The sequence below is a fragment of the Myotis myotis genome, unplaced genomic scaffold (genome assembly GCF_014108235.1).
Source record: "Myotis myotis isolate mMyoMyo1 unplaced genomic scaffold, mMyoMyo1.p scaffold_m19_p_43, whole genome shotgun sequence".
In the NCBI taxonomy this organism is placed as follows: domain Eukaryota; kingdom Metazoa; phylum Chordata; class Mammalia; order Chiroptera; family Vespertilionidae; genus Myotis; species Myotis myotis.
In genome coordinates, this window is record NW_023416350.1 from 207,113 (window position 1) to 276,426 (window position 69,314).

Consider the following 69,314-nt stretch of genomic DNA (forward strand, 5'->3'; position numbering starts at 1 on the left):
CCAGGAGTTGTATTTTTTATTTATTCACTAGGTTTTTAAAATGCTTTAAAAATTGCCCAAGAGCATCTCTTTAAAAAGAAACAAACCACTTAACTGTTCCAGACGGTGCTGAAGTGTCTCTTAACTACCTCCTCTTCCCCCAAACAAGTTTCTGTCCCCCGAGGCAATGACGTCAGCTCCTGTCAGTTATTAAATAAAAGTAATATATGCAGCCCTGGCCGGTGTGGCTCAGTTGATTGGAGCATCATCTTGTGTTCCAGAAGGTCTCAGGTTTGATTTCTGGTCAGGGTACATATCCAGGTTGTGGGTCCGATCCCAGGTTGGGACATGTACTGGAGGCAACCATTTAATCTCTCTCTCTCTCTCCCTCCCTCCCTCCCTCCCTCTTCCTCTCTCTCTCCCCCTCTCTCCTTCCCTCTCTTATTTCCTCCTTTCCTCCCTCTCTAAAATCAATTTAAAATTAGAAAAAATAATACATGCAAAAATGTATACATGTTCATGATAGCAATTCAAGCAAAACCGAAAATCTAGGATAAACTGTCTCTCACTCCCAAATCATCATTGGTAACAATTGGGGGGGGGGGGGGGGACTCCTGTGGGTCTTTTTAAATTAGTGCACAGACATAAGATATTTGCTGTTTCCTCATAAAATACTCACTCTTTTTCTACACGAATGGGGTCCTATTGTGCATGTGTCCTACCTCTTGGTGTTGTCCCCAATGCTCTCAGAGGTTTCTCCTTGCACACCCCAAGCCACCCGCACCCCTGCACTCTGTTCACCTCTCCCTGGGGTGCACTGGGTGTCCTTACCCCCTGAACATTGTGTGCCAGCTCCCTGGTACTAGTTCCGCACTGTGGGCAGGTGCAGTCAGCCCTCCTGGTTCCAGTCTGGGATGGGCACTCCCAGGCGCCTGGGTGGCTAAGCAGCCAGGTGGCGTTCCTGGGAACCTGGGGCAGCCCTGGGTTCGAACTGCCACCTCCTCGCTGTGGGTGACCTCAGGCTGGCCCCTGGTGGGGGCTGAGTACAGAATGCACCCATCCAGTCCCTTCCAGCCTCTGAAGATGGGCAGGGGCTGGCATCCGCTTCACTGCCTTTCCTAGCAGATGGTAACCCCTCACCTCTACCCACCCAATGTGGTCCAGAAAACTCCCAGGCAGAACCCAGGCAGGGCACCACTTCTCCCTGTGCCTGCCCCCTCACTTTACTTCTCCATTCATTCTAATACCGCAGGCCCCCAAGCGATGTGATCTACACGAGTCTGTGTGGCCAGCAAGGCCCAACAAAGGGGCCCAAGATCTAAGAACCTTTTGAGGCACCTTTGGGGATCCCCTATTTCTCCCTCCAGTGCTGCTACTGGTTCAAAAACATAACACCCGCTCCACCAAAAAATATTAATAGCTCTAGCTGTTGCTCAGTGGTTAGAGCGTCGGTCTGTGGACTGAAAGGTCTTGGGTTTGATTCGGGTCAAGGGCATGTACCTAGGCTGCAGACTGTGTGGGAGGTAAACAATCAATGTGTCTCTCTCACATCTATGTTTCTCTCTCAGTCTCTCCCCCTCCCTTTCACTCTCTCTAAAAATCAATGGGGGAAAAATCCTCCTGTGAGGATTAACAAAAATATTATATAATAATTTTTAAAATGAGAAATTTAATACTTCCGGATGTAGATCTTCTTTAACAGGAGGAAGCTGCTGCTAGAGTTCTTTGGCAGAGTCAGGAGTGTGCTTAGTATTTTCAGTTTTTCCATGAGGTGCCTCTAGTAAAACACATTCCTGGAATGTGACCTCCATGTGCTCCGCTGGTCATTAGAGCTGCCATTTGTTAATGTTTCCTTTCTCTATTTGCCTTGTTTGTTTGTTTGTAGTCATTGCTGGGGGTCTCTTAGTGACAGGATGTGACAGCGGAGGTCGGGAGAGGGACATGTCCACAAGGTCAGGAGGAGCTGCCCCAGCAGCTGGAGCCAATCGTCAAGGTCAAGCAGCCGGAGGTCAGATGGCTCTGGACTAGCAGCTGCGGAGAACCTGGAGGCGCACAGCCCCAGTGATCCATGAAACGCAGCAGCACGTGGAGGTGGCCACGTCTGCATCTTTCCTCAGGAAACTTTTGGAAGAGACATTCCATCAAAACAAGAGACCATAACAAGAAAGACTCATCTTAATGGGCAGTGCCCAGCCCTGGCACCGGCCAGTTTCCTGAAAGTTGCCCTCTTCCTCCACAGGGAGTGCCCAGGCGGGGCTGGGGGCACCAGGGAGAGCCAAGGCAGCAGAAGGGGGGCGAACCCAGACAGCCCAGCCTGAGGGGTCCCTGGGGAGGCGGAGAGCAGAGGGATGAAATCAGGATTCAGGTTCCCAAGGTCCCTTGGTTGTGCCCTGTTTGGGCACCTGGCAAGGATCCAATTATGCAGGTTGGTCACTGCTCAACCCAAAAAATAGCAGCTGCAGAGGCTGGCCTCAGACCCAGGGGCCTCCCAGTCCCTGCCTGTCCCCCTCTCCTCGGCCTGCATGGGGGTGGTCCAAAGCCCTTCCCTGGGGGCAGCTTGGAGCTGCTTCCTCCTGGCCAACCCTGCTTCCTTGGGCTCAGGGGACACCTATTGACATTCAGTCACATGACTGAAGATCCAGGGAGCCCCAGAGGAGGCCTCCTGCTGAGGTGGGTGCAGTCCCTCCCACCTCCTTCCTCTCTCTGTCCCTCTGCTCCTCCCTCCCCCTTGGGCCTCTCTCTGTTACACTGCCGCCCAGGGGAAGGAAGAGGCAAGCCTTCTAGCCATCTCCTCATCTCCTACCTGCCTCCTGGTCCCTTAGGGAGTGGCACTGGTATGCTTTGACAGTTGGCACTGGTGATTGTCAGAGCTGCTGTGTCTCCTTCCCTGAGCACCCATTAAACCTCCTTTTATTACCCCACTAGAGGCCTGGTGCATGAAATTTGTGCAGGGGGGGGGGGGAGTGGCGGTTGTCCCTCAGCCCAGCCTGCACCCTCTCCAATCTGGGACCCTTTGAGGGATGTCCTACTGCCGGTTTAGGCCGATCCCTAAACCAGCAGTCAGACATCCCTCTCACAATCTGGGACTGCTGGCTCCTAACCGCTCGCCTGCCTGCCTGATTGTCCCTAACCGCTTCTGCCTGCCAGCCTGACTGCCCTCAACTGCCCTCCCCTGCCGGCCATCTTGTGACAACGGGAGGGTGTCCACCTTGTGGCGGCCACCTTGTGATGATGTGAGGGCGTCGTGAGAGGGCATGAGGACCACCTAGGCTTTCATTAGTGTAGATAATTATTGCCAGTAGAGGAGCTTTGTTCTCTTTATTTTGGAAATAAAACAGTTGTAAATCCCCAAAGCAAGAGAGGGGCACACCCACTTGGCGGTCCCTGGGGATGGACAGAGGCTCTGGATTGAGACTCTAGAGACCCAGGTTCCAGGTTCCTTGTCAGTGAGCAAGCGCCGCCTGGTGCCTGGTGGAGTGGCGGGGCAGCCCCAGCACCTCTCAGGCGGTACTATGAGTATTAACAGCAGGAATAAGAGTTGTCGTTGTTGAGTAAGTTCCTTCATATACAGGTAACCTCCTCTTTTTATGAATGCATTAGGCCACTCACTTTACAAAAGATCTAAATCAGTACCTGTCTTACTAGCCCAAAGAAACTTGGTGCATTTACCAAAAAGGTGAAAAGCAAAAAATAGTGGGAAACCACTTCAGCGAGAGTGTGCCAGGCAGAGAAGAAAAGGTAGCCAGGGGTGGGGGGTGCTGGGTGGAGGTCACAGGTGCAGAGGGTGAGAGGCACTGGGGAGTCGGTGCAGACCCAGACCCTCGAGGAGGCTCTGCTGCCTGGTCTGGGAGGAGCTGAGAGGGAAGAGCCCCTCTGTCAGGGTCCCTACTGCCCTCTGGGGCCTCCAGTGGGGCTGGCTCGCCCCTCCCCTGTCCAGAGGAGCAGCCAGAGCTCTGGTGTGCAGGGAAGGCCCCTCCAGCCCTTTCACGAGGCAGCCTGGGGGAGGGGGCCACACAGCATCCATCCCACACAGGGGCCTTCCTTCTCTGCCTCATTTCCTCACCTGTAAAGTGGAGACTCCCCACACCCACTGAGGCTCTAGTCTCCTTCTAAGTCCTGAAAGCTAAAGATAACAACAAGTCCACTCTTGTAAAGTGAAGGCACTAGTGAGTGGAAAGGGCCTCTGAGCTATTCTAGTTAAACCTTCATTTTACACAGAAAAAAAAAAACAGGCCCCGGGAGGTAATATAATGTACCCACGATGAGCCAGTGACCGAGGGCAGGGACAGACCCCCACACCAGGTGCCTCCAGACTGGAAACACTTTTCTCACCTTCTTTGCCTGCCTCAGCTTCACAATATTTCTCCTTAGCCTGCCATGCTGGAGGGGATCGCATCAATAGGACGGTTTCTTGGAGATGGCTAATATGCATGTCCTTTGAGACAGGCTTTCAATGGCTATAAATCACTCACACCTTAGTATGAATTAATTTGGCCAGCTGTTTTCCACAAAACTCAAAAAACAAAGGCAGTGGTGGGATGAAGATTTTTAAGAAAGGGGCGGAGAAAGATATCATTGTGGATCCTCTCGCTATGTTCAGGGGCCAAGGGAGCTGCTATGTTACAAAGAGGAGGCCTGGCTTCAAGTCCAGTTTTGCAAATTTATTCCCTCTGAGCCCCAAGTCCCATCTCTGTGAAATGGCAGCAGTGCACTGATTGAATCAAGGGCCCTTCCAGGCGGATATTCTAGTTTTTCCCATTATAAGGAGAGGTCCCAGGAAGGGGGTGGTCAGTTTTCCAGCTCCTCACCCCCACCCCAAGGCCCAGGACAGGAAGGCCAGGCCTCAAGGCCCTTCATCACATGGGCCAAGTCCTGCTGCAGGGCTCCATGAAGGCAGGAGGACATGCTCCAGAAGGAGTCAGTCACAGAAGAAATTCTTGCCTCATCCTCAGAGTGGGAAGGGGCCTGAACCTCAGCCCACTCCATCTTCAGCTTGTCACAGCCTCTCCCAGGGAGCAGGACCTGACTTCCTGTGACAAACACAAACATCTGCTCCACGGGTGAGTCCTGCTGGCTACACAGCTCTCTCGTGGCCATTATTTCTCTCGTCTCATCTTAACAGTGCTTTGTGGAAGAGCCGCATAATTAACATGCAACGAAGTGCACAAATCTTACGGGAACAGCTCAGTGAACTCTGCAAATGTGTACAGCCTGTGGTCACCACTCACATGGAGATAGCAGATAAGCCTTGTGATAGCACCATTTATTTACTGCTCTCCGCCCTTCCTGCTAGGTGGCCATATATGTTGCCTCTATATTTTTACTTTTGCTTTTAAACAGTAAAAAACATTTAAGTGGAAAAAACAACAATCTTTTCTATTTGTCCACATTTACAAGTTCCAGCACTCTTCACTTCTTCCTGGGAGTCTAGCCCTTGGCTTGCAGAACTTCCTTTAGTATTTCTTCCAATGTAGGCCTCCTAGCAATGACATCTCCAAGCTTTTATTTGTCTGAAAATGTGTTAATTTGGCTTCTATTTTTGAAGGAGATTATTATTAGATATAGACTTTTAAGTTCACAGACTCTTTTGTCTAAGCCCTTTAAAGTTGTTCTTCAATTGCCTCCTGTCTTCCCTCGCTTCTAATAATAAATTAGCTAAACTCCCATTGTTTTTTCTCTGACTGTAGACTATTTTCCGGATGACTTTAAGATTTTCTCTTTACCTCCCTTTCTAGCTTGATTAAAATGCACCTAAGTACAGGTGCCTTTCTTGTGTTTATCTTGCTTGAGTTTCCTGGGATTCTAAAACCTGTGTGTTGATGTCTTTCATCAAATTTGGAAAGTGTTCAGTCATTCCCTCTTCAAATATTTATTCTGCCCCATTCTTTTTCTTTTCTCCTTCTGGGACTTCAATTTTACATCTGTAATACTATTCAATATTGTTCCACACACTTTTACTGCTCCCTTCAATAGTTTGTCAAGCTTTTTCTCTAAAGAGCCAGAGTGTAAATATTTTAGGCTTGGCAGACCAAATGCTGTCTTCCACAACTACTCAGCTCTGCCACTGTGGCACTAAAGTAGCCAGAGACAATACTTAAATAAGTAGGAATGGTCGTGTTCCAATAAAACTTTATTTACAATAACAGCAGCGGGTCAGATTTGACCTCATGTGAAAAGCAGGATGATAATGACACCTGAAACGAAATAGTGTGCATATACTGCATACCCAGTGCACAAACAGGTGTTCAGCGATGCCCATTGTCTGCCTCCCTCCTTTCTCTCCCCTCCCTCAGGCCGGTGAGTGACAGACACCTTTGTACCCGCTTCAAAGAAGGGATTCAGAATCCTGAACACAGCTATGCTTGAATATTATCTCTAGAAAGGTTCTTAAATTATTTAACAGTTTAATTTACAAGAACTGGGAGGCAGCATCTGTAGACTCTTCTAGAGGGAGGCAGTAGCCACCGACGTGCAGGGCTCCTAATCTGGTCACGTTAACCGAACCCCTTCCCCTCTTTGATATTTGAGTGCATTAGGAAGAGGGATGTTAGAAGGACAGCCTTTCTTTTTCTTTTTCTTCATCAAAATTTTATGGAATCTTATTGTAAGTAAAGTCTCCATTGCATAATCTGATAGCACATCTACCTGTAATTGAAATCTTTAATATTTTGCTGACATCAGTTATGAAAAATGAACCAAAATGTATCATATTTCCAAAGAAATACAGTTGTCCAAATTCATTCAGTCTTTAAGAATAATTCTCTCTTTTCTTATTCCAATCATTATGTTCTTCCACTTACACAAATAAACCAGAATTTCTTGATTTGACAAACTATCTCATGATACCCCGGAGGTGATGTACACAGGTTACAGTTCTGTGCTGCGTTTCCATAGATGACTGAACAACTAACTATTGGTTAGTGTACCTTTGATACTCTGCCATCGGTTCCATCCTGCTCAGAATCTCGGCAGTGAGTGAGATGGGTCGCAGTGCATTTTAACAAACCTCCAGGACTGCCGTGGCTGGAAAGGATAGTGAGCTCGCTGAAGGATGAGATCCAGATTAAAAAGTAACCTAAGAATTCGGAGCAGTGGGCACATTCCAGACATTGCTGGCGGCAGTGAGAGAGCGCAGCCACTTTGGGAAAAGATCTGTCAGTTTCTTATAAAATTAAAGATACCTCCATCTATGAGCCAGCAATTCTGATATTAAATATTTACCCAAGAAAATGAAGACATGTGTCCACACAAAGGCTCATACACCAGTGTTCTAGGCAGGTTTATTTGTAATAGCCAACCGGAAACGGCCCAGCTGTTCATCAATATTGTGGTATAAGCATACAACAGAACACCAGTCAGTGACAAAAAGGAACAAACCACAGGTACAGGCAACAATCTGGGTGAGTCTCAAAAATATCATGCTGATTAAAGGAGTCTGACACTGTAAAATTCCATGTTAATGAATGTCCAGGACAGGCAAAACCCATCAAAACCGTGCTTACCTCTGGAAGGGGAGATGGACATTGGCTGGGAAAGGGCTTGCAGGAGCTTTCTGGAGTGATGGTAACAATCTCTACCTTGATAGCAATTTGGATTACCCAGGAGTGTGCATTTGTCGAAACATGACTTGTGCATTTCATTGTATAAACCTAAAAACCATGAACAAATATTGATCTCCGGTCAATTGCATATTGAAATGTTTGGGACAGGGAAGTGCTTTGTGTGCATGCTTTGCAACTTACTTGGAAAGTCATCAGAAGATAAGATGGATCGATAGGTGGGTGGAATGCTGCAGAGATAGGTGGATAAGCGACAAAGCAACATAGTCAAACGTAACTTGTAGAATCTGCAATTGCAGCTGAAGGGCAAGGGGTGTCTGTGCAGGTAGGTGCAGGCCTCCTTTGGTGAAGCAGGGAGTGAGAGCATCCTAGTTCACCAGCTGTGCACAAGGAAGGCGCTGTGTCCAAGTTTATTATGAGCACCTGTGCTGCTGCTGTTGGAGAGGCTGAAGTAACATGTACCCACAGCTCCTGCTCATGGAGGGACCCCGCCTCTCCCACGTTGCTCACATCCTTTCAAGACTGGAGACCCCGCTTTCACAGAGACATTAGCAAATACACATGTGTATCAGCCAGGATAGGCTGCTTTTCACAGCAGTGACAAGAGCTCCCCAGATGGCTTCTCTCTCATGCTCCATGTCCACTGTGGTTGGCTGTGGCTCTGCAACATGTCGTCTGGGACCCAAGCTGGCAAAGGAACTTTTACCTGGACCATTCTCTCTACCTGGTGGCAGTGGTAAAGACATGGCAAACCACAGCTGCTCTTACAGCTTCTGCCCGACAGGGACATATGACACAGTCGTTGGCAAAAACCCATACGTGGCTGTGCCTTGGTTCAGCTGGCCGTGAATGCCATCGTCCCGCATGGAGGGGTACTGCTCACTGTGACAACAGCAATGTGCTCTGTCCTGAGGACTCTGTGAGGGCGGGGCGACAGATGACATGATGGTTTCCTCCAGACACTTTAAAAGATGAGGCTTGCTCCCCGGGGCAGCCTGAGGACATCTCCAGTGGCCAGGAGTGACTGGATTCACTGATAAGGAACAGGCTACAAGAAGCACTTTCTAACAAAAAGAACTGCCCAGCAATGGGGAGCAAGGCGGGCACACACCAACTGGGCACCTCCATGGGTCACATGGTGGCCGGTGCAGGGGTATTATTGCACTCTGTCCTGCCCACCCACCCACCCGGAAATACTGGGCCCAGATGCCCACAGAACAGTGAGTTCCCTGTCCCTGGAAGGAAAGAAGCAAAACTTGGATGGCCAGGGGACAGTGCTGTGGGTGGAACCTCTGCCTGGGAGGTGAGATCAGACCCGAGTGAGGCTCCCCAGAGTACCCTTGGGAGGGGCCCGTAGGCAGGATGCTGTGCACCCTCTCACCATTACCTGCCCCTCACAGCTGCCCACTGAGCTGCTGCATAACCAAGTTCTAAAGAAGCATATTGTCTGGGTGGGGCCTCCAGGCAGAAACCCCTCAGGCTTGGGCAGCTGCCCAGGACTCAGAGACCTTGAATGCTGGTCAAGACAATTACTGACCATCCCTGTGACCTTGGGCAAAGGGCCTGGCTGCAGGGGACAGGGCCCTGAACTAGTGCACTTGCATGTAACTCAAGTACCAAGCCTGGCCTGTGTCCCCAGGTCTCTGCCGCATGTGCCATGCTGTGAGAGTGCCGGCCAGCTGTGCAGTGCAGCTCCTGTGACCCTCCCAGGGCCTCACCGCTGGGCAGGTGCTTCTAGTGAGGCCACACCCCTCCTTCGGGTAGAGAAACTGCTGCTCTCTCATTCACCATGTGCTTCCCAAAGATCTCAGACCCATCTTGCCATTGTAATAACCCTGCTCGTGGATGGTCCTTTCTGGTTTGCAAAATGCAAAGTGACATGACAGAGGCTCTGCAGACTCCAAACATGTGTGTGTGCACGCGTGCGCGTGTGTGTGTGTGTGTGTGTGTGTGTGTGTGTGTGGTCAGGTGCGGGGGGGGGGGGCGGAGAGGGGTGTTGGGAGAGGGGCGGGGTGAAGGGGTGATCCAGCCCCAGGGCTAGTCTGGAAGGGGAAGCAAAAGAGAAGGGCTCAGCCTGCAGCCCGAACACCCACCTGCCCCAGGGACCACTCTGCCCAGGAGGTCTTGGGATCACTGGAAGGCCGGCTCTCCACTCTACCTCCCACTGGGCAGCACTTCACAGTTTACAAAGGAAGTGCCTGTACCTCCAGGGGTGAATCCGACCTCACAACTTCCTTAGAGAAGGAAGCTTGCCCAAAGCCACACCACTGGCAAGGAACAGGCAGAGACAGGGTCCGCATCACCTGTCTCTCAGAGCCCAGTTCCCCACAAGGCCGTCCCTCCCACCCACTTGTGGGATGGCTCCTATAGGGGTAGGAAGCCCACCTGCTCCTTCCCCTCGCCCTGGCATGACCACCACATCCTGGAGTCAATTCCCAATGAACTCCGCCTGCACTGGGAAGTGTCACTTTAATGAGGCAGCAGATGAGGTCAAGCTTCTCTAGGCATTCACAGTGGCCTCCCCTCCCTTCTGCCCTAGGGGTCCCTCCCGCTGAGCCATTGGCTTCCAGGGAAAAGGGAGGAAGAGTCCAAGCTGGGCTCCAGGCTGGCCAGGCACAGGCCAGGGCTGCCAAGAGCTGCTCATATCTGTGCATTTCTCAGCATCCACATCCCTTGGCTGGATTCCAGGGGCCAAAGCCCCTGCCCCTCACTGGGGACAGCAGCCTTCTACACTCAGCCAGAGGGGGGCCAAGAATTCTGGCTGGCTCAGCCTCCTGCAGACCTCAGCAGAGAGGCATGCAGAAGGCCATGTCTTCCGAGCCCTCCGGAGCCTGGCCTGCCGGGGCCTGTACAGTCAGAGGCCGGACCTCGGGCTGCTGCCCTGCATGGGCTCCCCCATCCCTGCTCCCTGCAGGGCCACAGGCAACTGTCTCACAGCCCCTGCAGCCGCGGTGCCTTCTCATTTCCCCCTCTTCCTTTTCCAGGACCTGAGTTAGGCACAAGCTTCTATTCATGTTCACGGCCCACCCTCACCTATAAGCCCTGTGAGGTGCCACCCGTAGGATTTATGTCCATCTCCCTCACCCCCCTTCCTTCTCCTGTTCTCCCTTCCTCCTCCTGTCCCCCCTCCTATCCTTAAACACCATGAATCCTCAGAACTATCCAGTGTGATCGGTGTGTGTCTGTTTGCAGTTTGCAGGGCTGATTTCGTGGGATAGCCTCCATCCACTGCAAGACTTTTTACTCAGCCTCACACTTTTGGGATCTTCCCATTGACATGTGTACTTTAAATGGATGAATGTGGTATGTAAATTATATCTCAATAAAGATGTTTTAAATCTCCTTGGAGCCGTTCGCAGCGTGGTCCTCTTTCCCAGGCCACGAAGCTGAAGGAGAGGACGAAGCAGCAGATTCTGGATCCAGATGCCAGCAGCACCCAAAACCTGCCGGACACGTGAGTCAGGCAGCTCTCCTCCAAGCGGTGGCTCAGGCACTAGGCTCCAATCAGCCTCTGGTGCCGCCACCTCTAGCCCGAGGCTGTTGAGGAAGCTGCACAGGGACATTGGGTGGCGGAGGGCACAGGGGAACTTTTATGCACCAAATAGAAGTGGCCTGGGTCTCTTCTGTCTCCTTCCCACTGGCCCAACTCATGCCTCGGTCCAGGGGGCTGGCAGCGCACTCTAACGGTGCTCAGGAATAAGGGGATCCCCAGGCTGGCAGGAGCCTGGGCAGCTCCTCTTTGAGCATCCACGTGGGCACTTCCTCCCCCACACCCTGGAGGAGCTGGGCATCTTGAGGGCACGGCCAGCAACTGCTGGCTCAAATGCAGCATGGAGAAGAGCTAGCCTCTGGAGGCTGCAGGCCAGAGGTGACGCTCCCCAGCGCCAGTCAAGGTGTCTGGACTTTGTCCGGTGGCAGTGGAAGCCACTGATGGGTTTGAAGCAGGGAAGTGCTGTGGGCAGGTCTGGGTTCCAAAGAGATAAAGCTGCAGAGGAAAGGGAGGTGGGGAAGGCAGGAGCCAGGAAACCAGGCCAGGAGGTCATGTGAGCAGGTCCCTGTGACCCAGAGGGAGGTGTCTAGCCCCCTGCTCTGGCGCTCGGCCTCCTTTGTCCCAGCCCTCCGTGGTGCCCGCAGGACCCCAGGCCGGACACCGGTCCCACCCAAAGGGCCGCTGAGGAGAGGCTGCCCTGGCTCCGGGAGGGCGGACATGAGGCCGTAATTCTATTGCGAGAGTCTGGGAGCTGGCAGAGGCAGGGGGGCCGATAACCATGTTTTGTTCATTGCAGGAGCTGGGGACATCACTCAGGCCAGCGAGGAGCCATTAACCCGGACTGACTCTGCCCTGCGGGGAAACCATCGTCCAGCAGCCTTTTCAGGCTGGGGCCTTGCAGCAGGAGATGGGCTGGGTGTGGTGGGGCCACTGGGAGGTTGGGAGTGCCCAAGGGGGGAGCACTGGTGTAGTAGGTAGGCAATCTGCCCTGGAACATTGACTGGGAAGAAAGACGGGTGTTCCCTGAAGTGTACAGGCCGCCTGGGGCCCAGCACACCAGCTCCTGTGAACCCCTCACACCCCTTCCCGCCTCCCTGCTGCCCTCGAGGCCTCTCTTCCTCACAGCCCCTCCATGGGGAGGAGGAGGGCCCTGTGGATTGCCCCTGACCCTGACCCTGACCCTGACCATGGCTGCTGTTCTTCCCCCCCCTTGTCCTCACTCCCTATCATGGGCCTCGTGCTAACCAACCGTAGCGGCTGCCCTAGGACCTGCTCCCCAGTGCTGGCCACAGGCATCTTGTTTTCATGTTTGACTTGCATGATCTCACCTCATTTTTTGTGATTGACCTTGTGATCACGGTGCCTTCCCAATCCACAGAGAATGGGTTCCTGCCCAGAGGTGGGGAGGTTGCCTGAGGTCACACGGCAGCAGGAGGAGAGCCAGAATGGTTAACTCTTCGCCTCTTGCTCCCTCCTCGGCCCTCTCCTTCCCACCCACTCTGCAGAGTTCGGGCTCCTTGGTGTGAATAGACCTACCACCCAGGTCTGGGTGGGTGGCCTCAGGGCTCCATCCTAGTGACAGAAGGAGGGAGAAAATAGGACTAACATCCGGATAAGGGAGCTGCACGCTGTGGGCTGGTCCCCGTGACACCGAGGAAGTTATAAACCACACACACACACACACACACACACACACACACACACACACATCTCCCTGATGGCCTGGGAACACTGGGAAACCAGATGTCTGCCTTCTAGCAGGAGAAGCAGCCAGAGGATCCCCAAAGGGAAGCGGGGAAGACTGGCGAGAGAGGCTCACCTGCAGGGGCTCCGGTGGAAGGGAGAGAAGGAGCTCAGGAAGAGACCAGTGCTCACTCCCAGCAGCAGGTTGCTCCCATATGATGCTACATGACAAGTGAAAAGGGCCGGCCCACGTAGGGACACAGGAGGGCGGGAGAGGGTCATTGCCAGAACTGAAAAATTCAGCATTCAGATGGGGGTGGGTAAGGCATTTCCACCATCCTCAGAGGGAGGAAGGGAGACAGGCCAGGTCCTCGCACACTTACTGGAGGACCCAAAGGCCTGGGTGTTAGGACCTGTGGGAGCTGGGAGGCTGGGTTCCCCCGGGGCCCATACTCAGTCACACAGTGGTTCCCGCTCAAGCTGAGAAGGGCCTGGGGAGCTTGGAGAATGAGCTGCTTTCCTCAGAGGCACAGAAAGAGGAGGGTCCAGGGCTGGCACCAGCTGGACCAAGCAGGCCAAGACAGGCCTGAGCTCCCTGCGGTCCTCATGCGGCACATGAGCCGCAACAGCGCCCAGACCTGCAACTTCCGGGGCAGGGGGATGGGAGAGGGGACACACACATGAGGAGTGATACTGTCAGGCCCTTCTCAAGGTTGACAGCCAAGAGGCAGCCACCCCGTCAACCCAGGGCCTCCACAAAGCCTGTGGGGCTTTCAGGCCTAGGCATAGGGAGGGCAGGGATGCTGGGAGGAACTGGGGTTTTGGTCCCCACCCACCCTCGATGTCACTTCCCCTGGCCTGGAAGAGGCTCTGTCGATGAGTCTCGGCTGTTAAAAATAACCCGCCTCTCCATCATCCCGTCAGCCACACTCCGGGACAGTGTGTTCCAAGGCCCAGCTGCTCTCCAGGGACAGAGCAACGGGGCAAGAAGGGCTATGGATGTTCCTGGCTGCCCCCGACCAGGAAAGCATGCCCAGAGGCCAGGGCCCCACAGGCCTGTGACTCAGCTCAGGCTCCCCAGCCACACGTCAGCCTCCTGTCCCCCAGATGCCGAGGGGTTAGGTCCCGTGATGAGAGCCCGGGTTGCTTGTGGGGTGCTCAGAGGCTCCCAAGCACTGTAAGATGTGTGGGCCTCTCCTGGTGACCTGGAGCTCCCAGCAAAGAAGAGGATGCAGTGCCCACCTATTGCCATGTGGCTTCCTCCTCTGGTTCCCAAAGGCACTTCTGGGCCCGGAGGGGGCTTTGCAGGGAATCAGGGAAAAGGAGGGACTTGGACGCATGTGAAGCCCATGTCCCTGTCCCTCTCTGCTGTGGCCCCTCCCCAGAGGAGAGGAAGAAAACAGCTGCACTGAGGGCTAAGAGACCAGGCTCTGGAGACCAAAGACCTGGTTTGAATCCCAAGAACACCCCTGAGAACAGTGTGACCTTGAGAAAGGTACCTAACCTCGCTGTGCCCTGATTCCCTCGCTGGTAAAACAGATGCTCATGGCCCCAACTTGCAGGGTTTCTGTGAGGGCTCAATGGGTTCCAGATGTTGCTCAATGCACAGTGAATGCTCAGGAGATAATGTCATTCTTAGAGAACCACGGTTGAGAGCACTGGCTGTGGAATGGAATTTCAAGTCCTGCCTCATCTACCGACCAGCTCCGTGGCCTTGAGCAAGTTGCTTGACCCCTCTTGTCTTTCATTTCCCGGCCTGTAACATGGAGTGATTCCACTCACCCGCTGGAATTGTCGCAAGTCTTCTTGTGTAGGTGCCCTGAGGCTGGCGCTGAGTGTGCAGGGATCACTCAATAAGTGTGCAAGGCCCCAGTCAGGACAGCCTTCGAGCTGGAGCCCGAGAAGGACAGCAGAAGGCAGAGGACCGGGTGGAGGCAGAAAGGCATTTCCTTCGGCCCATGCTTCTTAGGAGCAGTTGAAGGCCTTCATGGCCACACACCACAGAGGCCTGAGGCTCACAGGGTGTGCCTGCCCTGGGCTTCCCTCAGAGCCCCACAGGCTTCTTGAGGCTCCCCGCACAGCAGACCTGTGGTAGCCAGCAGCCCTGCCTGTCCCCATCCACCTTCATGCTATCCCGCTGCACTCAAGGGTGGGGGGAGAAGAAGGGAGGGAGATATAGAGACAGGCAGTGAGAGGGAGACAGAGGGAAGAAGCTTAGGATCTAGGGAAGAGGAAAGAAAAGGGGAGAAGGAGGGAGAGATGGAAGAAGGTGAGGGAAGGGAGGAGGAGGAGTGAAAGGGAGACCCACAGACACAAAGTGAAACAGAGAACACAAAAGTCACAGAAATATTCTGGAAATTTAGAAAATAGAAGTGACCTCTGGGAGGGAGGGAGGAAGAGGCACCAGCTGGGAACCGCAAGGTGGGGACCAGTGATGGAGCTGGAGACAGCCTGACAGCCACCCTGAAAACAGGGCTTTACCTAAGGGTTGGTAATATGTTGTCATGACAACAGATACAGCATTTAAGGCAATTACTGTGAAGAATGGAGAAGAGGTGGCAGCTCTGGCTGGTGCTGCACCCCAGAGAGGGAGGTCTGGGAGGCAGCCCCAGTTCTCCATCTGCCACTGTCCCACCCAAGCCCCTTCCCTGGGCCTCAGTCTGAACAGGGCCTTTTCAGTCCAAGAGTGTCAAAGGTCAGCGCCAGGGGGACCCCAGAGATTCTGAGAAAATTGCATGTGGATGCACAGTTGTCAGCAGGGGGCGGGGGAGTTCTGGGGGCCAGCTGGGGGCGAGGCCAGGCAGCATGGCGGGGCTGGGAGAGTGGTGCTTCTTGGGAGAGCACCTTGACCGGGGCCAGAGTTGAGCTGGAAGAGTAGGAAGGGCTGCAGGGCACTGGAGGTCTTATGTCCTCAGGAGTATGTAGAGCCAGGTGAGGATGGTTCAAGTTCACTTGCCCACACTGCCTTCCTTTTCCTCTATAACTTGTTTCCTAAGCCATTTTTTTTAATAAATTACTTTTACCTCTGTGATTTTCCAAATAAATGTTCTCTTATAGTTTGAGTCTTGGCTCTGAATTCTTTCTAGCTAAACTGAAGTACTGAGGTTGCTGAACACTGGTCCAGTTTCACCCCACTGGTCCAACACCTGGCGCTGTTCTGGCCACCCCAAGAGAGCTGCAGTTGGTGAGGCAGGGCTGAGAATTTTGAACCCTCTAGAGAATTTATCAATAGACTTGAAAAAAGCAAAGGAACCTGGCTGGTTTGGCTCCGTTGGTTGGAGCATTATCCAGTACACCAAAGCTGGTGAGTTCGATTCCCAGTCAGGGCACATACCTAGGTTGTGAGTTTGAATCCCAGGGGGCATGTGCAGCGGGAGCTGGAGGCTGGGGGTGATTGATGTCTCTCTCTCTCTCTCCTCAATAAAACATATCCTTGGGTGAGGATTAAATCATAATAATAAATAAATAATAAAAACAAAGGAAGAAAAGAGAAGGAGAAGGAGGAATCAAGAAGAAAGGATGAAGGGGCTGAAGACCGTGCAAGCTGCTGGTCAGCCCTGGACTCCATCCTGTGTCCCTGGATGCAGGCCTGTCCGGGGCTGGCCCCATCCTGAGGAGCTCACTGCAATTTCATGCTCCCCAAGCCAGCTGTGACCAGAAGGGTGCGGATGAACAGGGACAGAGATTCAGGGAGCAAGAGTGGCCCTGCACTAAGGCTCAAGGGCTGCCAAGTAGACATGACCTCTGGGTGGTTAGGGTTCATCCCAGTGGAGGCTCTGCTGAGTGAGGACTGGGAGAAGAGCCTGGGAGGGAGGGTGGAGAAGGGGGGTGCACTCATCACAGGATGGATCCGGTTGAGTCAAGGGGAGCTGGTATGCTGAGTGCAGAGGGCAAGGCGGTCTGGGCAGAGGGAGAGAGGCCTGTCTTCTGAGGCCCCACCCAGGCCAGTGGTCAGGACCCGCAGGATCAGGAGAAGAAGGGTGATGCTCCTGTCACCCTGATGATCTCTGCAGCCAGGATAGGCCAGAGGGCACAGAGCCACCACATTTACCCCTCAGCCTCCAAAAGCCACTCTCAACCCCTGGGGTGGCGGCCTCGCAGCATGCCCTGAGTGTCTAGGAGTGGCTCTGGGCATTGCCAGCTATGTGGCCTGGGAAGACTCCCTAGACCAGGGGTGGGCAAACTTTTTGACTCGAGGGCCACAATGGGTTCTTAAACTGGACCGGAGGGCCGGAACAAAAGCATGGATGGAGTGTTTGTGTGAACTAATATAAATTCAAAGTAAACATCATTACATAAAAGGGTACGGTCTTTTTTTTTTAGTTTTATTCATTTCAAATGGGCCGAATCCGGCCCGAGGGCTGTAATTTGCCCACGGCTGCCCTAGACCATTGGTTCTCAACCTTCTGGCCCTTTAAATACAGTTCCTCATGTTGTGACCCAACCATAAAATTATTTTTGTTGCTACTTCATAACTGTAATGTTGCTACTGTTATGAATCGTAATGTAAATATCTGATATGCAGGATGGTCTTAGGCGACCCCTGTGAAAGGGTCATTCGACCGCCAAAGGGGTCGCGACCCACAGGTTGAGAACCGCTGCCCTAGAGTCTAGGGCCGACCATCTGGGCCCATTTCTGCGTCTGCAGGATATTGGGGTGGTAATGGAATTTGAAACCCCAGGCCTCAGGAAGCTGGTCCCTTTTGCCTTCACCCACAGAGGTCCCATCCCCTGCACACCCTAGTAGGGTCTCAAGGGAGTGCCCGGGGAGTGGCACGCTGGGCATGTAGTGAGGGGTCTGGAGACACCCATGGGCCCCTGCATCCCAGAGCCACTCACGCAGACCCAGGGAGCAGCGGCCTCAGAGACTTCAGGCTGCAGAGAAAACAAACAAGTTTGCTGGCCTCCCTCTCCTCCCCTTTGCCTCCTCCTCCTCCTGACGCTCAACCCTGCTCTCCACTTCCTGGAGCCAGGAGACCCTGACATCCCAACTTATTTTTAGTCAGCTGCCTCTGGAGCAGAGCTGCTGGCCCCGGCCTCACCCTGTCGCCTGCCTCTGGAGGTTAGCCTGGGGCCAGAGGGCACCTCAGAACGTGAGGAAGCACACACCGCTGCCACTCTCCACCCCTCCTGCCTGAGACGCCAGCCCCTGCTGCAGAGCGCCCTCCCTCCGGCCTCCTTTCCAGCCTCCGGCCCCACGGCCCACCACCCATCCGTCTTCCCAAGTGTCAAGTGTCATGTCATTGCTTCACCCCTCCAGCTCTGCAGGCAGGCAGTAATGGAATTTGAAACACCAGGGCTCAGTAAGCCGGTGCCTTCTGCCTTCACCCAGAGTGTAGGTGGTACTGGCTCTCAGAAGCCCTTGGAGCTGGCACAGAGCTCCATGCACTGGCGAGTCAGGGCAGAAAGGGCCCGGGGGCCCAGGCAGGTTCCAACTGCTCTTCCTGGACCAGCTGTCCATCCAGTGACTGCAGCCTAGGTAGGCAGGGGTAGAGAGCCTCGCTGGGGCAGCATCTGCCTACCTCCACTGTCCCCGGCAATTCCTTTCAGGCCCCAAACTTGCACACTCCACTCCCCCAGCCAAAGCTGTGTTGCGGGGAACTCACAGTCATCGGCCAGCTCCCCCAAACCAACAGCCAAGCGTTGTTGTCCAAGCTGCTTCTTGAAGCTCTAACTGCCCGCCCCACCCCCCTCCACTCTTCCTCCCTCCCTGGGCGGAGTTCAAATAAATCTGGCTCTCTCCCCTCACCATGTCTCCAGGGTATGTTAGCAACCCTGGAGAGGGTGTCAGGGCCCAGGCCAGCCCTTTCATTCTTACTACCTGCCAGGCACTGTCAGGCCCGGGCACACAGTGGACAAGACAGCCCTCCTGCTGCTGACAGTGTATTAGGGGACAAAGATGCGGAGCAGACAGGTAAGTAAGATACCTAGCCTGCTAATTGGTGGTAAGTGCCAAGGAGCAAACTCACAGCAGAGAAGGGAGATAGGTGGTTGGCTGGGGAGGGTCCGCATAAGGTGTGGGTGTCATGGTAACACTAATGGATGGGGCTTTAGAGGAGGCACTGCTGTGGGCGCTGTCCAGGTGGATGGACTCGGGGCTCAGACTCCACTCCTGGAACAGGAGTCCTACATCTGTTCACACCAGGTGATTGGACTCCCAAGTGGCCGAACAGGCAGTGTGGGCAGGTGAACTTGAACCATCCTCACCTGGCTCTACATACTCCTGAGGACTTAAGACCTCCAGTGCCCTGCAGCCCTTCCTACTCTTTCGGCCCATCTCTGGCCCCGGTCAAGGTGCTCTCCCAAGAAGCACCACTCTCCCAGCCCCGCCATGCTGCCTGGCCTCGCCCCCAGCTGGCCCTCAGACCTCCCTCTGCTGACAACTGCGCATCCGCATGCAATTTTCTCAGACTCTCTGGGGACCCCTAGGAGCTGACATTTGACAGCTTTCTGCCCTCCATGCAAGAGCACTACAGGGACCCTGGGGTATCTGAACTCAGCCCTGTTTATACCCCAAGGGCCCCCTCGCATCAGGCTGGGCAGCCCTCTCCCCCCACACCCACTGGGATCCAAGGCCGGATCCTCCCTGGACCGAGGGCACATGGCTTCATCTCGCACACGAGCTGCGATTGTTTGAGAATGCCTGCCCTGTGCTTTCTGCAGCTTAGTCGTAGCTCCCAGGGAGAGTTCTGAGGTCCTTTGCTGATGTCTGTCATGATCCAGTGGTGAGGTTGCTACCACTAGTGTGCTGCATTTGACTTGTTTGCCTGAGCACCTTTGCCTCCCAGCCTGGTGGAAAGTCTGGCAGAAGCTCTGAGTGGGAGAGGCTTTGGATCCCATGGAAGCCTAGGTGAGGGCAAGGGGCAGGGCAGATTCCATGCACAGGATGGGGCCCTCTCCCAGGACCCAGAGTCCACCTCCTTCCAACAGTGAGTCAGGGGACACGTTGGAGAGGACTTGGACATCCACAGAGTAATCAGAATGTCTGTGCCATCCGTGGTGCCAGCTTTGCACTTCCACACCCCATCAGGGTATCATTCATATCATCTCTATCTCTCAACACACCTCTCCAGTTTTTAAAAATATATTTGTATTGATTTCAGAGAAGAAGGGAGAGGGAGAAAGAGATAGAAACATCAATGATGAGAGAGAATTATTGGCTGTCTCCTGCATGCCCCCCACTGGGGATCAAGCCCACAACCCGGGCATGTGCCGTGACCAGGAATCGAACCATGACCTCCTCGTTCTTAGGTCAACACTCAACCACTGAGCCATGCCGGTGGGGTGACCTCTCCAATCTTAAAGGAGTCCATGTTATTCCATTTTAAACATGAGGAAATTGAGGCTGGGAGCAGGTTCATGGTTTGCCTGAGGCCACACAGCCCGTAAACTATGGAGCCAAATTTGACAGCAAAGCTAGTAGTACTTCTTTCATGCTGCCACCGGGATGACCCAACCAAGCACTCTCTCTGCCTGTCCCCTCGCTGTCCAGCCCCATCTACTCTCCACACTCCAGGACGGGTCCCTGACACCCTTACCCTGGAATGCCCTGGTGTCCCCCAGCTCTGAGGGACAATTCCCCTGACTCTAGCTCAGCCAAGGCCCGGATGGAATCTTCCAACAGAATTTTTCTAGGAAACTATGTGGGAAAAACAAAACAAAACAGAAAATTTAAACACCAAACCAGAGACGCATCTCTGAAGTGCAAGGGTCCCCAGCCGTAGTTGACCAAGGCCAAGGCTGCCCTCGATTGCTGGGAAACCTCACTCGTTCCGCAAATGTTTTCCCCGCACCTGCTCTGGGCCAGGCTGTGGTTCAGGTGAGGGGCACAGGCACCAACCAGGCGGAGCCCCAGCCCTCACCAGGGAGGCCCACCATGACTGGGATTAGCGCTGGTTTGTTTTCAGGAGCCAAGTCTCCTCCCCATGCCATTCTAGGCCCTGACCCAATGGGAGCAGGTTCCCTAGGAGCCCCCCACACACTGCTTGCACTTCCAGAAGGACCTCATACACTTCCTCCACTGTTGCCCCAGCCCGAGTACCCCTTCCAGCCTTATGTTAGACACAATGTCAAGCACAGACACCCTGCCTCCCCCAACCTCCACCCGCCCCCACACCCTGCACAGGTCCCCTTCGCTATTCCACCAGCTCCCAGCCTGCCTTGGGGGAATGAATGAATGTCTGTCAAGGTGACCCTTCTAAGGTTTCCACTACTTAGATTTCCCTGGAACACAGAAGTCATGAGGAGGACAGGGTTGTGGCTAATGGTGTTACGTAAGCCTGGGGTGGGCAGAGGAGGAATCCTGGCGGGCAGTGGGGGTGCTGCTTCCTGAAAAGCAGATACGCTGGAAAAGGCAGGGGTGACTCGGTTTTCTCTCCCCTCTCTGTCCCTGCCCAGTGGTTCCTGGGGCAGCACCGGGACATTTTAACCGTGGCCCAGCCCAACTCCTTCATCTGACGATGAGGAATTTGAAGCCCAGGGAGGGGAAGGGATTTGCCCAAGGTCATCCAGAAATTTGGTGGCCTGCTGGGACCATGACCCCAGTCTCAGGACCCCGGCCAGTGCTTCTGAAACAACTAGGGAAATCCTTCGAACAGTTGCCAGCCTTGTGCCCATTCTAATCCCAGCTGCTAGGCCAGCAGGGGGTGGAGAGGATTTGCAGCTGGAATAGCTGTGTCAAGTGGCCCCTGTCAGAGAACACCCGGGGGCCTGTGGAGCCCGTGGCCTGTGACACCCCCACCCAGCCCTCTCCTGCACTAGGAGTGGAGGGCTGGGTCTCGCCCCTGCTGACCCCGGTGTCCAGGGACTCCCAGCAGCAGGCACAGGCAGCTCTCACGCTCCCGACCTCACAGCTGCGGCTGGGCTGGGGTGGGAACAGGACGTCACGGAGACACGGCTCCACACTGCCCCAGCCCAACCCTTTCTCCTCTTGAAGCAGCCCGGGTCTCCCTGGGGTGGGAGGTGGTGGCAGTCCAACTGAGTTCTGGGTCCTCTGAGAGTGGAGTGGCCCAGCCCCAGAGGGGGCTGCTCCTCCCCAGGGAGATCAAGGGCAGGACCCTAGGACTCTCGGCCAGGCTCAGCACCTCCCCAACCTGGCCTGCAAAGGGCCGGGGCCCCAAAGGCCAATATTGGGTCACAAACAGCCCCCTCTTGCCAGTGACAAAGGCTCATTTGCAGTCTCCAGCTTTCCTACCCCCAGTGGTCCATAAAGCCTGCAGGGCCAGGGCCATCCCAGGGGACAGAGAGCCAGCAGGAGGCAGAGGGGAGTCTCAGAGAAGGGGGAGCGAGTCATTGAGAACCTGGAAGTGGAAAGGGCCAGGAGAGGGGAAGGGAGGAAGGGAAGAGAGGAACAAAGGGGCAGTGGAATCCCAGGGGGACAGGGTGGGTATTAAAAGGGGGTTTCCTCTCCCTTTGAAATCACTGCCCATCCATAGGTGACCACAGGGCCAAGCCAAGGGCAGGAGCCTTTGGCCAAGGACTGGGGAGGGTGTGAGAAGATCAGAGCCAGTGAGCCCTGGGGAGGGTGCGAGCTGACATCCAGGCTCCTTCCAGCCCTGGCCTTCTGACAACAGCCTTCCCCACACCGCCGGACGGATGCGGGAGCACGCAGGATCCCAGAGTCTAATTTTAGCATGTGCTCCCTGCCTCCCCTGCTAACAGTGAGCAGAGCCTGGGAGGGTGGGAACGTCCTACCCCTGCCTGGGCCCTGCTCTAATGGAGGTGCCGACAGGCAGGGAGGTCACCCCAAGCCCAAGTCTCTGCTGCTCAGAGGCTTTGCTGGGCTGGGCGGGCTCAGAGCTGCTCCCGTGCTGATGGGCGGGTCCTGAGGCCAGTTAGTGACACCGCTGGGGTTAGGTTGGGTGGATTTGTAATCCTGGCTCTGGATGACCTCAGACAAGGCCCTCAACTTCCCTCAGCCTCAGTTTCCTGGTCTGTGAAACTGGATCTTGAATGATGCATGGCAGGCCCTGGCCCTAATGACCCAGAGCAGCCATATCCCTCTCTCCACGCCCATCTCAGAGGGCCCCATACTGATTGGTCCCTCCAGAGCGGGCCTGCCTCTCCACTGAGGGTCAGTGGTGAAGAAAACAGCCCGGTCCTGTCCAGGAGCCTGACTCAGGAATGACTAATTACCTCCCGGGATCTCAGCGGCTGGACCTTCCAGGAGGGGGTTTGGGGTGGGCAGAGATGGAACATCAGGCTGGAGCTTCTCATGGGCAGAACGGGACACTGAGGACCCAGGGGGGACCCAGCCCTGCCAGGGGCAGCCAGACAGGTAGTGGCAGAAGCAAGCATGACCCTGGCTTCCCCACCACCTCCCCACCATGATTTTCAGTGGCACAGAAGTCCCACCCCAGCGCTTCTGCACACAGCGACCAGGCCCTGCAGCAGAAGCCCCAGCCAGCACCCGGGCAGTGAAAGCTTGCCCAGTACCACTCGAGGGTCGGGTGCCACTTCCCAACCAGCAGCAACCCCATTTGCAGGTGGTAGGTGGGCAACCCCCTCCAGCACTCCCCAAACACGCAAGATGGAAGTCATGCAAAGGATTGGGAGGGAACAAGAGCCTGATGAACCCACAAGCCCCCCTCCACCTTGCGTCTCATTAGCAGGTCAGCTGGCCCTCCTGCCACAGTACCTTCTGAGCAGGTGGGTCAGGGTGCCTCCTTCAAGAAAGCTCCAAAGAAGGATTCCCAGCACCCCAAATTTCTCAGCAGCTGGCCTGAGGCAGGGGCAGGGCCTCAATGCCTTTTGAAGGGTGTCCCCACTGACCTAAGAACCCAGATTCTTACAGAGTGAGAGCAGTAGTGGGGTGAGGTCTTCCTAAGCCCTCCCACCCAGCCTCTCCTCTGTCTTCTCCATCGGCGCCTCCCGTGGTCAGAGACCTCCCCAGAAGAAGTGCTCCCAGACCCTCAGGAGACTGCCACAGCTCGCTGCTTGCCTCCTGTCATTTGCTGGAATAGTTCCTGGAAGGAGCAGGGCCCCCACACCCCTACCTGTTGCCCTGAACCCACTTCACCAACCCACTAACCCTAAAACGGGCTTAAGGTACAATCAAAAGTAGGTGCTGCGCACACAGAACAGCGGGAAGCGGTGTCTGAGAAGGAGGTCCCATCTGGAGCCAGCAGCCCTGGGGTCCAGCTCAGGCGTGCACATTGCACTGGGCAAGTGGCCGGGACTGCTCCTCCGGTACTGAGAACTGAGTTAGGTAACGGGACAAGCCACGCACAGGACCTGGTCTGCCGCGGACTCTCATCAGGTGTTTCCTCAACATGGGCCTGTCACTCTGAGTCTGGCTGCAACCCCTCAGTACAGAGGTGTGGTGTGGGGGGCAGATCAGGCCACGTGGGTTCCAGACCTGGCCCCACCACCACGTGGATGGACATCCAAGGCAAGTCCTCTGTCTCTAGGCCTCAGTCTCTCCTTCAATAAAATGCAGGGATCAGGCTGAGCTGTCAGGAGTGGAAACCCTGTAAAACTCAGACGTCCTGTGCCAGTGACAGACAGGAGCAGGCAATCACAGCACCGCACGGCTGAATTCCGCCCAGATGCAGCTCAGAATCCCCACACAGCCAGGCCACCGGATGGAAGCTGGTGCCAGAGATGGGACCACAATTTCTCACCGTCTGAATTTCATAGCTGTGATTTGGGCACCCAGCCTCAGTTTCCTCTTCTGTAAAGTTGCCACCCCAGCAAGGCTGCGAGGCTCAAATGAGCTAATGTATCAGAATAAGATGCCAAAGGTCCAGCTCCAGCAGGGACATTTCTGCCACCATCTGGAGACTGGGAGGGCGCTTCTCCCCCAGACCCATGGGCCTGCCCCTTATAAACCCTCAGGCAACAGGGCTCGGCAGAGGTAATCAGACAGAATTCCAGAAAAGCAATGACTCAGGGGAACAGATGAACTACTCTGATCTGCCCTAATCAGGCCTCAGGGCCTTGGCAGTGGGTGCAGGCTGGTGGGAAGGGCTGGGAGCTCCTCAGGGCAGAGCCTGGCTTTCTTGCTAAGTCCCAGCAGAGCTCCAGGTCCCCAAGTCCACCAGTGTTGATGGACACATGGAGTCTTCCCTGGCAAAGGCTGTGGCCTTGGAAGTGTGACTCCTGGGTCACAGTACAGGTGCAGGGTGGCCCACACTTCCAGATGCTGGGGCCTCCCTGCTCCTCCCTCCCCGCCTCCCTGGCACCACCCTAACCAACCCCATCTCCTGCTGGCCCTGCAGCCAACCTGCTATGCCGGCCTGAGCTGCTCTCACTGAGGTGGATCAGGAGGCCTGGAGGGCTGGGCTCCTATGCACTGGGTGCTTTGGGGCCTCAGGTGCTTTATCTGGAAATGAGGAGACTCCAGCTCAGACGTAGTGACTGAATCTCAGCAAATCAGCTCCACTCACCTCCTGCCCTCACTGGAGACAACAGCTTGCATTCCACAGAGTGCCCTGTTCTTCCCGCCCCTGCCATGTGGGTGGTGTCCGATCACCTCCGCTGGCCCCACTCCTGCACCTGGCTGCCCAGCAAGGCCAGTTTCCGGCTGACTCTCAAACTGTCAAATCCAGCACACAGCACCCTGTGCATGTGCTGTTTCCCTGCCCGGCACTCCTTCCTAGCTCGCCTCTGGGTGTTCCTGCTCTTTCCCTGAGTCCCAGCCCAAAGGGCACCTCCTCTGGTAAGGCTCCCTGTCCTCCTTCCCCACCAGCCAGTCTCAGACTCCATGCCACTTCTACCCCCACTGTCTTACCATGAGGAGTAAGGGATGTTTCGTGGACAGAGCAGCAGGCAGATGAGTGGGTACCAACTGGCCACACCCGGAGGAGGGCAAGGCATCTGGCCCATGCCAAGTCTGCTACAAGTAGCTGAGGAATAACTACGGCTGGCAGCCCTTGGGCAACAACGACACATCGTGCTTATTACAAAATATCTTTTATTGATAAAATAGCTCAGACCTTTAAAAAACACCTACATATCACAATAAGGAGGCCACAGGCAACAATATCAGGGGTGCCCTGGGGCACAGAGACCAGTCAGTAGCTGTCACAAGTCAGTCCCTCCCTCAGGGCCACCTTCCTACCCAGCCCTGACCCAGGGCAATGCCCTGGCCTCACACTGAAACTGAGGAACAAACTGAGGGACTCCTTTTGGTCCCCTCCATTCTCTCTAACCCAGAAAACACCCTTAGCACCCCTCGCCATCTGGCCAGGTCCCTCGGAGTGCCAACAGTCCCTGCCGCTTAGCCCCAACCCCAGTGAAGATCCCACTGGCTTACTTTTGAAGTCAGGCACTCTTATGGGGGAGCACTGGGAAACATGTTCCAAACTGTTCTGGGTTCTCAAGTGTCTGGGGTGGGGGTTGAGAACCAGGAGAAAGAGGCCCCTGGAGCCCCATCAGCGGGGAGAGCCACATGGCTGGGCGGAGGTGGCCAGCCAACACCCATCACACCCATCCGAGGTGGGATCAGCTGTGCATCATTTGGGCCTTAGAGCCCTGCCTGGCACTCGGCCATGAGGCTCCCCCAGGCGTCCAGAGGGCCCTTGCTCACCTGCTCCAGCCCAGAATCCCGCGGGGGGGCAGGCTCTGTCACCTGGCACAGGCTCTCATGTCAGCCCATTCCCAGGATGTGGGTATTTTTAGCTATCTTGAGGAAACAATTTGCCTTCTTGATGACAAAAGACTTAACCCCCCCTGGGGTGCCCAAGCCACAGAAAACCCTCTTGGTGTTGCAGGTGAAATGTCAGGTTGTCATGCAGCATAATAACTCAAACCTTTGCAGGCACAAGAACACATTCTCAAAGAAATCCTTTAACTGAAATAGAGGTTCTGTCTGCCACTCCCCACTTCCAGTTTGGGGTAGGAATTCACACCCCCGGCACAGAACTAAAGTCTATAGGAAGACAGGTGGTGGTAAACACAAAGACAGGGAATTTTCATATCACCAAATAATCACATTTTCTGGGTCTCTCGGTTCCCCCATGGAGCTCAAAGCTTTGTGCAATGCCTTTCATCTCCCTGCAGCAAGTAGGCAGCAAGCTACTGTTGCCCTGGATTTTTCAGGGGGTGAATGCTAGTGATCGGGAATGTCCTGTTGAGGCAGAGGCCAGGCCTCCAGAGGGGCGCCGGGTGGGACTCAGATCACAGTTTTGGCCTTCAAAGCAGCTACACATCCAAAAGCAGGGGGAAGGGGAAGAAGGGCCCAGGGATAGAGTCAGCCTACAAACCCTCACCCAATGGAAACCATGGGTCCTCAATGTGAATGTACGGCCATCATTGTTTCTGCCTCCTCCTCAGCCTCCTGGGGAGAATGGAAGGCTGGCTTCCTGCTCTTTACTGAGGAAGATGAAAAAGAAACAAAACACCACAAGCAAGCGGCCACAAGGTCCTCGAGGAAGTGTACAGGGTTCTGGGGTTCCGGGAGGCCAGGCTCTGTCCAAGCCTGGCCTCTGCCACACTCCAGAAGGCCCAGGCCTCCTCCATCTGCCTGCACTCAGGCCGGGCGTGGAGAAGACGTCCCCCCACAGCCAAGCCCGAAAGGGAAGGCTTAGCATAGACCCCGTGAGCAGCACCCCCGCCCATGTCCCTCCCAGGGTGCTCCCAAGATGAGGTCTGCACTACCTGAGCAGAAACCAAACAGCCCCAGGGAGGTGGCCACATAGAACAGGACAGGAGGCAGTGTGGCCCTGGTGCTACCTGGCACCAACCCCACGAGGGCAGCAGGCAGGCGGCTCACCAGGCCGTCTGGGTCCACTGGCGGCAAAGGATCCTTCGGAAGGCACGGCGGAAGTCCTGGTTGAAGATGGTGTAGATGACAGGGTTTAGCAAGCTGTTGCAGTAGCCGATCCAGAAGAAGAAATGGAAAAGGCCTTGCGGCACCTTGCAGTGCTTCGGGCAGATGGCACCCAGGCTGTAGCTGAAGAAGAAGGGGAACCAGCAGAGCATGAAGGCGCCTATGACCACAGACAGCACAAAGGTGAACCGCTTCTCCCGGGTCAGCTGAGCCCGCCGACGCCGACGCCACCACTTCTCACCTGCAGCGTCCATACCCCGGCCCAGGAGCACCTGGCCACGCAGGGTGGCCAACACCCGGGAGCCCTGGGGCTGCTGCAGGGGTGGGCTGCAAGCTGAGGCAGGGGAGACTGGCAAGGCTTGAGGTCCACACTCCTCCTCCTCTTCCTCCTCCTCCTCTTCAACTTCCTCCTCTGGAGATGCCCCACAAACACCTTCCTTTGGACCCTGGTCTGCATGGGGAAGGGCAGGCCAGCTGGATGGCAAGGCTGGGTTCCCAGGATCTTCAGGGGTCCCTACCTGCTCCTTCTCCCCAGTGGGCTTAGAGAGCCCATTGGCCTCTTCAGAAGCAACCAGATGGGAGGCCAGGGTCGGCAGTTTGGCCGATGTCCCCCCAGGGACCCGGCAGGGCTGCTTAGATTCACCCTCCCCAGGACCCCTCTTGGCCCTGGGGCCTCTGTGGTGGCTACGTCTAGCGATCAGGTAGATACGCAGGTAGACGAGGATCATGATGAGGCAGGGGGCGAAGAAGGACCCAAAGCTGGAGGCCAGGATGTACCAGGTCTCTTGGTTGAGCTGGCATTGCGGGCGCCCGCGGGGCCTAGGGCCCCGGTCGCCCTTGTAGAGTAGGGGCGGCAGCGAGATGACAGCTGCAATGAGCCACACGGTGAGGATGATGCACTTGATGCGGCGCGGGGTGCGCTTGGTGTTGTACTCCAGAGCGCGGCTTACCGCCCAGTAGCGGTCCAGGCTGATGGCACACAGGTGCACGATGGACGAAGTACAGAAGAGCACGTCGAGAGCCAGGTACACCTCGCACCACGCTTGCCCGAAGTACCAGTAGCCCAGCAGCTCGTTGGCCAGCGAGAAAGGGATGATGAGCGTGGCCACCAGGATGTCCGCGGCAGCCAAGGACACCAGGAACAGGTTCTGCGGGGCGCGCAGTGAACGGCTCGTCAACACCGCCAAGATGACCAGTGCGTTGCCGAAGATGGTGAAGAGGATGAGGAAGGTGATGACCGCCGCGATGGCCGCGGTGGCCTGCACCGAGTAGGGCTTCTGGTAGTCCATGGTAGAGCTGACCAGAGGGGGCGTTGCTTGCCCGGCGCAAGCACAGCCGGCAACAGTGTTGGCCCACCCAGCGCGGCTAGAGGAGCGAGGGACTCACCAGGGCCGGGCCAGTGGGGCCCGGAGGCTAGGGGAAAACTGGGGTTGGCACTGCTCTCCTGCGTCCTCTTCCCCGGCGCCCGCGTCCCCGCAGTCCGCCTGGAGAAGTTTTCCAAGTTGTCCCGCTGCTGTCCCCGCCCCACCAAGGGCGGGGAAGGGGGGAAAGTTGCGCCCTCCCACCCGGAGGCTGCTGGACGTGCTGGGGGCGCAGGGTTCCCACGGGCTGCGGGGTTGTGCGCTGCCCGTTCTCGGAGGAGGCGCGGTGGCCGCTAGCTGGCTCGGGCGGGAGCTGCGCCTGCAGGCAGCCAGCGTCGGCAGGCGAGTGGGGAGCCGAGTAGCGGCTGCTGGAGGGAGGAGACTGGAGGCGGGGGCAGGAGGCGGGGCAGGCGCGGGGCGGGACGTGGGCCAGGGCTGGGTAGAGGGGCGCCACAGCCTCCCGGGGTCTGGACTCCGCGTCGGCGCCCGCGCCCCTGCCCCTTTCTCCAGCCTGGAGCGCGGGGGTCCGAGGGCCCGCGTCTGGGGTCTCCGGAAAGCTGGGAGGGATGCTCACAGGAGTGGAAAGGTCAGTGCGCATGGGAGCAGGGATGCTGCGCCGTGCGGCCGCGGGCACCTAGGGGACCTCTCTCCTGGACTGCAGGGCTGAGGGTGAGCCCGGAAGCTAGGCTGGTGGGCGCGAGCTGATTACTGCTCCCATCGCCCAGAACCCCGAGGAGAGGGCGGGTGGGAGTTGGGCGCCGGACAACAATAAGCCCAATGAGCCGCAACAACGCCGGCGCCCGAGAAAGAAGCCAAGCGGAGGGGTTGGGGGAGCCCGAAGACTGCCCCGAACCCCGCCCCCTAAAGCGGTCTCACCCAGGCTGGGCTCCGTCAGGCGCGCGAAGTCCAAGGAGATGCCCGTAGCCGGGTGGCGAGCGCCCCCTGCCGCTGTCTGCGGCCCACCGTGCCATCGTGGCCCCGCCACGTCGGGGGTCGCTGAAAACACTCCAAGCTGGGGAGCAAGCAAGTGCTCAGAGATTATGGCTTCAGCTGTCCTACTCCTGCAGCTGCCTCGGTTTCCTCCATTGAGGACAAAGAGGTAAGAGGAAAACTGGCTTGGACGCAAGTCTCAGCAGCAACGGAGACGCAGGCATGGATTTTTGTGTGAGTGGGGGGCTCTGGGCAAACTCGACCCCTTGACCTGTAGGAAGAGGATGCCCCCTGGTGCAGAGCAAGGACACTTAGTGGGGTTCTCAAAGAAAGAGCGAGTCTCGGGGTATCTGTGGAGAGGAGCTTCCCTTGCTCCTTGTCCACACTGCGCGCCCCTCTTGGGTGGCCCTGGAAGAGGAGTTGGGGTAAAAGGAAATCTCTGACTACGCACACACCCCACCCACCCCATCCTGGCTTCGGAGCACTGTGGAGCCAGGGCTCTCCCTCAAACACCCTGCTCCTACCCACTCTCCCTGTGGCCACCGCCCCCAGGGCCAGCCTGGGCAGCCTCAGGGGCGCTCTTTTCACCCCTTCAGGAGCCCCTCACGCTGTCACTCCAGCCTTGCCTCGAATGTCTGGCGCACAGTGCTGCATGACACCCTCTGTAGGTATCTATTTGCCTAGGGAGTAGGGCTGCGCCACAGGACCACCTTGAGCCAGCATGCTCACCGGACCTTCCTCTCAGCTCCATCCTCGTGGGAGCAGGGAGTACGATCTCTCAATGCCCACAGACAATGGCTCATCCCTACCCAGGCTCAGATGGGTGGTACCCCAGGTCCCCTAGCCATGTGGTAGGGATGGGGATGTGTGTTCCTTCTTGATCCTGGGCTATCAGCCTACCCAGCCCCTCTGTTAGGTGCAAGTGCCCACAACCAAATGGGTCCAGTGTTGTCTAGACTGGGTTCCAAGGGGGCAGCCAGCCTCCCTTTCGCTGGACTGGGCAGGGCCTGGACCTCCAGTTGGCAGGGATGGAGAGGTCTCAGTAACCCCTCCCACAAGGAAGGACAGAGGGTGACTATTGGAGTCTGAGGTGCAGCCACTGAAGCAAGTTCCTGCCTGTCCCCATGGCTCCCTGGTCCGTGGCTGTGCAGTCTGAGTGCCCTGATGGCCCAAAGGGGCTTGGGAAGGACCACTTTTCACCCTCTCCAGTCATACTCAAGCCAGGAGTCCAGACACTACAGCCATCATCAGCCTTTGTCTCCTGCCCATTGTCTTTAAAAGGCGAGGAACACTGCAGGAACTGAGGCCAGAGCTGCTCTACTCCCTCCCCTGACCCAGGCAAGTCCCCACTCAGGGGTTCTCACTTGGGATTTCCTGAAGGGGCTCTAGCCCTACCCAATACCAGGCCCTGCTGAGTACCAGCCTAGGTGGAGACAGCCAGGGACAGTCTACAAGCACCCATGAGGCTCAGCCACCACCCCATGCTCCGTGTCACCTGCTGCTACCTTTCAGCCCCACCTCCAAGACAAAGCTCTGGCATGGGGGGCAGTGGGGCCATTATATAACTGGATTCCTGCTCCTCTTTGCAGCTCTCCATCTCCCCCCCACACACACACACACACACGCTTTCCAGTGCCTGTTCCACCCAGCCTTGCTTGAATCAGTGCCTCGGGCTACAGCAGGGCTTCCTTCAAGTAGATCTGACTTTTCGTTGTCCTCCTGTTCCACCAGGCAGAGTTCAGTCCCAGACCTACAACCGGCCAGGAGCAGGAGCTGCCTAGGACAGGTACTGGCCAGGCTTCCTGGGACCCTTCTCCCCAGACCACCCTGTCTGACCCAACCTCACCTCTTCCCACCCCACCAGGCTACATACATGTTGGTCCCTGGACATGCCCTGAGCTCCTACATCTCCAGTTCTTTCCAGGCTCTGTTTGCTCTGCCAGAAACTCTCTCCTCACCCTTCCTTCTGTGCTTGGAGGGCCTCACTCTCTCTTCAAGGTACCCTCACCTGTCACCACTCTCTCAGGCAGAAAGAGGTACCCTATTGTCCAAGTTCCTTAATTCCATGCACACAGCACCACTGTCATGCTCAGAGCACTGTACTGAGATGGCGGCCAATGGATTTATTGCATCACTCCTCCATCAGAACAGACATCTCTTCTGTCCCCAATATGTGGTCAAGCTTGTTGAATGGTGATGGGCAATGGCACTGGTATCAATGGATGGCATACACACGAGCCTTTCTCAGACAGGTAGAGTGCCCAAATGAAGGTGCCCTCAAGGGATGTCCTTGGAAAGGGGGACCATGGGGGGAAGGTGACCTGGTACCATGTTTCCCAAGGGAGGAAGACATGTTCCACTCCCAGCTGTGAGAGTGCAGCAAGGGTTGTGCCATCTTAGCTGGAGGCTCTGGAGCCACTCCTGCAGGCCTGAGCGGTGAGACTGGCCCCAGGTCCTCTCAGGCCAGGGCTCCAGCAACTCAGGGCCCAACAGGATGATCTCCTGAATCCCCAGCCATTCAAGTCCCTGGGACTCTTCTCCCCAGACTACCTTGTCTGACCCGACCTCACCCCTTCCCAGACCCTTGAGCAGTGCCCTCTAATGTCAGTCGGTCATCCTCTCTTCCTCCTTTACACTCGCCTAACAAAACCCCAACCCTGGTCAGAAGTAAATCATCCACCACCTTCTGCCTTTGACCAAGTGGCTGCCTTTTCCGGAGCAGAACACTCACTGTATCGACTGGCCTTGCTTTCAACTTGCAACCACAAATCTCCAGACTTTCCTAGAGCTGGGTTCCCCCTCTTCAGAATTGGCTTTGCTTTCACTCTCCTCACCCCACCCCCAAGCTGTGACTTTGCCTCCCACTCAGGAGAAAGTGGAAGCCATTAGGCTGTCAGTCCACATGCTCCCTGCCCACTCACTCCAGGTCTAACACCCATTTCCCTGAGCCTTGCCTCGCCCCTTGGTCCTCAGTGCTGTGAGGGGTGCCCTCACCCCTGCCTCCCATCGCAGGTGTGATTTCCTCCACCTCCAAAACACCCCAAAAGCACCCGCCTCTGCCCATTCCCGCGGCCCACGCGCTCTTGCTTGTGCAACTGCAGTGCTTCCAGCTGTTCTCCACGTTCCCATCCATTTTCCACAGACCATCCAGAATGGCTTTCTAAATATTACATCAGATCTTATCGCTCCCCTTCTTAGAACCCTTCAGCTGCTGCTCCTGCTGCTCTTGGCTAAAACCCTCCCTTCTGACTGGCCTGGCCCTGCCTGCTCCCTGCTCTTCTTCCCCCCATTCACTCTGGCCTACCAGACCCTCCTCTTCCTGGCTCAGGTCTTTGCACCGGCTTCCCTTTCCCCAGATTACCACAGGGTAGCCTCATCCTGTCATTCAGGTCTCAGAAATGCCAACACCCTAAAGGAATGCTCTGCTCCCCCATCACTTACCAATCCAGGTGCTTTCTTACCTGCCTGTGTACCTTCCATCCCTTTCCCCTCCTGAATAAACTCCATGAGAACAGAAACCCTGCCTTGCTTACCATGCTATTCCCATGCCTACAAGTGAACCTGCCTGACACCTAATTCATAATAGATATTGTGGACTGAGTGGATAAAGTGATGAGTGAGCCCACATAGCTATGTGGTTGGGGATTGGGGAACAGGCCACAGACCCTGGGGTGGAGTGGCTAGCCACCCAGGCTCTAACACTCCAGAGCCCCACACATACCACACCCCCATGCTGGAACTCCAGGGGCTGAACCAGGCCTGGACCACCATAGACAGGGTGGGGCTTGTGAAACAGTCCTGGGCCCAGAGCTGGCCTGGGGAATGGGCTCTGTAGTGATAGGTGGCCTCCTGGGGAAGGACATGACAAGGACAGCTTTATCCCTGATCACTCCCAAAGAAGAGGAGGGGCACTCTTCGCCTTCCACCACCATGTCCCGCCAGCCCCACTTCACTCGAGTGTGCAGATTCCAAGACCAAAGCCACATGCTAATGAAGGCATGTGATGGGAAGCCTCAGAGCTGGGAGGACCTCACAGGGCACAAAGCATGTCACCTCCATGTGACCGTCGGGGAAACCCAGACCAGAGCCAGAGGCCTGGATCCGCCACTCAGACCAACAGGCTGTGAGGCAGTCACACTCGTTTCTCTGACAAACCAGGGCACTGCAGGTGCAGTGTCTGTCTTAGGGTTGGCCCAAAGACTTTGCTTAGGAAGCTCCCAGGGGAGCTGTCCCTCTGCTGGGGCCATGGCCAGAGCCCCCACTCACCCACTCTACACTCAGATACCCGTCCATGTCTGGAGTAAGTGGGCAGCATTTCCCCCACATGAGCCTTCTCCGAAGCTAATGCTGGGGATCAGAGTCCTGTTCGGTCTCAGAAAATCCTTGACCCAAGAGAAACTGAGGGCAGGGGCTCCGGTGCTCTGTGAGCCACATGTCCCCTGAGGTGGGCAAAGGCTGCACCTCAGCCTGTACTCCGCCTCTGGAAAATGGGTATGACCACCTGAGGCCCTCCCAGGGCAGTGAAGCACATCAAAGGCACTCAAGTGTGTGTGTGTGTGGGGAGGGCGGCGGTTGGGGGGGTTTGTTTAGGGAGGGCTTGTTTTGGGGGGAGGGAGCTTGACGGGGGAGCGGTGGGGAGGTAGTCAACACAGCTCAGTGCCCAACTCCTGGAGCAAATACCCAACTTTATTTCTGCCTCTCCAACACCCGAGGTGCCTGGCCCTCCTGGGACAGGGCATGGGCTCTTGTTTCCTCCCACCCTGAGCCACAGAACAGTGCCGCCAGGGGGCTCCTGGCCTGCTCCAAGACAGCCCTCGCCAGGGTGGCCAGGAGCTGAGGGGGAGTGGGCTTGGCTGACGGAGGACAAGCAGGGTGACTTGCCCCGCCCCTCGCCACCTTTCAGGGCCTCTGGGGAGACAAGGCTTCAGGAACAGCAACGCAGGCTGGAAAGGAGCTTCGAGTCTGTGTTCAGGTCCTCATGTTCTGGCCGACTTCCCACTGTGCGGTCCTGTGGGGCCCCACTCTCTTCCTCATCTCCCTCTGGGTGCCGCCCCTGACTCCAGAGGCTGCCTGCGCTGCGGGGGAGGGGTGGGCCCTGAAACCCTCCGGAGAGCAGGCCGGAGGCTGAGGTGCAGGCCTGCATTCCCAGCACCCAGACAGCAGACAGGAAGCTGCTCCCACGGTCCCAGAAATGTGGCTCCCCTCCAGGCCTGGCCCGAGGGAGAGGGGGGCAGTACCGGTAGTCCATGCTGGGGGGCTGGGCCTCAGCTCCACAAGGGCTTCCACAGCCTTGAAGGCTAGAATCTTCTTCCTCGCCCCTTCAGCCCACTGGCCTTAGGGCCCTAGAGAATGTCACCTCCAGTCCCAGCATCCTCCAGGGCTGAGGGAGACACGAGAGCAGGCAGAGCCAGGCGTCCCCAACAGGCCTGCCTCCCCCTGACAGACCTCTGTCCCCAGGAGCCCTCGGGGGAACATGGTGTGGAAGGAAGGGTCAGAGGGAGAGGCTTGGGCCTCAGACAGGGAGGTCAGTCCGGGGCTGGAAGACAGGAGTGTCGCCTAGAGAGGCCAAGGGTTGCTTGGCCCAGCTGCTCTGGACAGGGGATGCCTGCCCCACTTGGGGACAGAAGCCACAGGCTTGACCTCTGGGTGTCCCCATGAAGTTCCCCAGAGCTGGTTTCCCCCAAGCAGCCCTGATAGGCGCTGGCTGGTCTTCTCGAGACAGCGCTAGGGGCAGAGTGGACGCGTGGGCCTGCCGGGGCCCCTCCAGGGCCACCCCAGGAGCAGCTGCACCGGACCTTGAGCTTGTGGAGGAAGCCGAGGTCTCAGGCCACCTTGCAGAGGCCTCCACACCAGACTTGCCCAGGACGGGGGGCTCCCACTCCAGCGGGCTCTCTCCAGTCCTGGGGTCACTGGGGCTGGCGTTCCTGGCCTCTGCCAGCAATGCCTCCAGAAGCCGCTGCAGGTGTTGTCCAGAGGCGGGAGGGGGGCTCCCATCGATGCCATGGGCCTGGAACTCTGGAGCAGGAGAGACAGAAGGCCATGTCCCAGAATCAGAGGAAGAAAGTGTGGGCCCAGCCTCAGAGCCAGAGCTGCTTCCGCTCTATCCGCAGGGTGCAGGGCTCCTCAAGGACTTGATCACCCACCAAGCCCCTGCTGACGTGTTAAAGTTTTTCTATTTGCTTGTAAGTCTCAGGCACTTCTGGAATTTCTTTGTGCATGATATGAATTAGGACTTTGTGGTTGTTTTTTTTTTGAATGGACAACTAGTTATCTTAGCCCCTGGTTGCCCACCCTGCTTACCTCTGCAACCTCGTCTCCCACCACATCCCCCCCATTGACGCCTCCTCAGTACAAGAGCCTTCTCCGGGTTCCTCAAATCCCTCTGCCCCTGTCACTCACCTCTCCCCTGGGGGCTGGGGCCACTTGGGCTGCAGTCATAAAGCCGGAGGACCCTTGTGATGTCCGAGGCACTCAGGTTCCATCGCTGGCCAATGTGGACACTGGGGTCCCAGAGCGGCATGATAGTGGGCAGCCCGCGCCGGCTGAAGGCAAGCCTGGAACCCAGCAGGCAGGATCTGAGTCTGGACCCCCAACAGGGCTGCCAGGCAGTGCAAACGGACAAGAGGAGGAAAGGGACTCACCTCCCATAGTGCATCACAGATGTGTAGTCATAGGGCACCAGCATGTTGCTGCTCCGAGATTTAATGAAGTTGATTTCAAAGCCTGAAACAGTATTTATCAATGAGGAAAGAGAACAGGCGGGGGTGGGGGTGGATAGGGGACATCTGGGAATTTATAAGCCAATTAAGCTGAGGGATTCAAAACCACTGCTGAATGTGCTTCTTTCTGCCCCCCCCCCCAACTGATCCCTGCTTACTACCCCCCATCCTGGGAGGGGTCCCGACCTGCACCCGTCCTCCTCATCTCAAGCTCCCCTGTATAAAACTAGTCTATAAACTGAAGCTTCCGTGAAGCCACTGGCTCTCACAGAGCCTTGGACGCCCCCTACCCACCAGGTGGAGTGCCTACGCCTCAGTTTTGCAGCTCAGTTTTGCATCTGCTGGAGTGAAGCCCCATTCCCCACAGCAAGCCCAGCTGTTCTTGCCTTGAGCCAGCATCAGACCACCCCCTCTTCCTCCCACCACCAGCTCAGAGTCCAGCACTCCCCGTTGGCCAGAGCACCCACTTCACCTGTGTCCTTCACTGTGAGCCTCTGAAAGAAGAGCTGCACCTCCGTCTCTGCCCCCTACTCCCCCCAATCCAGACCCCGCTGCTTCCACATCCTCCCCATGGTGGCCCTCACCTGGTCACCAGCAGCCACTCACCATGAATCAATGGCATGCCATCACCTGCCTGAAAACCCTGCCCTTAGAGCAGTGGTTCTCAACCTTGGCTGCCCATTAGAATCACCTGGGAATCTTTTTAAAATCCTGATTTCTGGGCCCCATCCTCCGGAAATTCTGTTTCTTTGTTATGGAGTGGGGCCACAACATGAGTAACAAAGAAACAGAATTATCGGAGGATGAGGCCCAGAAATCAGGATTTTAAAAATATTCCCAGGTGATTCTAATGTGCAGCCAAGGTTGAGAACCACTGCCCTAGAGAGTGCTTATTTCTTCCTTTTAAAAACCCTTCAGTTAGCAAACAATTTGGAACAGGCAATATAGTCATCTGGTTCAAAAACAAAAAAACTTAAGCTATGCAATGTCTCCCCTCCACCCCCTTCTGAGCTCCCCATGTCTCACCCCCACAGCTAATTACCGTTAGCAGTTTGCCAATCCTAGCAGCGTGTGTTGTTACATATTAACTAGATACAAATAGTCTCATTTTTCAAAATTCTTAAGCAATTTTCCCATTAGGGTAGCAGGTGTTTTCACCTGTTTTATCATTAGAAAACAATACTAATGAACTCAAGAGGTGATTCTTATCTCATTAATTTCTGCTTTTACCGTCAATTCCTCCTGCTTTCCTTTGTTTTCTTAACTTGGACTGGAATGCGTACACTATTCTATTGATAGAAGTATGTAAGTCTACACATTTTCCCCGAGCCTTGAGCTGTGAACCATTGGTTCTAATGCATCTTCGTGATTTTCTCTCTTAGAATTCCACTATTTCTTTAACCCCCGAGATAAGAGAAAGGCTTGCTGCTTTTTGTTTGTTTTTAAACTTTAATTTCCAAGTGGAAGAAGTTTTGGGTTTGTTATTAGTTTCTACTTTCTACTTTATATCATGACAAAATGTTTAACTTTACTTTTTCAAATTGGAAGTTTTATTGCTGTCATATGGTACGTTCTCACAAGTATCCCATGAACACTTGAAAGGGTTATAGGCTCTGTTTCCAGGGTAGAGTCACCATCACCCCCCACTTCCCTAGACTAATTCTGATCTCCAATCTCCGTGCCCCCAGGGTACCCTTCTCTGAGACTCCATGGTGCTGGTCTACGCATCCACATGCCTAACCCCACAGCAGCAGTGGTGGCGCTCATTTCAAAAGCCTTCCGCTTGCAGGAAGCCTTCCGACTCTTCCCCTCTGCTCCCACACCCCAAACCAAACCCCTGACCATGCATCCCCTCTGCTCCCATACCCCAAACCAAACCCCTGACCATGCATCCCCTCTGCCCCCCTTCCCCATGAAGCAGTAGTCTCTATTCCTCTCACCTCCTGAATTAGGCCATCCTCCCACAAGGTTAGGGTCACCCCACCATGCCTGGGGTCAAACCCCTGGTACCCAGCATGGTTCCCAGAACACAGGCCATCTGGTGCCATGGCCCACTCCCCAGACCAGCCTCCCCATGCTTCCTCGGCCCTACATGCCCACTAGTACCCCCTCACAGCACTGCCCTCAGCCACCCGCATCTGTCACTGGACATATACAACCACTACCTCCAGGCCTCTGCTTGGCTCAGCCCCGCCCCCACCGACATGGTTGTGTGCATGAGCAGCTGCTAGTTGGGTATACAATGAACAAGGTCCATAGGATGCCAGGAACCCATCCTCAGGTAACCAACAGTGTCCATGAGGAGAAATGGTGGTGCCCCAACTCAAGCAAGACTATGGGTGGGCAGGTGAAGGCTTAGAACCCAGAAGAGCAGCATCTGGGCCATTTCCCACCTTCCCCATAGAAGACAGGCAGATGGTGGGGAATATGGACTTCTTCCAAATAGCCAGGGAACTCCTCAGATACTGGTCCACACCTGTGGCCGCTCTCCATGGACTCCTAGACCCCACCTGGCTTGTGCACCACCTGGCTTACCTGGGAGGATCTCATTCCAGTTGACACGAATATAACGGTCCCGGTCAGCCCGTGAATGCTCATGCCAGAAGCCCAGCACATGCATGAGCTCATGCAGAACAATGCCTGGGCCCTTCTGGAGACAGGTGGGTGCCAAGGATACCACCTGCATCCCTCCACTGCGCCCCACGCCAGAGAAGCACCTGCAGGGCATGAGAGTGAGCTGGGTAGGCACCAGCCCAGAGAGAGCGAGAGCAGACCCAGCCCCTCCCCTCCTCCCTAGTTCAGGGATGAATGAGACTAACATGGGCCAGGCCTTTCCCAAGTCCCTTCACCGCCTAGCCTTCTGTGAAACGGATGCACTGAGCTCCGTTACCATCCTGGATTGCAAAGAGGAGGCAGGAACTGATAGTAACAGGGGTAACAGAAGCAGCTCATTGAGTGAATGGGCCCACACAGGGTGCCCCGAATCAAAGCTACCACACATTAGCTTAGGCCCCCGACAAGCTAGAAATAGCATGAGAGAGAAGGCAGAAGAGGCTCAGAAGTCAGGGGACTTGCCTGGAGTCAGGCAGCTCTTGCATTGTGGAACCCGGCCCAAGGCCAGGCCTGTCCCACCAAACCTGCACTCACCCACCAGACCATGAGGTCTCCTGGGGATGAAGGCTACCTGAAGGAGGGTCAAGTACCTAACTCCCTCCCTCCCCACTTTCTGCCCTGAGCACTATAGGTCCAGCTCACCTTGGGCAAGTCACTCAGTGAGCAGGGGTATTTAGACCTGGGCGGATAGGCCCAGAAATAGATTTTAGAGAATGACTTAGTTCATTCCAGGCTGAACACAATAAAGCTGAGGAACTCGCCCTGCACGTGCACACTCGCATGCACACCCCCAGGAGCACTACTTACCCAGACACAGGGATAATGGAGATGAAGTCTCTCTGGCCATGGTAGGCAACAAACCTGATGCATGTGAAGCGTTCAAACTCAGCAAATGCCTGCAGGATGACCTTGCGGCTGGGCTCATCTGGGGAGGGGACACCTGGCTGAACACCCAGACAAGCCCCCAGAACCCTCATGCCCCCTGCAAGTCTGCATGCAGGGCAGGAAACTGAGCTTCAAATCACTCCAAACATGGAGTATCAAGAAAAGGCAGCGTGCTACTTGGATCAGATAGTCCCTAGTTGCACCTTCCCATCAGCTCTTCCAGGATCTTAACTCACCCCCAACCCCAGCTCAGGAGGCCCTAGGAACAAAAGGACTTCTGTGACTCTGTTTTATTACTTTTTAAAAATATATATATTGTGTTGATGTTTTTACAGAGAGGAAGGAAGAGAGATAGAGAGTTAGAAACATCGATGAGAGAGAAACATCGATCAGCTGCTCCTGCACACCCACTACAGGGCATGTGCCCACAACCAAGGTACATGCCCTTGACCGGAATCGAACCTGGGACCCTTCAGTCCGCAGGCCAACGGTCTATCCACTGAGCCAAACCGGTTAGGGCTTGTTACTTTTTGTTTTATATCCCATATATGAGTGACCAAATCATTTTGGTCTGACTTATTTACTTAGCATGATACTCTCAAGATCCACCCATGTTGTTGCAAATGCAAGATTCCATCTTTTTCATGGCTGGGTGGTATTCCACTGTATATACTAGTATGTACCACATCTTCTCCACTCAGAAAGAAGGGGCCCCTGGGGGAAGGGCTCTTTGGGTGGTGCTGACAGAGGGGCTTTGGGCCTGAAGAGGAAGAGGAGAAAACCCAGAGAGGAGCACAGGCTGCACTGGAAATAGGGGTGGATGGGGCGGAGCTGGGAGGGATGGGATCGGGACGGGGAGGAGCCTGGGGCAGAGCCTGGAGGGGAGGGCCTGGGAGGGTGGCACTGGGCTCCCGGTGCTCACTCACCGTACTTCTTAGAGAGCAGAAAGGGGACCTCCACCACACCCCCAATTTGGGGCCACTTGTTGCTTGTAGCCGACGACAGGCGGAAAGGACTCTGAGGAGAGAGGACATAACTCAGGGACCTCTGGGGACACAGGCCAGCCAAGCTTCCTGCCACACCTCAGGCCACAAGAGGCCTAAAGATATGAGCGGCAGGACACAGGCATGTGAGGGTGGGGAGGCCATTAGAGATGGGATAGAAGCTGGGAGTCAGCTATGTGAACTTTGGTACATGACACAAGCCTTTGTTCTGTGTAACACAGAACTTGCAACTGATTCTGTTGGCCAGGAGTCCCAGCACCCTCCCCCTGCCTCTTCCCCCCGCCCCCGTGCTGGTGCTCAGAACTTCCCCAGCAGTCCCCAAGCACCCTGAATGTGTGGTGGAAAAATGGGGCAGCCCCCACCTCTCCCCCCAACTCCCCCCCACCCCCGCCCCGGCCTGATTCAAAGGCACTACCCTTGGCAGCTCTGCTCTTTTCGTCCACCAACCTAAACCCTTTGAAGCACAGGTTTTACAGCATCTGGCATGTCCTGCCCCACAGGCAAAGGTTTTACTGGATTCTGTTCTTATGCCAGCACTCACTGGGGAACGGAGAACAGGGGCCTCGCCTTGGGCTGCCTGCCTGGCCCTGGCCCTGCCCCTGGGGTTCCAACCCAACCAGCCCAGCCCAGTCTCATGCCACACCACTTGCAGGCAGCCTTCAAGTCATAGAACAGCGTCACCCTCACCAGGTTACTGCCCCATTCTGGAGCCTCTGTCCTCACTGTCTCCTAAAGATGGCAGTGCTCTCGTAAACACAGAGCGCTTCCTTTCCCACTGGCAGCCCCTCCCCGCCCCATTCCCATCCAGCCTGCTCCCTTTCCAACTGTGCCGACACCCCCTGCCACGAGGATATCTGCATTACTCCTTGTTCTTCTTCCCCAGACCACCAACACCTCCCCACAGCCACTTTGCCAACCTGTGCTCAGCTCTCCCTTCACCCTAATACTTCCTGAGCATCTCCCCTGGGCAGGGTACCAAGCTGGGTCTTGAGGGCTCAAACCTCCTCCTTCAGGAAGCCCTCCCAGCCTACCACCATTCCAGATGTTACCCTTTCTTCCCATTCAGGCTGGCTCTTCCTAATAGAACCTTCCCTCTGACTTTGGCAAGAAAGGGTGCCTACCAAGCTATGAGCAACGAAGAGTTCCCGCCCATGTCACACCCCCAAGACACCTGGGGCGAGAGGAGGTTCAAAGGCCTCTATCACTACCTGTGAGGTTACTAGTACCTACTCACTCACCGGCCGGAGGATGTCTCCCTCGAGGAGGAAGCTGCTCTCTGGCGTTTCCTCAGGGATGAGCTCTGGGAGGAAGGGAGAGATGTGTGTGGGCCCAGGCCCCCGCAGAGCGCATGCTTTAGGGACAGCATCTCAGAGGCCTTGGTTACCAGAACCAGCAACCCCCGGGTTTGTCCTTGCTCCAACTCTGGAGCCGGAGCGCCCCTGGGCACCGAGGCTCTTCTTCCGTGGGCCTCAGGCAAGTCTACAGAAGGGTGATGCTTCCCAGCCTTACCCAAAGGCAGTCCACCGCTCCCATGGTGGCCACAATCCAGAACCAACTCCTGTGTCCTGGGCCGGAGGCCCTCTGTTGTCAGGTGGCAGCCTGTCTTCCAGCTGTCTCCATCCACAGCCCAGCTGCATTCCTCAGACCATGCCCTGGGCCCTCTGTCCCACCTCATCCCCATCTAACTCCTGCCCCTCTGTGTGGTACTCAGGACCCTTGCAGTGACAAGTGACAGAAATTCCAGCCCAAACCACGTACGAGGAGGGTGAACACTGGATCCAGGGAGCCTGGCTCTCTCCCTCTCCCCGATCCAGCTTGTCTCTCCTCTCCGCCAACAGTTCCATTTCTGCCGCAGCCGCAGCCCTTCTCCAGTCTCTGTCCCCACATCTAAGCCCGAGGAGGACTCCTGGAAGAGGGCCCGACACCCTGGAGGTGCCTGAGGTTGGGTTCCCTAGAAGAGCCAAAGCCAGGAGCCAGCTGGAAACGATGTCCAATTCTGAGGGACTACGGAATGTGGAGAGCTCTGAGGAAGAACGGGCTCAGCTGGAGGGTAGCCTCAGCCTGATCCTGAGACTGGCCAGCAAGCCAGGACAGGTGGGATGGGGAAACAGACAGCTGAACAAACTGAGCAATTCACAACAGATGCAGAAGGCCACCTCCCTAGGAATAACATGTAGGCCTCAGTTGTATTTCAGCTCCAGACCCAGAAAAGCAGCAAAACCAGGTGGGTGACATCAGGACCAGCTGCAATGACTATCAACCCCCTGCCCTGACACTGACCAATCAGTGAAAACCACGGCCCTGGGGGCGCACACCTAGGAAATTGATGAATAATCTGCTAAAACCCTCCCCTGAATTCCAGCCTGTGAGAAAGAGAAAGCCTCAAGACAAAGGACTCAGCTGTGCTCTCCCTCTAGGGAGCAGCCCCCCATTCCCTTTCCCCTCTTCCTCAACCACTTCTTCCCCCAGGGCATGCATCTCCTAGACCAGCCGTGGGCGAACTACTGGCCGGCAGGCAGGATCCGGCCAGTTTGAAATGAATAAAACTAAAAAAAAAAAAAACAAAAGACCGTACCCTTTTATGTAATGATGTTTACTTTGAATTTATATTAGTTCACACAAACACGCCATCCATGCTTTTGTTCCGGCCCTCTGGTCCAGTTTAAGAACCCATTGTGGCCCTCGAGTCAAAAAGTTTGCCCACCCCTGTCCTAGACGCTAAGGGACCCCAGGAGACTGCAACCTGGGGAGCAATGGGCAGCAGCAGCTCATCCCAGGCTCACCCCTGAGCCTGTCCCCAAGGCCCCCTTTTCTCTGACTTCCCAGAGAGCTAGGGCAGCCCAGCCTAGGCTCTCCTGTTGCTTCTCCTATACTAAGCCCTTTCTTGTTTTACTGTCCCCAGATTGAATAAACGTTCCCTCATAGTCACCTGGACTCCTGCTAGGAAATGTTTGCTGCACAAAGTCAAAAACCCAAACACTATGGGCAGGCCCTAAGCAGACCCGCCAAGGGCCAGGTCCACCTTTCTGGTAACAATCCCAGCAGAGCTCTGGGCCCCAGTGGCACCATGGACTTGTCCCGCCTTGAGGCAGGGGCCACATGCATGTACCCATGAGTCACTGTGGGCCCCCTCCCGCCCCCACTCCCAGGCAGTGGAGGGCAGCTTCCCAACACCCCTGGCTGAAGGCCTGCAGCTGCAAGGCCTCAGTAGCCAGCATTCCCAGCAGCTGGGACCGTGTGCTCCCGGCTGCTATAGGAGGCTCATGGAATGTAATTGTCTGGGCTGCCAGCAATAGTAGCTAAAAGCTTTCTCTATGGCATCTAAAAACTGATGCCAGGGAAGCCTCAGTTTGTGTCTCGCTACCCCAGACAGGTCAAAGTCACCAAAGGCAGTGTCCTGCCTGCTCCAGCTCAGCAGTGCCAGGCTGCAGATGGGCTCACAGAAAGAAGGGGCAGACCACACGTGACTTCCTCATCCGCAGTCCCATCCCCCAGGGTGAGGTCACCCATTCTCCCAAAGAAAGCTTCCAACATCTGGACCCTCGTCTGTGTTTCTTTCAGCTTGGTCCCAGGACATCAACGTGTCCTCATTCTCCACCTGAGACCTAGACAGGGAGGCCCTGGCCTCGTGCTTCTTTGCTCTGTATCCCCAGCTCGTCCCCTCACACCTGCAGGCCGTGCTGCACCAGGTGGCCGACAGGTTTGCCCACATCCACTGATGACCGAGCTGGACAGCAGACAGAGAGAGCTCCACACTTCTGTTCGGCCACGCATAAATCCCGTGCGCTCCCCCTTCTGTGAAAGTAACACCAGCTGAGAAGTTACCGAAACCGATGGGGAAAGCTGCAGGGAGAACCGCTGCTCCTCTAGAGCTTCCTCTCAGCTTCTCTGCCGGCTGAGCTGTCAGCACAGTTCTCCCCACACCACGTGGACACCATCATACCATGCTGCACCCCCCCACCCCCCCAAGACATGGTGCCCTCACCTTGATTAATCGCAGGGATGTCCTTGTCCCAAGACGTCTGGGTCCCCTCAGGGGTGAGGCCTTCTGAGAAGCTGCTCCCACAGACTCCTGGACAGCTGGAGGCTGGGGGCGCTCCTAGGATCAAACCTGGCCCAGACATACATGGGCCCAAGCGCCCCCATGTGGGAGAGGATGTCAGGACGTGGGCGGGGTGGGTGACCCTCCCTTTACTAAGAGAGGCCCCAGCAAGCAGTCCTGGGAGCCTGCCTGGCCGCCCCTCTCAGCCCCCACCGGTGCTGGGGCCTAGACAGCTCTGAGGAAGGGGCTCCCCGAGCGGGACCAACACCGGCTGCAAAAGGCAGCCCTTGCTCAAGAGTATGTGGGTGTCTGAGGTGGGGGGACAGCAGGAAGGAGGGACAGGGACAAAACTCAGGCTGCAACGCTGGTGGCAGGGTGTGGGCCAGCCTCAGACCCTGCCCTACAACTCCCTTCTCAGCCCAGCAAGCCTAGCCAAGCCAGCAGAATGAGGCCTCTGGAGTGCCACACGGCCAGGCCGTCCTCTGCTGTGGGCCCTTCAGGAGGCCTCCCGGTGGGGGCCTGGAGTTGACTCTAGGAATGTCCCTGGAGAGCCCATTCTTGAGCCATTCAAACCAACCCAGGGCCTGGCAGGCTCCAGCCACACCCTCTGGTCTCTGCCCAGCACTCTGCAAACTGAAGCCCAAGCAGGAGGGTGAGGCAGCCGCTTACCTGGCAAAGAGAGCAGACCCAGCATCCAAGGCCAGAAGCCCCCCATGCTTGTGCTGTCTGTGGTGGGCCCACTGACCCCTCAGCAAGCTGGAGCTGGCACCCAGGCCGGAAGAGGCAACCTAGTTACAGCCTGGTCACCCGCCCTTAAATAGCAGCTTCTCCCGCCCCCACCTTCAGCTTCTCCCCAATCAATTCCACCTGCAGCCCCTCCCCAACCAACTTCACCTGCAGCCCCTCCCACGCCTGCTTGAGCTCCCCACCTCAAGCCTCCGGACCCTGGTCGGATCCTTCCGCCCTGGCTAAATGGACCAGAGGCCAGGTATAAGGCACCCTGGGGAGAGGCGTCCCACTGGGGGCTGTGCCTCTGCTGAGATCCCCTCCCACCACCAGGGGGCAGAGAATCATCACAGAAAGACGCTGAGACCCAGCGCAGGAGGGACCTCACCCTCCCACCCAGGGAAACCCTGTTCCTGCCCCTGCCTGTGCTCAGATGTGGGAAAGCTGCCTGAGACCCAGAGGCTCCCTCGGTCTATCTGTGGAAGGAGGGAAAGTTCACTACATCCTCATCAGCTTTTATTTTCGCATGCATACAAACAGGGGACAATCACAAGTACAGGAATCAGGGAGAGTTCACACGCTGAATGCCTGCAGTAGCCTGCCATGGGGAAGACGGAGCCTCTTGGATACCTAGATCCTCACATAGACGATACCCTGTCATCCCCACTGATGCCATCCCCTGTCATTCCAAAGTTAAGCTGCTTGTCCCGATTCCTGCACCTCTGAACCCGCTTAGCCTTTCCAGAGGCCCATCCTGTGTGGCCATCCCTGGATTTAAGTCCTGCAGGCAGAGGACGTGGGGACTCCAGTGAAGGGAAGCCACAGAACTAAAGACACCAGGTATTGTCCTCAAGCACCTCTCAGCATCCTGCTGTGCCTGGAACCCAGGTCTCTCATAAGAATGGGATTGGATCACAGGGAGAAGGGATGCGGACAGAGGTCCCCGCTGCCAGGCGGGATATCAGCACATGGAGCTGACCCTTCAGATGAGAGTGCTCGCGAGGTCAAACCATCCCAATGACCAGTCATCACCCTGCTTGGGCAGAGAAACAGGTTCTTAGTTCAGAAATGCAGTTCGTCTCGAGGACGTTATGTTGAGTGAAATAAGTCAGTCACAACGGGACAAAACTGTGTGATCCCACCGGCAGGATGTGTACAGATTCCTGGACAGAGGTAGGATAGTGGTTGCCAGGGGCTGGGAGGGCAATGGGAGTTGTTGTTTAAGTGGGAACAGAGTTTCAGTTTTGTAAGAAGGAAAAGTTCTGGAGATCCACTGCACAACAATGCAAATACGCTTAATACTACTGAACAGCACACTTAGAATAGCCCAGGTGGCCCTGGCTGGGTGGCTCAGTGGCTAGAGGGTAGGCCCAAGCACCAGAGGGTCGCAAGTTCAATTCCCAGTTAAGGGCACATACCTGGGTTGCAGATTTGATCTCTAGCCCAGGTTGGTGTGCAGGCAGAAGGCAACCAATTGATCTGTCTCTCTCATTGGTGTTCTCTCTCTCTCTCTCTCTCCCTCCCTCCCTCCCCCCTCTTCCCTTCCCTCCCTCCCTTCCACTCTCTCTAAAAATCAATGGAAAAAATATCCTTGAGTGAGGATTAACAACAACAAAATATAGTAAAGATGGTGCCCTGGCTAGTGTGGTCCCGTGCACCAAAAAGTTGCTGGTTTGATTCCCGGTCAGGGCACATGACTGGGTTTTGGGCTGGATCCCCAGTAGGGAGCATGCAGGAGGCAGCCGATGCTTCTCTCCTCTCTCTCTCTCTCTCTCTCTCTCTCCCTCTCTCTCTCTCTCTCCTGCTTCCTTCCTCTCTCTCTAAAATCAATTTTTAAATATTTTAAAAAATAGTAAAGATGGCTGGGTTGGCGTGGCTCAGCTATTGAGCATCAACCCATGAACCAGGAGGTCGTGGTTCGATTCCCAATCAGGGCACATGCCTGGGGTTCAGGCTCAATCCCCAATAGGGAGTCTGCAGGAGGCAGCCAATCTGTGATTCTCATCATTGATGTTTCTATCTCTCTCTTCCTCTCCCTTCCTCTCTGAAATCAATAAAAATATATTTAAAAAATAGTAAAGATGATAAACTTTGTTATATATTTGTTACCATAGTTAAAATTGTTAAAATAAATAAAAAGGAAGGAAGGAGGGAAGGAAGGAAGGAAGGAAGGAAGGAAGGAAGGAAGGAAGGAAGGAAGGAAGGAAAGAAGGAAAAAGCAGTTTGGAAGACAAACTTAAAACCCTGGGAAGAGGAAGGTAAAATTGAGGTGTTGTGTGGGGTGGGTTGGGGCAGGGGTGAGAGGATGGGGTGAGCAGGGGCCTCAGCCACCAGTCCTGCTGTGTGTGAGGTGGGGCTGTGTGAGGGGAAGGCCGGGTGACTCAGGGCCCCAGCTGCCCCCACCATCCCAAATGGGCATGGCATTCTGGGCAGGTCCAAACGGAAGCCCACTCAGGGCCTGAGGAAGCCCTGATAGCCATCCCAGCTCTGCGGTTCTCACCAGGGAACAGAGCAAACAAGGCACCAGGGGCAGGCTGTTCACCCACATGCTGCCTTGTGGAGTGAGTGCCCATCTGTGCCAGATTCTGGGCACAAGGCTGAGCAAACCGTAGGCCCCACCCTCGTAGGCATCCAGCTTGGTTGAGAGGCACAACTGCACACCTGAAAACCTTTGCCTCTTGGGCCACCAGGAGCTCACACTTCCTGATCACCTACTATGCACAGGTGCAGGAGCTTTACACAATTCACTTGTGTAAGTCTCAACGCCACCCTAACAGGTGGGGACTAACAATAAATCCATTTAACAGACAAGGAAACAGAAACACAGCGAGGTGAGGCCAAACTGGCCCCTAACCATCCAACTACACTGCCAAGTTAATATATAAATAAAAACAACCAAATTGCCCAAATCTCCAAAAATAAACCTCCACTGCCCCACTGAGGTGTGCCTTGCCAAGGAAAGGTGAGCCCTGAGTAAGAAACAGCTTTTGAACATTTCCCCAGACACTGACTTAAGACCAGATGCTTGCGAAGTTGTTTTTTTAAACAAAACAATATTTTATTGGCATATTCTCAAGGTTCTGTATAAATATAAAGTGCTAAGTTTCCAACCCCCGCCCACGGGGCGGGAGGAAGTAGGGGAGGGAGTGTTAAATATCAGTTGAACACAAATAACTTTCCAGCGCCAACAGGGCGTGAAATGCTCAAATACACACACGCAAGCAAGAGGTCCACACAAGGGGCACGTCTGTTCTCCAAGCCCAGCTCCTTAGGAGCAGGGGGCTCAGGCTCCAGGCCCTGGGGTGCGCCACCCTAGATGGGGCTCCTGGTTGTCACAGCTTGTCCCTTGGGCTCTCAGGCTGCCAAGGGCTTCAACACAGTGGTGGGGCCACTGGGTCCATGGGTGTAAAGTCCAGTTAGTTTCTGCCAGAGGATGGGGGAGGAGGGAAGTAGACAAACCCTCACTCTTGTCCCCAGATGAGGGCCAGCCCTCAGACCCCTAGCAGAAGAGCACCAGGTGAGAGTCCAGCATTCCTGTACTTCCAGCGCCCCTACCTGGGAGCTTTCCAAACTCCGAGGAAGGGGCAGTTCTCCCTGAGGTGAGGGGGGTGCGGGGCCCCCAAGGACAGCCTAGCTGTCCCAGGTCAGCTCCCCTGGAACCACAGCTGTGTGCACCTCAGTGACATAGCACCTGAGTCTCAAACTGTAGCAGCTGCCCCATGAAACTGAAATTGGGGGAGATGACCCCCCGGCGTTGCTTAACGAAGTCAAAGGCCTCATCCAGCCGCACGCGGTGGCTCTGTATCAGGTATGCCAGGCAGATGGTGGCAGAGCGGGAGATGCCCGCCTGGCAGTGCACCAGCACCCGGCCCCCACTGTTCTTCACAGAATCTGCAAGGGAAAAGGGCGGGGGTCAGATGGGAAGTTGAGCAGGGAGGAAACCATGCCCCAAGTCCGTCCCCTGAACCGCCCCCCATCCCGGGGCCAAGTACCCCTCGTACCGATGAAGCCTATGGCCTCCTGAAACCAGGCACTGATCTCCACCATCTGGTTGTCCTCCACCGGGATGCTCTTGTAGCGCAGAAGGCCCTCGAAGTGGTTGGGGCAGCTGGCGGAGACGTTGAGGACAGCGGTGATGCCACAGGCCTGCAGGCCCTGCAGATCCGATGAGTGGCTGCAGCTGCCCAGGAAGAGGTAGGGCAAGATCTCCACAGGGCCACCCTGGAGGAAGAGGGGAGGGGAGGGGTGAGGCCTTCTCCACACAGGCCTGGAGGAGCCCTGGGGCAGTCCTGACCAAGACCAGGCTTCTGGGGGTCTGAGGACACCAAGGGGCACACAGCACTCACGGATAAACACATCTCCCTTGAGCCTCAAAGGTGGCTGCAAACATCCACAGACCACAGACCCACACCAGCACAGTGACACAGGAGGACAATGACAAGGAGCTTTGATTTCAACTCACCTGGTCATAGAAGGGAACCCTGGGGTCTGAGCGGCTGCTTTCTGCCCCAACAGGAGGCATCGCTGGGGCAGGGGACTCGGAGCACAGGTCGGGACAGCAGGCCTGGAAGGCATCGAAGCCTCCTACAGGGGAGAACAGGGGCTCAGTCAGCGGGAGGCCCGGGAGGGAGGGGCGCGGGAGGGCTGGACAGGGAAAGTGGGGCCAGCCGCTCACCTCGAAGGAAGCACACAGTGGTGGGCCCGGCGTGGGTCTCGTGCAGCAGCGCAGCCAGCAGCACCCGGGCAGGGCAATCGTGTGGCAATGTGGCAAGCGAGGCACTGGCCTGGTCCAGCACCACGGCCCGCGCCAGCTCCCCGCGGGCCAGGCGCGCCCGCAGCGCGCGATCCGGCAGCAGACAGGCGAGGGCAGCGGCCGGGGGGCCGCGAGCGCGGCGCCGCAGCATGGTGTTCCAGGGCACCGGCCGCGCGGTGCGCACGTGGCGCCGGCAGAAGGCCAGGAAGGGGCGGCAGTCGAGCAGCAGCGTGCGCTCGGCCTCCCGCGGCTCCCGCAGCAGCGCCCCCAGCGCCGCGCACTCCAGCTCGCGCGCCTCTTCCAGCCCCATGGCGCCGGCCTCTTCCTGCGCTCCTTCTCTGCGTCCCCACTCCTCCTGCTACCCCTGCTCTGCGCGAGGCCCCGCCGTCCCAGTCCCGTTGGCTCTGGCGGCGCCCTCGGCAGCCCGGCCTTAAGTAGCCTGGCCCGGCCCCCGGGTTACCATATAAGGGCAGAGCAGGAAGGCGCCGGGGACGCCCCCGCGGCCTCACGCGGGCTCAGCCCAGACTGGGGGCGGGGTGCGTTGGAGTAAAACCCGGACCACCTCTGGAGGGAAGTGTGTGCCAGGAGCAGTGGGGCCCAAACATCCCCCGTTTGCGCCGCAGCCTGGAACCGCGCGCCCACCTTTTGATCTGCCCTGCGCTGCCAGTCCTCGGGCAGTGGCTCTGTATGCAAATCCCCCTCCCAGGGACTGCGAGCCCTGGTGCCCCTGCCCTGCTTCCTCTCCCTTTTCTCTGTTCCTCCCAGGATGTTCCCCTGAGGAATGTATTTCAGCAAAGGCTGAGGTGTGCCTGCTGTCACCCTGATCTCTGCACTGGAGGGTCACTGTCCCTTCTACTAGACCTTGGGCAGAAGGGGCTTGCTTCCCCCCCCCCACCCCCCCTTGCATGGCTGAGACCAGCACTCAGGGTTGCACAGCAGGTTAGTGGCCAAGCTGGGCCAGAACATGGTCCTCTGAGGCCAACACCCTGGGCATCTGGGTGAGGAGGACCCCAGCCTGGGAGGGGTGCGAGAGGCAGGGGGCCCATGATGAGTTTCCAGTATGAGCAGGCAAGGCTTCCTCCCTAGGAGCCCAGGGAAACCCCAGGGACCCGAGACAAAGCACTTCCCCAAGTCATAGGCCAGCTCTGAAGGGGAATTCTTCTGCTGACAGTGCTGGGCTCTCCCGGGTACCTCGCGGGAATTTCAGGAGCGGCCCCAGGGGAAGGGGGAGAAGAGCTACCAGAACCTGCTCCTCCATTGTTCCCCTCCCCCTGATCAGCCTCCTTCCTCCTGCAGCAGACCCCTGAATGGCAGGGACCCTGGTGCCCCAGCAAGGCCATGAGCAGAAAGAAGCGGAAGCTCTCAACCATCACAACCCTTCTGCCCACTCCCACCCCCCACCCCAGCCCAAAGCCCTGGGGCAGGATGTGGTGAGCCCCAGGTGTGTGTGGGAGATCTGAACTCCAAAGCAGAAAAGTTCAAGTGGGTGGGGACAGTGCCCTGGAGCTGGAGCTGCCCCCACAGCCACCCAATCCTAACCTCCTCAGCCCCCCTTCCCCGAGTCACCGCTTTGTGCCTTCGTAGGACCCCTCCAGCTCCCATGTAGGCCCCCCGTACAGACCTTCTTGGAGGACTACAGCTAGGACCCATGTGTACCCCCCAGCCCTATACTGGGCTTGCCGTGTCTGTGTGTTAGAGCAGATCTGTATGCAATTCCACAATGTCTGAGACAGCTTGCTGCTCTGTGTGCTGAGGGGGAGAGGGGCCACAGGTGAGAGAAGCTTTAAGGGTGCCCAAGATGCCTGAGGTCACACCACCCTCTTGTGCCTCAGTGTCCCCATCAGAAAGATGGGGGCTCAGAATAGACCAGCTACTAGCCTCACTGGTTCCACGGCCCTGAGGCCACGGCACTGCCCGAGCACCTGCAGTGAGCTGTCCCTCTCTACCAGGCCCGTCTGGAGGCTGATTCAGCAAAGCCACAGCAGAGCCCGGGAGTCTGGGCCACAGATCCCAGAGTCCGATATGGGCCTTATCCTTGGCATCAGCCTGCAGATGACTTAATGGCTGATTCCAGGGGCAAATTACAGAGCACATGAAAGGACAGTCAGGCCCAGGCTTGCTGACCACGGGGCTGGTGTCACCTGCTGTGCTGGGAGCCCTGGCCTTTCAGCTCCTTGGGGAGGGGGAGGGAGGACTGGCCGGCTGGGATCCTGGCTCGGGAGGAAATCAGCTGGGCAGGGTGGGGCCTCCTGGGGAGAACGGTGACCTTTCTGGAAGTTCCCTGTGAGAGTGGGAGTGCACTGCTGAGGTTTGCTCCTGTGTCACTGGCCCTAGGGCCCTGCCCACCACTCTGGCCAGAAGCAGTGATTTCTGCCTGCCGTGGCTACCTGTGTGCAATGCCACTTGCTTTGGAGCTTTTCAGCTCTGGAACACAGGCTCAAGGAGGCCTGACTTCACCATGAAGGAAGGGCTCCCCTGCCCCTCCCCCACTCCCCAACTGGGGGAACCCCCACCCCCATACCTGGGTGAAAGCCTGACGCCCGGGAAGAAGAGAGGGGAAGAGAATGTAGCCCGCATCCCACCCTACTTCTGCTCTGACTAAGCATCCCCCGACCCTTGGTGAGTCATGCCACCTCCTCAAGGACCACCAATTGCCCTGGCGGAGAGAAGGCAGGGCTCTGGGCACCTGGGGGAGGACAGTGGGAGAAGGGGTCTCGCTAGACCTGAGGTCCACAGGCTACAGGTCCCGGAAGGAGGCCCCTGCTCCCTTCACTAGGTGCTGAGGGGGTGGCAATAGGTCTGTGCCAGACTCAAAAGGTTGTTTGGATTTTTGTTGGTCCTGGCCTAGCTCTTACAGAGCAGACACTATCAAGTAGATTTGGGGTTCGGCCTTTTTTAAAACTTAAAATACCCAACGAGAACACATGGTTATTGCGTGTTTTTCTTTGTAACCGGCTGGCTCAGCATCACTGCCCCCTCCCCTTCCCACCTTTGGGATCCCTGGCCTTTCCCTGCCCCACAGCACACCCCCCGCCTCCCTGCAGAGTGGTTTTCCCATCCAGTCACAAAGCACAAAGCTCTGTGCTGAGATTGCCTCCCGCTGCATGTCCCTGCCTCCTCCTTCCAAACCCACACCCCAGGCAGATGTCCCATGGGGGGAGAAAGAAATGAATGGTGTGGCTACAATCACAGGCCAGGGCAGGTATGAAGGTAAGAGTGACGAGTGAGGCCACCCCCAGTCCAGCTCGAGGAGTGAGTCAGGATGAGGTCAGGTTTCCTGTGCCAGGCTTCTACCAGAGCAGTGCAGTGGCCACCCCCACAGGCTCAGCCACCCCCATAGGTCTGGCCACCCCCACAGGCTCCAGCCCGGCGAGGACAGTGACTTCATGCTCTGTGAAGATGGCCCTGTCCACGGTGGGAGGACAGACGGGGAGGAGAGCTATGACTACAGCACCCTCCTTGGCCAGGCTGGCTCAGAGTGGCCTGCACATGGCTGAGGGCACTGGAGTCAGCACCCGGGTGTCACGTCATGTGTGTGCAGGCAGGAACACACTTAGACAGCCCTGCTGGACACGGTGAATACAAGAAGAAAGTCTCCATGTGAGACAGGCATGGCTTTGACGCCTCTCGAATATTTGCTTTTCCTCATTTTTTAAAAAAATATATTTTATTGATTTTTTACAGAGAGGAAAGGAGAGGGATAGAGAGTTAGAAACATCGATGAGAGAGTAACATCGATCAGCTGCCTCCTGCACACTCCCTACTGGGGATGTGCCCGAACCCAAGGTACATGCCCTTGACCGGAATCGAACCCGGGACCCTTGAGTCCACAGCCGGCGCTCTACCCACTGAGCCAAACCAGTTAGGGCTGCTTTTCCTCATTTTAACAAACAGGCTTTGTGCCTGCCCTGAGCATCCATTCCCGATCAAGCATTCCTTTCTGCGTTTAGTCATTTCTTCATTTACTCAGCCCCTCATTCAAAAGATACACTTTGAGCTCCTATGACATGCCAGGCACTGTTGTGGGAGCTGGGGATACAGCAGCAAATCACAAAGCACTGCCCTCGGGGAGCTGTCCTCGTGGTCTCAATAATATTTATTTTTATGATTATGTCGTGTTCATGACAAGTGAGACTAGTTATCCATCGAGAGTTATGATGTAGGTTCCTTTTAAAATAAGTGTTAGGTTTGTAACAACTAAGTTGAATGGTCCAGATGGTACCCAAAGGTGTTACCAAGTGTGACAAGATAGAGACACGAGTCAGGACACGTCGCCAAAAAGAGGGTCCCTGCAGCCCCTTCCAGCCTCGGCACGGTGCCATGCCGTGGGGTCTGGCTCCCGCTCCTGCTGTGGCCTCCCATCAGGAGTGGAGGGGAGAGGAGGCTGCGGCCCCGAGAGGGGGGGTCTGGGAAAGCCAGTCTTGTTGTCTGTGTCCCTTCCTGCTCTGCGCGTGTCCATCAAAGGGACCTGGGCTTGGCCACAGCCCTGGATTTGCCGGGGCTTGGGGCGGGAGGAGCCCCTCCCTGGTCTCTTTCCTTGGCGTTCTCCCATCCCCAGCGCATCCGTGGCCCCCAGCCCACGGCAGCAGTGAACCAGTCCATTCCTGCCCTGCCAGCCGGCTGTCCCTGGCTTAGGTCCCGGTGGCTGAGGAAGAGGTCGTTGCTAAGGAAGAACTCTGTTGCCAGTGTAATGGTTGGGCAAGAGGTGAGGGACTCTCAGAAATGTGGCCGCTGTGGTCAGAGGGTGTGTGGCTCTGTGTCAAAAGAACTCCCAGGGCTTCCCCGGAGCCCATGCCAGATGCTGTGCGAAGGCGGCCAGGGGACTTGGAGGCCCGAGGAGCCAGACTGCTCTTCCCCGTCATCACCCCTGCACTAGGCCACCCAGACTAGGCCGGCCACCCCCATAAAGCCCAGTACCACCAGCAGCCATGGGGCACAGCAGCGATGGTGCACGTCAGGGAGCCGTGGGGGTTCGGGAGCCATATCACCTTGGCTCAAACACAGCAGGGCTGCTTCCTCACATTGTGGCCTTGGACAAGTGATTTCACCCCTCTGTGCCCTCTTTAAACAATAGCGATGGCTAGTACTGAGCTAGGGGCCTTCTGGGCACTACTGCATCTGAGGGGCAGCCTCAGTACCCCCCTGTGCAGATAGGGAACCCTAGGCTCCAAGGGGCTGAGCCAAGGCCACACACCAGTAACTGGGAGAACTGAGACTGGAGCCTGAGTGTTAAGCACTAGGCTGCCCCGCCTCTGGGGAGGGTCTGCAGGCCCCCCTGTGTCCTGCACCCACCCCTTTTCCAGCACACCTGCCCTGCCAGGCCCAGCTCTTCACGAAGACACTCACCTGCTTGTCATGTGCCCCACCCTCTTCTAAAACCCCAAAGAGCCCTAAGTGTGGAAGGGCTGGTGCCCCAAATACAAATGGGGGACCAAGGCACAAAGAGGTCAACTAATTGACCCAAATTGTCACAACTGGAAGATGATGGAGCCAGATTTGAACTCACAATTTGGAGGCCCTCCATCCTGTCCCCACTTCCCAAATCCAGGATTCCCACCCCATCCAACAGGCTCTTCCCGTCTGCCTTCCCCTTTGACCAAAACCCTGAGCCAGGGAGGAGCCAGCGACTGGAGAGGTGGAGCGTCCCCTGTTGGGCCGGGGTCTGATTGGATTGAAAGGACAGTGGGAATCCTTGGAAGGTCTCAGTAAAGGGAACGAACCATCTGATGGACACCAGAGCAGCCCCACTGTGGGTGGAGAACGGACGGTGGGAGCTGCAGGGAGAGGTCAGGGCTGTGGCTATGGTTTGGGGGCGGGGGGTGGTGGACCCAGGGTGACAATGAAAATGAGGAGGCATCCAGGACCTGGTGGGGGCAAACCAACAGGAATTGTGCGCAGAGCAGTGGAGGGAGGCTCCAGTTTGAGCTGAGGTGAGAGGGGCCAGCTGACGAAGCGCGGGGGGGGGGGGGGGGGGCAAAGGCTCCCTCCCTTTTCCTAACCCAGAGCCCTGTCTGGGCACCTGCTCCCGGGCAGGAGACCTAGGGACCAGCTGAGGGACGCCAGCTGCTGTGTGTGCTCACCTCACCCCAGGACTCACTTTTATAGTCTGGACGAGGGAAAGGGGCAGAGAGGGGAGGTTGCAGGGGGTCTGGCAGTCTTAATTGGGACCCAGGCTGGATTAGCAACACAGATGGCTGGAGGGTGGAGGCCAGAGAGGACGTGGTTGGACAGGATTAGGGAGGATAGGTTAGGGGGCCAGAAATTGGATGGTACTGCCCTTGAAGATGATGGGCTCCCGACAAGGCTGAAGCCATCGCTGCTCATAGAGCTGCCCTGGAGATCCAGAGAAGGCCTTGCACATGCACATACGCACACACATGTACCCAGACTCATACACTCACATGCCTGACCTTGTACACATGGTGCCGTACACCATCACACACCGCAAACTCAAGCACCTCCCTCACCCCTGGACGCTGGGATGTCCTCCCAGGCTCCAAGACAGCCCACAGGAGCCCCTTTGTGAGCAATCCCCCACTCCAGTGTCCATAGGGGCTAGTCCCCAGACTTGCAGGCTCGTTCCTGGCTCCAGGGCCCATGCCCTGTCACACATGCCCTGCTTGCCCCTATGCAGCTCACATACCTGCACACCTGACCACCAGCCCTGAGACTCGCCTGCCCACCAGCACCAACCTGTGTCTAACCTGGAACACAGTCCAGCCTGGACACAGCTCTCCAAGTGCATTTCCCACTCAGACAGCTCAGGTGTGACTTCCCCAGCCCTTCGCGGCTGCCCCACCCACCCTTGCTGCGCCAGAAGGAAACTAGACTGTAGGGGTCCAAGCAGGGCCGCTTCTCAGAGCCTGGCATCCTAGAAACACACACACAGTCAGTACTGCTCTGTGGAGTGGTCTTCACGTGGAAGACTAGAGGCTAAAACAAGATGTTCTCTATTAGTCTTCGGTTTTGCAGATGTGGTGGTAAGGGTCCCATGGAGGTCAGGCCCCGTGCTGGGTGCCTCCAGGGCACCTCATTGTGGGCTGGGCTTTGCTGTCATTCCCACTGACACAATCCCGGGGAGCCCACCCACTGCCCCAAGTCAGAACACTGCTCCAGGGAGAGGTGCCCAGCAGAGCGGTCGGGGTGGAGGGGCACATTCTCAAGCACCTCAACCCGGAAAGCTTATCTCTGCTGCCACTGCTCCTTCCTGGTGCAGCTGCTGACCCTGTCCCCAGCTTGACTCACTCACAGCAGGACCTGAGCAAGGAATGTCTGCCTCAGTTTCCCCAAGGGCAAGGGCAGGCCTCGAATTTAGTCTAAGATAAGAAATGCCCTGGAGGCAAGGCAGGGCAGGAGTGACGTAGGCCAGCTCCCTGGAGCCTGCAGGGGCCAGGCGTGCCCAGATGCCTGGTGCTCCTGCCATTGTGGGGCGGGTTGGCTGGGCTGCAGTGGGCTGAGTTATGGAGGGCAGGAAGCCGGTTGAGGCCACGGGCTCCAGGGCACAGCCCCAAGGACAATAATCACGGGCCAAAAACCTAGGTGGCTGTGTTGCCAGTGGAAGTGGGGTTCTTGCCGTGTCACAAGGCAAGCATTCCAGGAAACGCACAAGGGAGGATGAGGTCTGGTGATAAGATTTATTTGTGGTGCCAGATGCAAAATCCAAGGCGTTCCCCTGGGTTTCCAATGCCCATCTCTGTCTGTCTCACCATGGACAAAGGCCCATCTTGCCTTCATTGGGCCCAGAAATAGGGTCAGTGCCCAGACCTTTTGTGCCATGCCCAGCCTTTCTCACCATCCAGCTGGCCAAGTTTGTTTGCCCGGCCTCGGCCTGCGTTCAGAGTCTGCGCAGCTGCCAGGCTCGGCTGCTAGTCCCACAAGGCCGCTACAGAGAGAACACGTGAATGGGCAGGGCCAGTGCGTGTTGTGGGGGTAGAGAGAGAAAGGCTTCTTTGTTAAGCTGATTATATCATCTTGGGATTGAGAAGAACCAGACAGACACTTTTTCAAAATAACCAATCAACTGCCCAAGCTTTGGCAGGCTTCTGGTGGGTCCACTTCCTAATCCAGTGATGGCGAACCTATGACACGCATGTCAGAGGCGACACTCGAACTCATTTTTTTGGTTGATTTTTCTTTGTTAAATGGCATTTAAATATATAAAATAAATATCAAAAATATAAATCTTTGTTTTACTATGGTTGCAAATATCAAAAAATTTCTATATGTGACACGGCACCAGAGTTAAGTTAGGGTTTTTCAAAATGCTGATATGCCGAGCTCAATAGGTTCGCCATCACTGCCCTAATCAGTTGATCCCTTCCCCAGGTTAGACTGACAGGCCTCTATGGTCACCATCTCTCTTACCTCCCCCTTTATTGTTCTACCCCCTGTGTATCGGGTGGTTCTCTGGGGAGTGTGTGAAGCTGTCACTTCCCAGGGAAGCAAGCTGGCTCAGTGTCCCATTCAGCTCCCCGGCCCATTAGGCTCACAACATCCGACTCCCTTGTGAATATCTAGCTACCTGTGCTAACAGCTGGAGCCTCCCGCTGGCAGGTCTGGGTGCTGAGGGTGAGGGAGGATGCTCAGAGCCCACAGGAGGACCCCAGAAGGGCAAGAGGATCGTGTCCTGGAGAGGCATCTTGCGCAGCAGCCAGAAGGCATGCAGCTGGGAAGGCACCTATCCCACTGGAGCCTCCACTCAGGCTGCCACTGGCCCACCTGTCCCTCTGGGATCTGCTGCATGTCAGTGCCAGGCACAGGACTACAGGCAAGGAGGAAGGTGCAGCCCTGGCTGGTTTGGCTCAGTGGATTGAGCATTGGCCTGTGGACTGAGGGGTCCTGGGTTCAATTCCAGTCAAGGGCATATGCTGGGGTTGCGGGCTCAATCCCCAAAGTGAGGGGGGGGTGGTGTGCGGGAGGCAGCCGATCAGTGATTTTCTCTCATCATTGATGTTTCTCTCTCTCTCTCCCTCTCCCTTCCTCTCTGAAATCAATAAAAACAAACAAACAAAAACAACAACAGCAACAAAAACAAAAACAAAAAAAGGAGGAAGGTGCAGAGGGCTCTGGTGTGTTCTGCCTTCCTTCTTGGCTTTGCCTCACCCAGGCCTCACCCTGGGGACTTTCGTCAGCCCTACGTTTCATAGGAGGAACCAGGCCCAGAGAAGGAACATGCATCCTGCAAGGCCACATCCAGGGCAGCAGGCCGGCGGGTAGAGGGCAAGTCTTGTTCAGGCTGCACTCGCTTCCCTCCACCCCTTTGCTGAGCTCTGCCAGGCCCCCATGCCCAACCACGGAGTAGCCCCTGCCAGAGCCAGGCTGGGCAGTGGGGCTGTGAAGCAGGTCACAGAGGAGCTTCCTAGCTTTTCCTCTGTGATCTTCACCTCCCTACCCAGAGCCCAGGGGCCCAGGAGAAGTATCTGTCTGAGCAGGGGGGTGGCCACGGGCCAGGCAGTGTGCAGCAGCCTGGAAGCACTGAGGCGAGGCCACACAACCAGGGACCCAGGGCAGGCTGAGCTCCATGAGGGGACAGAGGCTCCCCACAGTGCAACTAAGGGAAACAGAAACTGCTTATATACCAAGAGCGGTGCCCTCCCCTTCCCAGGGAGCCCTGCTGGGCAGCCCCTGTGTGGGCTGGAGGGTGGGGGCGGCTCAGTGAGTCACCCCGCCTCAGTCACCCCTGGGCCAGGGGCCAGAGCAGCACAGCCCACCCGGCTGTTGTGAGAATTGAATGAGCCACCTTCAGGAAGGCATTTTGGAAACTGTGAAGGGCTGCCCTCATGTAAATAATGTAAATAATTAGGGAACAACCGACTCATGAGTGTGGGAAAGTGGGCTGGCCTCCTGGGATGTGGGGCAGCCCCCACCTCTGCAGAGACCCCAGAAAAGGCCTTTCTCCCTCCCACCTGCTCCCCGAGCACAGGACTACTTCTCTGCCACATGTGATCATCCTCCCGCAGCCAGGACAGACCTACTCCCAGGACCCCCTTCTCTTGGAATTAATATCAAGCCCTTGGCCCTTTAAGGGCCCCTGGCGGCTGTGGGGGCTGCCCATTCTGTTTTGGCCCCACCCCCTCTTATACCTCTTTCATCCACCCTGGAAATTCCCTGGAGGAACCAGGGCTGCCAGGCGCCAGGCACACATATTAGAGGGGCCCAGCCTGGGCCAGGAACCCCTGGGATATTCACTCTGTGGAGCAGCTTCCATGCCAGGGCCACCCCAGGTTCTGGGAGGCAAGGCTGTTGCCCCCGCCACCCCCTCCAGGCCCTTCCCTCTCTGCTCCAGTCTGTGTGGACGCCTCCCCTGGCTCCCTGGCCCTCTGCCTCCTAATGGTCAGCCAGGAGGTGCCAGCCGGCAAAGGGAGAGCAGGAGGAGAGTCTGGGCCCGGCGGCTCCCTCCCTCCCTGCCGTGGCGCCAAGGTCTGGGCAGCGGTGGGGCCCCTCTGTGACCATGGCATTCCCCTCTGCCCAGCCCCAGCGATCATGAGGCTCAGAGGGGCCCTTCCTCTCCAGCCCCAGATGCGGGGCTGGCCTGTGAGGGCAGCAATCGCACATGTTGCTGCTCTGCCATCAAGAAGTGGAGTCTGCTTCTCCGACTTTGTCAAAGCGAGTCGCAGAGACAGCCAGGTTCTGTAACAACCTCTCATGGAGATGCCCTATGGTTTCCTTGGGGCGGGGGCGGGGGGGGGGGGCGGGTAGGGAGGATAGGGGCGGCATTCTCCCTGACTGCAAACAAGCCGGCTTGTTCACCTATAGGTGTGTTCGGGTGTGCTCCTTGTGGCCTGGCCTGTGGCTGAAGGGACTGGCAGACCCCACCTCCAACCTGCTTCCTGCCTGTCCATTTCCCCCATAGCAGCCAGAATGAACTTTCTAAAATGCCAAGTTTGACTGTGTCACCCCTGTCAGCACCCAGGTGTGTTAGTAGAGTTGGGGTGAGCTGATGGAACAGTAACTCAGGTGTAAGCTGGGATGTAGGTACTTAGGGCTGGCCTGGATGCTCCCCTCCTTTAAGCATCCAAAAATCTGGGTCCTTCCATCCTGTGTCCGACCTCCATTTCCAAGGTCACCTTATAGTCCCAGATGGCAGCTCCTGCGTTCACATCAACATTCCAGCTGGCAGAAAGGAGGAAAGGGCAAGGAAAGACATGCCCCCTTAAAAGCTTTAAGAGCACTGCTGGGACATTGGGGTCACTTCTATTTATACTCCAATGGCCAGACTGTAGTCACCTGGCCACACCCAACTGCAAAGAAAGGCTTTCGTTATCCTGGGCAGCCGGGCGCCCGGCTGAAATTCCAGTTCCCATCACACCAAGCAAGCATGTGGAAACACTGATACCATTCCACACCCATTCAGGACAATAGAAAAGTTTCTAGAACACAAGAAATGGAAAAGCAGAAGCCTTCCTAACTCCAGCAACTATCATGCTTAAGGGTGAAACTCCAGGATCATTCTCCTCAAAGCGGGAAGGAGACGAGTGTGCCCGCTGGATGGCTGTGTGCTGGGGTCCTGGCCTTTCACTGAGACAAAGAAAAACGGCGGGGGGGGGGGGGGGAGCCTAAACCATTGTTATTTGCAGAAAATACAACTGCCCATCAGAAAGATCTAAGAGAAGCAGCTAACAAGTATTAGAACTAAATAGGGAGGTCAGCCAGGGAGCCAGATACAAGATCACCTTACAACAAACATTGCTTTTCCACACACTGGGGAAAACGATGAGAAATTGTATAGAATCATGCCATTCAAAATATTGATAAAACCACCAAGAAATAAGCCTAACGGAAATGTGTAAGAGCCACAGGAAGGTGCTATGAAATCTGGCTGAGGAACAGGATGAGGCGAACTATACAGAGACTTGTGTCTGTCCCAGGAACAGCAGGAGTTGACATCAAGGTGCCAGGTTCGACCTGACTTGATCTTGTAGATGTACAGCCCAAGGTTGCAACATGTCTTCACAGGACCTGCTATGCTGGCTTTCATATTCATCTAAGAGAGAAAATGTACCAAAAAAAGCAAAGACATTTTTGCAAATTAAGAACAAGGAGGGGGATGTTGTCCCACTTGATATAAAAATAACCTACAACAAAAATTTTAAAAAATAAGTAATAAACAACAACAACAAAAAAGAAACCACAAAAGTCTAGTGCAGCGGTTCTCAACCTGTGGGTCGCGACCCCTTTGGGGGTCGAATGACCCTTTCACAGGGGTCGCCGAAGACCATCTGAAAACACATATATAATTACATATTGTTTTGTGATTAATCACTATGCTTTAATTACATTCAATTTGTAACAATGCAATTGGGGGTCACCACAACATGAGGAACTGTATTAAAGGGTCGCAGCATTACGAAGGTTGAGAACCACTGTGTGTTTGTAAGTGTGGTCCTGGCACAGTAATGGACAAATGGATCCATGGAACTAGCTAGTCCAATTAGTGATAAAGGTGGCATTTAGAAGCAGCAACGCAAAGACTAGACTTTAAAACACAGCAGTGGGACAACTTGTAAGCCATTCTCATAGCATTTCCCAAATGCATTCCCTGAGGAATAAATCACTTAAAGTAAGACCAAAATATACAAGTATTAGGGAAAATATATACCAGAATATGTTTATAACTTCGAGTTTAAAAAGTTCTTAAAGCCAAGGCTTCATAGCTCAGGGGTTAGAGCACTGGTCTTGTAAAAAGTTCTTAAGCAAAACGCAGAACACAAAAGCATGTGTGAAAGATCTAACAGGTTTGATCTCATATCAATTAAAATTTTCTGTCTGAACAAACTTACCATAAACAAAGGTAAAGTCAAGTGAGAGACATGGGGACAATATGTGAAAAACAAATAACGATAAAAGGTTAGTACCCAGCCCTGGCCGATGTGGCTCTGTTGGTTGAGTGTCCTTCCATGCACCAAGAGGTCTCGGGTTTGGGTTCCATTCCCAGTCAGGCTGTGGGCTCGATCCCCAGGAGGGGGCGTGCAGGAGGCAGCCAATCAATGGTTCTCTCTCATGGATGTTTCTCTCTCTCCCTCTCCCTTCCTCTCTTTCTCTCTCTGAAAAGATCAATTGAAAAAAAGGTTATTATTCACTTCTTATTCATTCATTCATAGAACAATTCATTAGGGGGTGCCTACTATGTGCCAGGTCCTGTCCTAGGTGCTAGAAACAATAAAATAAATAAATGACAAAAACCTCTGCCTTCCTGCTTCATACATTCTCATGGGGCAGGAGAAGCAGGCAATAAGGAAATAAACTTATAGTATGTCAGATGGCAGTTATGGGGGGGGAAAAACACCGGGAAGGAGGGAAGGGAGTGTGGGGAAGGCAAGCAAAGATGTGAGGCCTCTAGGAAACAGTCAACATAATAGGAATGCAGTGAAGGCTTGGGGGGGCGGGGGGAGGCTGAAGTGGGGTGCAAGGGGGTCCATGGAGGGGAAGGGGCATCTGTAATACTTAACAATAATAAAGATAAAGAAAAGAAAAAATAACCACGAGCACAATAGGAAAGGAGGCAAATAACAGCAACAGGCCAAGAAATGCAAGTGTCCAGTAGATATGGGAAAGGAGTATCGACCCACTGGGCCCATGGTGTTGGCAAACATTTAGCACCGGAGGGACAGGTAAGTGAGTCACCTCATGCCCTTTCGGTGGCAGAGGGTGCTGGCATTGTTTCTCCTAGACTAGAGGGCAATGAGGCAGGACCTATCCAAATGTTGAAAGCACATACTCTTTGACCCACAAGCCTGGTTCTGGGTGTTATTCTAGAAAAAAAGAATTGCGCAGAGATGCGCAGCGCAGCACTGTCTGTATTTGCTGGGGGACATGGGGCAGGGGTCTTGCTCTGACCCATGAAGAAAGGTGAATGCTGGTGTTAAGGCTGGTGAGAGGCCAGGCCAGAGGGGAGACTGCAGGGCCTGAGCAGGCCAAGAGGGTGGACTCTGGCCAGGTGAGCAAAGAGGCCCTTAGTGGCACTGACCCACACAGCTCAGGCCGGGTGTCCTGTCAGTGCTCTGTGCTGGCTGGCGCCACCAGGGATGCCTTTATTCACCCCTCACCTGCCCAGCTTTCAAGCCCTCACAGACCCTCAGGCTGAGTCCAGGGCCTCTCTCAGGCCCCCCCAGAGCACAGGTCACCTCTGCTCTTCACAAGCCTCATCGGGAGACCCACCGATGCATGGGCCTCCCTGAAGTCAGGGAGTGGGCGGCAGTTTCGCTTCCCCGCTCTTGGCTCAGCCTGGCTGAGCAGGCCTCTATCACTTTTGGCTGCAAGGACGGGTGAGCTCTTTGCCCAGCTCCTCCTTTTATTTCCAGTTTCGCCCTTGGGTACCAGGCCTCCCTGGGGGAGCTAGGAGCCCCCCCCCCACCCCCCCCGCCACCTCCATCTCTGTAAAGAGCCACATTCTTGTACTCACACCAGCACCTGCCCAGGGATCAGATTCTGGCTGGGGAAGGCCTGGGGGGAGCCGGATGTGACACCTCCCACTCAGCCCCGGGTCTTTTTCCGTGGCTCAGAACACGCTACACCAGGTGGCCGCCTTTGCCGGGAGGCACCTTATTTCTCACAGCCCCCTCGCTACTCACATCCTGTTTCCACTCCTCTGACACCCGGCCCCTGCCCTGGGCCCCCACTCCCGCCCCCGACCCCTGGGTTTTCCTGGGTCGTTCTGGGGGGCACAGGCCTCTTGTTTTCAACTCCTGGGGGTTAGAAGGAATTGATACTCGATTCTGCTCTCCTGAAGGGATGGTCTTAATGTGTCAAATGTGGTCTGAGCAGCAGGCTCAGCTTAGGCAAGTGCCAAGGTAGAGGGAAAGGAGTGAGGGTGAGGGTCAGGTCAGGGCCAGGAGGCTGGGCTCCCAACCTGGTCCCTCCCAAGTTGCCACATGTCCTTGGTCAAGACCCTTAGGTGACCCGCACCCCACCTTCCTTGGCTACCAAGTAGGACCCGAGGGGGTGGCCTCTCTGGTGAAAGCCAGCAACAAGGGCACCAACAGACCAGCCAGGAGGCCCGGAGACCCCAGTCCTGTCTCTCCAAGGACAGAAGCCTCATCATCACACCCACCGCACACATTATCACACGTGTGTTATTTCCCTCGTTGTCCCAGAAGTCTCTCCACTCTATGGAAGCTGGAACAGGGGGAGGGGGAGACAGTGCAGCATCACCCATAACTCCCCCTCGGCTCACTGTCTCACTGTGGTGTCACTTCCTTCCCAGGTGTGAGCCCTTTGTAGTCGTAAGAAAGGGCGGGAAGGGGCCCCAGTAGCACGGAGGAACCCCCACCCCTTCCTTCCTGAAGGTTGGTCTCACAGCCCCTCCGGGGGGGTGGGGGTAGGCCTCCCTGGGCCCTGCAAGGCCTCCATCAGCAACATGTCCCCTCCAGGGCAGGTCCCTGGTGGTCTGGAAGCCCAGGCAGGCCCAGGAGAAGGCCAGTCCTGAGCCATCGCACATCCTGTGGTGGAGGTGACTGCTGGTGGCAGGCGGGCAGAGCCAGAGGACACATTCCAGCCATTGAAATGTCACTGCTAAGCTGAGGCCTACAAAGCCCTATGGGATTGTCCGTTCTGGGTCTCTTCCTCTGCCCCACGGGTGGGGAGTCCCTCGAGGCAGAGCAGCCTATCGGCGGGAGGCCTGGGAGCCAGCCCTGAACCTTTGTTGACGGTTATGGGATACGTGGCCGGCATGTGGGACTGTAACGAAGTGTCACCCAGCCCCCTGACCACCACGGCTCAGCTGCAGAGCTCCACCTCTGCTTCCACTGGGACAAACCTGCTCCCCTGCCCCCCAACTTCCCCCTCACATCTAGGACTGTTAGATCCCTCTGCTTCCCGCCACCCACCACCACCTTGGTCCCCAACGTCCCCGCAGCCTTCAGACAGCTAGTATATAATATTTGGTTTCACAAATAAAATAAACTATTACAGAATTCTAATTTAGTATATACAAGGATTTTTTGCAATTCAAGAAGAAAAAAGAAGAATTACATAAAAATATCAATAATGGATATATCCATAATGGACAATTCACATAAGGGAAATATGAATGGTTAATAAGTTAATAAGTTTAAGAAATACTTAAACTTCCTAGCAACTAGAGAAATCAACAATAAAACTGTGAGATATCCCTTTACACCATCCAGAAAAAAAATCAAAAGTACTATAATACCAGGTGTTGTCAAAGATGGAGATAAAAGTGACAGTATTGAATCAAAAAAGTATGCTACATATTGGCAAAATATCTCTGTATCTTTACTGTTAAAAAAAGACAAGCACGAAAAACATAACCCAGAAAAACCTTCCCTATAAGGGGTGTGAGATGGGTGGAATAGGCTAAGAAGAAGAATGATACTCCCATTTTGCTTCACATGAAATATAAAATAAAATTCAATGTCAACATATATGTAATAACATAGAACAAGAAATAATTGGCCTGGCCGGTGTGGCTCAGTGGTTGAGTGTCAACCTATGAACCAGGAGATTATGGTTGCAGGCTCGATCCCCAGTAGGGGGCATGCAGGAGGCAGCCGATCAGTGATTCTCTTCATTGATGTGTCTATCTCTCTCCCTTTCCCTTCCTTCCTAAAATCAATAAAAGTATTTTTTTAAAAAGAAATAATTGGAAATATCCTCGGTCAAACATGATGCTTACCTCACATCATATTCAGAAATACTTGAACAGATCACAAACCTAAATGTAAAACCTAAAACTGTAAATGTCTAAAAGAGAACATAGGGGGAAATCCTTGCATCTTTGAGTTAGGCAGACGTTTCTTAGATAGAACACAAAACATAAAATAAAAAATGATAAAGTGGACTTTATCAAAATTATATACTTGTGCTCTTTGAAAGATCCAATTAAAAAAAAAAAAAGGCAAGCCACAATCAGGGAGAAAATGTCCCCAACACATATATCAAACAAAGGACTTGCATCTGAAATATATAAGTCTACAACTCCACAATAAAATGACAAATGACCCAATTAAAAATAGGCAAAGGTTTATAGCAGACATTACACAAAAGAAGATATCATTAGTCATCAGGGAAATGTAAGTCAAAACCACAGTGAGATACCACGTCACACCCACTCGAAAAAACAACAACAACAACAACTGCTGGTGATGATGTGCAGAAACCGAACCCGCGTAAGTTGCTGGTGGGATGCAAAATGGCGCAGCTGCTTTGGAAAACAGTCGGGCAGTTCCTCAAAAGGTAAACACAGGCTTACCATGTGACCCAGCAGCTCCACTCCTCGGTGTTTACTCAAGAGAATTGTAAGCATGTGTCCGTACAAAAACGTGTACACACTTTTTCACAATGGCATTATTATTCATAATAGCCAAAGTAAGAAAAACTCAAATGTCCAGCAACTGATGAATGGATAAACAAAATGCGATATGTCCTCCATACAGTGAAATATTATTTGGTCATAAACTGGAATGAAGTACAGATTCATACTACAGCATGGATGGCCTTGAAAACATGATGCTGAGTGAAAGAAGCCAGGCACAAAAGATCACATATTGTGTTAATTCCATTTGTGTCAAATTTCCCATAGAGACAGAAAGTAGATTTGTGGTTGCCAAGGACTAGGGGGAGGGGGTTGGAGGTGTGATTGCTAAGGGTCTGGGGATTATTGAGGGGGGGATGTTTGGGGTTAGGTAGTGGTGATGATTGCACAACTTTGTGAATATGCTTTAAAACCCACTGAACGGTACTCTTTAAAAGGGTGAATTTTATGGTATGTGAACTATAACTCATTTTTTAAAAGAGAAAAAATTAAAATTCTTATGTTGTAAAAACTCTTACAGTGTAATAAGACAAACAAGCCAGTAAAAATGAGCAAAAGATTTAAAATGACACTTTGCAGAAGATTTATGGATGCCAATAAGCGCATAAAAAGATGCTAAACATCATTAGTCATTAGGGAAATGCAGATTAAAGTTATAATGAGAAGACTGGTCATAACAAGTTTGGGCAAGAAGGTGGAGCAACTGGAACTCTCATATACTACTAGTGGGAATATAAAATGTTACAACCACTTTGGAAAACAGTTGGGTAGTTACTCAAAAACGTTTAAACATACACCTGCCACATGACTCATCCATTCCACTTGTAGGTAGTTACCTTAAAAAACCCTCAAAAGCATATTCACACAAAGACTTGTACATAAATGTTTAGATTAGCTCTACTTATAATAGCCAAATCTAGAAATAATGCAACATGTCCCTCAATAGTGAATGAATAAACAAATTGGTATATCCATTCACTAGATAATACTTAGCCATATAAAGGAATGAACTATTGATAATGCAACATGAACAATCTCAGAATCATTATGCTGAATGAAAAAAAAAAAAAAAAGCCATAGAAAACATTTGGTATAGCCCTGGCCCGGTAGCTCAGGTGGTTAGAGTGTCATCCTGATTCACCAAGGTTTCGGGTTTGATCCATGGTCAGGGCACATACCAGAATCAACCAATAGGGAACATTTGAGATTTTTTTTAAATATATATTTTTATTCATTTCAGAGAGGAAGGGTGAGGGGGAGAGAGATAGAAACATCAATGATGAGAGTCATTGATCAGCTGCCTCCTGCATGCCCCAGGGGATCGAGCCCACAACCTGGGCATGTGCCCTGCCTGCCTGGTTCATAGGTCAATGCTGCCCTAGCTGGTTTGGCTCAGTGGATAGAGTCTTGGCCTGTGGACTGAAGGGTCCCAGGTTTGATTCCGGTCAAAGGCACATGCCCGGGTTTCGGGTTCGATCCCCAGGAGGGAGTATGCAGGAAGTAGCCCATCGATGATTCTCTCTCATTA

At 55.3% G+C, this 69,314-nt stretch overlaps 3 protein-coding genes across 3 annotated transcripts; all 3 read right to left on the reverse strand.

The window, feature by feature from the left end:
- Positions 1–25,644: 25,644 nt before the first annotated feature.
- ADRA2B (adrenoceptor alpha 2B) lies at positions 25,645–29,170 on the reverse strand. The gene has a single exon (XM_036306805.1). It carries the CDS (start codon positions 28,768–28,770, stop codon positions 27,421–27,423), a length of 1,350 nt encoding a protein of 449 aa, XP_036162698.1. The 5' UTR covers positions 28,771–29,170; the 3' UTR covers positions 25,645–27,420.
- Positions 29,171–34,462: 5,292 nt separating this feature from the next.
- On the reverse strand, positions 34,463–45,750 carry ASTL (astacin like metalloendopeptidase). Its single transcript, XM_036306781.1, has 9 exons — positions 45,705–45,750; positions 44,979–45,104; positions 42,232–42,293; positions 40,916–41,006; positions 39,912–40,029; positions 39,027–39,208; positions 36,414–36,495; positions 36,172–36,326; positions 34,463–35,787 (listed from the first exon to the last, which is right to left on the reverse strand). The coding sequence occupies exons 1-9, from the start codon at positions 45,748–45,750 to the stop codon at positions 35,285–35,287; spliced, it is 1,365 nt and encodes a 454-aa protein (XP_036162674.1). The 3' UTR covers positions 34,463–35,284.
- Positions 45,751–48,093: 2,343 nt separating this feature from the next.
- On the reverse strand, positions 48,094–51,031 carry DUSP2 (dual specificity phosphatase 2). Its single transcript, XM_036306801.1, has 4 exons — positions 50,437–51,031; positions 50,224–50,345; positions 49,763–49,982; positions 48,094–49,652 (listed from the first exon to the last, which is right to left on the reverse strand). The coding sequence occupies exons 1-4, from the start codon at positions 50,822–50,824 to the stop codon at positions 49,438–49,440; spliced, it is 945 nt and encodes a 314-aa protein (XP_036162694.1). The 5' UTR covers positions 50,825–51,031; the 3' UTR covers positions 48,094–49,437.
- Between the last annotated feature and the right edge of the window lie 18,283 nt (positions 51,032–69,314).

What these genes read in the sequence shown, in the direction of transcription:
- ADRA2B (XM_036306805.1), bottom strand. Translation starts at nt 28,770, where the DNA reads ATGGACTACCAGAAGCCCTACTCGGTGCAGGCCACCGCGGCCATCGCG.
- ASTL (XM_036306781.1), bottom strand. Translation starts at nt 45,750, where the DNA reads ATGGGGGGCTTCTGGCCTTGGATGCTGGGTCTGCTCTCTTTGCCAG. An exon ending in TCCATTATCCCTGTGTCTGG is followed by an intron (nt 39,209 to 39,911) that starts GTAAGTAGTGCT and finishes CATGCCCTGCAG; the next exon opens with GTGCTTCTCTGGCGTGGGGC. An exon ending in CTGGAATGAGATCCTCCCAG is followed by an intron (nt 36,496 to 39,026) that starts GTAAGCCAGGTG and finishes ATACTGTTTCAG; the next exon opens with GCTTTGAAATCAACTTCATT.
- DUSP2 (XM_036306801.1), bottom strand. Translation starts at nt 50,824, where the DNA reads ATGGGGCTGGAAGAGGCGCGCGAGCTGGAGTGCGCGGCGCTGGGGGCG. An exon ending in CACTGTGTGCTTCCTTCGAG is followed by an intron (nt 50,346 to 50,436) that starts GTGAGCGGCTGG and finishes TCTCCCCTGTAG; the next exon opens with GAGGCTTCGATGCCTTCCAG. An exon ending in GGAGGCCATAGGCTTCATCG is followed by an intron (nt 49,653 to 49,762) that starts GTACGAGGGGTA and finishes TTTCCCTTGCAG; the next exon opens with ATTCTGTGAAGAACAGTGGG.